The sequence below is a fragment of the Mucor mucedo genome (assembly GCF_025094135.1).
Source record: "Mucor mucedo strain NRRL 3635 chromosome Unknown EV154scaffold_76, whole genome shotgun sequence".
NCBI classification, from domain to species: domain Eukaryota; kingdom Fungi; phylum Mucoromycota; class Mucoromycetes; order Mucorales; family Mucoraceae; genus Mucor; species Mucor mucedo.
In genome coordinates this window covers 110,595-179,729 of record NW_026252360.1, presented here as the reverse complement: position 1 = coordinate 179,729, position 69,135 = coordinate 110,595, and the positions used below count along the sequence as shown (strand labels likewise).

The following is a 69,135-nucleotide window of genomic DNA, read 5'->3' as shown; positions in this document are numbered from 1 at the left end:
TTTCTCTTAACATATATAAATATGCAAACTGATATTGAGAATAGAACTCTCAGACTTTGAATCTACTTTTACTCTTAATAAAACTTAAAAGCAGTCTCAAAGTATTTTATTGTTTTTATTTATCTATCTCTATCCTCAACTATCACAGTTGGAAACGAATCCGTTTGTTGGATGTTGATGCTGTAATACGTCAATTGCTTGTTGTTGAAGAAGGTTGTGTATTTCGGTGTCTCTCACTTGCTAAGTGCTGTTGACTGTTGAAAGACGACATAAAGATGGTTGAGAGGGGCGAAGAGTTGGGTTGGAGATAAGTGGAAGACGGTAGCCATAGATAAGACATTTAATACCCACGGAGGAATGGTGAAACTTAGAATATTGAATCATTCTAATCGAAATAAAGCTAGTCTTCCACCTGACATAAAGCCGCTGCTGTTGGTGTGGAAATCGATGAAGATTTATAAAATAAAAACAAGAAAATTATCAAACTTGCAAAAATTAACTAAGGCTTTAGTAAACAAATAAAAGGGTGTATTTATATACACATTATTTTAGACGTTGATCACAGATGGGCTGATGACGGTCGTGGGTAGATTTGTCCAGATAATACTCGGATGTAATGATCCCATATATAAAGGCCATAATGAGATGTCAATAACAATAACAATAATATACATTCTACTGTGTATGTCTTGTAGCAAAATATTCAGGAGAAAATGTAGTTCTTAATTCAGATACCTGTGGCACCTCAATGTGGCGGATGTAACCTGCATATGTTTTCATATCAATGTTATTATTTAAATGTATGTCTTATACTTGTATGAAGGATGATATGAGATCAAGCCTGTACATAAATTAAATGATCAGTATTTAATATAACAGTATCAATAAGAATTATATTTACGATTATCAAATGGAAGATTTAAGAAGTGTAGGTGGAGTCATATATTAAGTATAAAGTCTCGATCACGACATGCATCAAATCTGGCAAGGAGTACTATTCAAACAAGCTTTATGGGTAAACCATCAACCAATTCCAGTCTATAAAAACACTTTCCTTTCATCGACGAAAGTGTGTAGGTGTACCCCCGCCATTATACTAACCATACGAGCCGAGTTTTCATTAGAATTTTACAACTCCAGAATTGAATTATATTGCTAGATTTCCAGGTTTCTAACGAATATTTTTATTATCGAAAAAGCCAAGAAAATTTGTTTGTAAGACAATTTAGGAAACAAATGTTTAAAACATTTGAACACTCTCTTCGACTACTATGATAGCCAAAATTTAAAGTTTTTTAAACAATTCAAACTATGTTTTTTTGGCAACGCGATCGTTGTTCTTTCGCTGTTATGCTCGTTCTATGTTACCCTTACACAGAAATACCGGAGTAAAAACCTAACAAGAATTTGAATATAAGCTATGTCACAAACATATATGTTTATCACATGTCAATTATGATGGATTCAAATCTCGATAAGAGCGATATGATATTTCGACCATTTGGTGTCAGTTGTGGGTTCATAATCCCATAATACGACTACGTGCACCCTGCATGACCCTCATAAAATTAGCTATGTCTAAGGCTGTTCTCAAGCAAAAAATTTCATACCCCCCTCCGTAAGGGAATTATAGCCTTATATTTTCATAATTCTGCCAAAAACTAAGACAGTACGCTATCCTATTTTGAGAATTATTCCACCTTCTGAGGGTGGTCTAATTTTTTAAATGGCTAGTAAGAATTTTCAACGTCTTTTGGCTGAGAAGTATGAAATTTTAAGTTTATAATTTCCGGATGGAGGGGGGTCTCAAATTTCTCCAAAAAGACGGGGGTATCAACTTTTTTTCTTGAGAACAGCCTACGTTACACATTTAATTAAGCATATCATTCAGTGTAATACTTTCTGCGTGTTAGGGCTGATTAATGTTACGGTCGTATGTCAATGCGAATCGCTGAATTTGTGATTAGATGAGATGCCAAAAATAACCAAGATTACATATTTTACCCCATGTGGCTTAGCATGCGATTCCAGTTCTTATTTTATTTAAAGGGATAATAACATAGCGTGACTTCTTTTTTGTATTCTAAAAAAAATTTTGTTTTCAACTTTGAGTTTTTTCTTCTCTTCACAAGCTCCCGTTAAATTTTTTCCCAAATGGAGCAAAACAAGCGATCAAACGGCGACATTAAAGTCCAAGAAAGTCGAAATGATTTGAAACGAAAACATAAAGGATCACCTTCAAGCATGTCTTCCTCAATTAGTAATCTCGCAGCTGTAACCTCCATAGCTTACACACCATCCAAAATTACGAATGAGCGAAATTCCGAGGACCGTCCGAAAATAACCAAGTATGAATTACTGGAAAAGCTGGGCCAAGGAAGTTACGGGTAAGTTTGTATATATTCATGTCATTACTGAGTATACCATCTGACGTAAATAATATCACATTACAGGGAAGTCTTCAAAGCGAGAAATAAAGAAAGCAATGACTTAGTTGCCTTAAAAAGAATGCCAATTGGGGACGAAGGGGAAGGGGTAAGTATTAGATACTTTGACTGAAAACTATAAATGAGTTGATCTTAATTACATTAGATACACCTCTCAACTATACGGGAAATCAATATTCTTAAACAACTGAACCATAAGAATATCATCCCCTTACGTGATGTTGTTGTTGATTCAGGTACGTTTAATCTTATTGGAAGCCATGAATATGCAACTTAAACTCACTTTTTTTCTTAGAAAACCGAAATATTTATATTGTACTCCCGTATATGGAACATGACTTGGCAGGCTTACTGCATAACCCAAACGTACAATTAACTGCGCAAGATATCAAGACATACCTAAAACAATTATTAGAAGCAACAGCGCATATGCATCAAGTAGGTTATAGTGATTAAAATAGAACATTATTTACTGACACCTTTTTATTTCTATAAAAGAGCCGCATCCTTCATCGCGATATAAAAGGTAACTTCTATAAATAAAGACCAAAGAATTCCCACATGGTGCCAAAGTTGGTAGACTAGACTAACTTTTTTGTAGCTTCTAATATCTTAATCAACAATGACGGTATTTTACAGATTGCCGATTTTGGTCTTGCACGGGATATGGATAACGGTGATGAAGAGTATACCAAATCTGTTGTTACTAGATGGTATAGACCACCAGAGTTGATTCTTGGTGAAGGGCGATACACCAGTGCAATTGACATGTGGGGCGTTGGATGTGTTTTCGGCGAGCTGATAAAATCGAGGGCTATATTACAAGGACAAGACGACCTTGATCAATTAAAAAAAATATTTAATTTGTGTGGCTCGCCCAATCAAAAAAACATGCCTAACTGGCACAAATTACCAGATGCTAGGAAGACCCGGTTTAAAAAAACTGTGAGACGTGTTCGACGTGAATATTCCAGTTTTGATCCTCTTGCTGCAGACCTCTTAGACAAGCTACTAGTTCTTGACCCCAAAAAACGATCAACAGCTTTAGAAGCTCTTGACCACAATTATTTCTCTTCCTCGCCTTTGCCCACAAACCCTGCCAAGTAAGTCATTTATATATCGCCTGTCAGAAAGACCGCTTTTATTGATACCTTATACTATTTAGTCTTCCCAAATATGAATCATCACATAATTATGATCGTCATAGAAACAAGAAACCTCGACATGATTAGGTCTTTCTTTTTCACAATTTTTATTAAATTTTTTAGGATTTCAAAACTGCTAATATGTTTCCGGGCTTTTCTATTAACGATATCGGCGTGTTTTTCGTGTTGTTTTTATATAAACAGTAGTGACCTAGCAAGGCTGTAGTCGTATTACAGCTAGAAAAGGTCTATCCGTGCTTACACCATTTGTGATATAAGCTTAACAATTAATTTCATAGTAACTGTCACGGATGGAACAGGAACAAGACACAGAAACTACTTGGCAACACGAGGGGGGCGATTGGTTAAAATAAAATAGTTTGATTAATTAAGAGGGGGAGGGGTTAGGACTAAGATAAAGAATAACGTTTTTCTAATAAATAACTAACATCTATTGATACTATTTCTTGTACATGGGAAAAACTACGATGGGTTTAAATTATAGATTAACAAGGGTATTTACGGAACAGATATCATTAGTAGATTATTGACAAGGATGAGTAATTGAGATTTGACGAGTAGTACTGTGCATCTATTTTATAATGAACAATTTTCGTTAAAACGGACATTCGCAGAACTTAAAAGTCCGATTTTTACACTGGTGATTATCATATTTTCTGACAGAGGAATCTAATTTATCGCGGAAAAATGTTTGCCCGGGATATATCTGATAGATTTCTATGGATTTTTGCACTGTAAAACACCTCCCGCACATCTTTGGGTCTTCCTACTGTAAATGGCAAATTTTGTTTTGCCATCTGTAAAAAATTTTGTGTAAAAAAAAAAAAATCGGGCTCTATTAGTTTATGAAGAACTCTTTAATAAAGAACATAATAGAGCCAGATTTTTGATACATGTTAAATTCATCGAGGAGATAGCGTTTTTCTTTTTTTTTTTGGAAATCGGAGTCAAAAATTGTTCATTATAAAATAGATGCACTGTAAGACCTCTTGACTAGGTTCATCCACTTTAAAGCTGTTGTAGGCTGATTCAACATCAAGTCTACTAAACACATTTCCTTGTGATACCTGTTGAGGATGTCATAGATTATAATAAAAGAATCATCACATTTACATAATAATGGATGATCATGTATAAATATTCATGGCTCACACTTCGCCCCATTTGTTATCATCAGAACCGTTGGTGTCTGTGCACCAGGTGATTCGCCTTGTGACGAGTAAAATCTTATAATATACTACAATTCCTACCTTTTTGCAACACGGAATTTAGACCCCGCCGAAAAATTTATTTTCGAGGGGGGTCTGGGGGAAGGGGCTTGACCCACCCCCAGGAACAAAGACCGGTAGATTGGCATTGAGTGTTAAAATGTTGATTGGCATTGAGTGTAAAAATGTGGGTTGGCATTGAGTGTAAAATTTTTGATTTGCATTGCGTATAAATAATACTTATTAGATATGTATACTACAGCAACATCAGCAAACGGAATATCCGTATTGTTTTCAGATAAAAAAAACACTACTGAAAATGTTATTTATCCTGATTTACTCATCCACACCTAACTCCCATTAAATTTTACAGTATATCTTATCTTAAATCATCATTTTTTATCCCACCTTATATATTACAAATAAAGGCTATATTTATTAAGTTTAAGTGCGTTTCAGACACTGGCTCCGCTCACGAAGTGAGCGAGATGCCAGCTAGTATCATAATACGATAAAAGTATAGTACAATCCCATAGGCGGAATATTCGGTTACTGAATATTACACGCACTAAACGTTTTCTTTGGCATTTATGTAATGTCACCTGCGGAGATGAATTTAGATCCTCACGTACTTTTGTCTTTCTTTTTAAGGCAGGAATTACTTCATAACATATTTATTTAAACAGACATTACGTATAACATTATATCATATTCCTTTAACGCGTCACATATATTATCCGAAAGCCATCTAATCATTTAGTATAAACACCTGTAGTTTTTGCTAGTAGAATTCCCTAATCTAAATTTTCTCGAAATAAAAGATATAGGGTGTTCTCAAGCAAATTATTTAAAATTTTAAAATTTTGATTTTAATTAAAAATATTTGACCTCACCACTATGGAGGGGTCAAATTTTAAAAAATGTTTTCTGACATTAAAATATCATTTTAACTCGAAAAATACTAAAATCACATCACTCATTTTGTGTGGGAATTCTTTTCTTTCATAACAAATACTATAAATGTCTTACAACGATAAATTATATTACTACTACCAACTTATTTGCAACCATCGCAACTTAGTTCTCGCTGAATACCAGCAGCTCCTTAAGAGTCAAATAGCATTGAACGAACAGGTGTTTCTTTATTACAAGACCACGTTTTTAGATTCGCCCTCTCTCTTTGAGTTGACGCCTTTTCTCATTCAAGCTCATTTAACATACCCAACTGAGCCGGTCAACAATCGCCATTCATTCGCCAACTACCATTACTTCCGCATCTCTCACCCTTTTTTGACTGATGACGACAATCCACGAACCAACTATCGCGCCATGTACCGTATGAACCACCTTACGTTCGAAAGGGTTGTAAACGAACTACGCAGAGATCCCGCTTTTCAGTCTAGAGCTGTAAATTTTATCCCTCCATACGTCCAGATTTCATGTGTAATTTGGCGCTTAGCTAACTGTCCCGTTGGCTATCGCTGCGCCCACTTGACTATAGGAGTCTCTCACGGTAGTTACAGAAACTTTACGCAACGTTTTGAAAAAGCCGTTGTTAACAAATTCAAGCATCTTATCGAATGGCCCAAGGACGAGCAGCGTGTCGCTGCAATCAAACATGGTTACGAGTATGGTATAGGCCGCACTGTTTGGGGTCTAACAGCTGTTGGAGCTTTGGACGGCAAGAACGGAACATGCCGAGGATTGGAGGGATTGTAAGGGAGACTTTGCCATGAAACTTACGGCAGTATGTGATGTAAGAGTAAGTTTACTTACATTTCGGTTGGTGATTCAGGTAATAATTTATTTGTGCGATTGTATGCAATGATGTTGATCGTTTTGACATAGGTCGTTCACACGATGCTGCTGCTTTCGACCTCAGCGAGGTAGCAACAGTTGCCTTGGAAAACCACCAAGAATACTTTCCTTTGAATGGGTATATCCTTGCAGGTAAAATATATAAGCGTGAATAAAATCTTCGAAAAAAAACTAAATATGTTTTAGACTCGGCATACCCACTATCGCACCATATAATTGTGCCTTATCCTGCTTCGGAAGTCCTTGGAAGATCTGATGATGCTTTGGCCAAAACAAAGTTCGACAAGATTCATTCATCAACTCAAATGGCCATTAAAAGAGCTTTTGGTATATTGATTTCTCGCTGGAGATTCCTCAGCAAACATATATACATCAAGGATACCAGCGATATTGTGGGTATTATCACAGCTTGTTGTATTTTACACAATCTGTGTATTGAGATGAATGACCCTGTTCTGGAATTAGTAGAAGATGAGCCGAACGATGTGACGAGCGATGAGCCTGCTGCTAGGCCGGATAGTTCTAGTCAGTCAGTCAACAGCACCACCTATCGGAATGGTCAAACTAGAAGGGACAACATCAACCCCTATATGCCTCCTCAACAAAAAACAAGTAATGTTTGTAACAAAATTATATATTTTTATTGATCAGTATTATTATTATTATTTTGAGCCTGTTGGTTTCGATTGGCCATATCCTGAAGGATAGCATCAACAAGTCTTGCCGTTTCCCTGTTACTTTGAGCAAACAGTTCTGCCACTCGATCACTACATGCAAGTAATGCAGCATTGGCCTCCAGACTATACTGAAGAAAGGACTGAAAGTGGTTGTCTCTTTCCAAAGCTTGAGTTTGTTGCACCCGGTTCAAGACACGTAACATGCTGTTCTCGATGCGTTGTTCAGACGCCGATGGTAAAGGCAACATCGAAGCTACTCTTACCTGGGTAAATTGAAAGGGCTCCGATGCGCGTGCTGGTGTTGCTGGTGGTGCTGGTGGTGCTGTTGGTGCTGGTGGTGCTGTTGGTGCTGTTGGTGCTGTTGGTGCTGGTGGTGCTGGTGCTTTTGGTGCTTTTGGTGCTTTTGGCGCTGGTGCTGGTGGTGCTGTTAGTGCTGTTGGTGCTGGTGCTGGTGGTGCTGATGGTGGTGCTGGTGGTGCTGATGGTGGTGCTGGTGGTGCTGGTAGTGCTGATGGTGCTTATGGTGCTGATGGTGATGTTGTTGTTGCTGGTGAGGATGTGGCGGCTGTTGACACACGGGGTGTCTCTAATCTGCGTCTTGCAGTGGGAGGTTGATCTTGTTCACCGACAGCAAAGATTCCCTCGGAACGTACATTACCTGCTGTTCCAGATTGGGTATCCACAGTACGTAACACATCGTCGGCAGTGTTTGTATGGGCAGTATTCTGGCTAGGACCACCAACAACCTCAGGCTCCAAATTTTTATCATCCTCAGGAGCATCTTCAATTCTTGTTCTGAACTCCCCCTGAAATTGAGGAAAAAGTGACAGGTGGAAAATATGAAGGTAAGTCTTTCAGAATGCTATATAATTTGTCATAAATGATAGAACGAGCGGGTGTTGCTTGTCCAGTAGAATTACGGGTGGCGTAATTTCTTTTGAAATTCTGCAAAAGATTTGACCACTTGCTTTTCAACTGTTCGTGGGTCCGAGGAGCACATTCAACATTTGCTGCATGAAATTCACTCGCAAGAAGGTCAAAAATTTCATTTTTTCGCCAAGCTTCTAGCCGAATCCATAGCATGGAAGTGCTCATTATACCTTTCAATAAGCAACAAGGTCTCCGCTTGTCCCCATCCAGATCCTCTAAAGCGTTGTGAGCCTTCGAAATCATCTTCATTTTGGCTTCCACTTCCACGTCCACGCCCATTTCCACGTCCACATCTACGCCCACTTCCACTTCCACTTCCACGTCCACGTCCACGTCCACGTCCAACGATTCCATTCTGGCTGCTCTCAGGCTGACCATTAATAGGGTAAGAAGCATTATTTTGGTTGTTCATTTTTAAAATAGGTAGAGACAAAGGTAAAGTATGTTTATTTTGATAAGAATACAAGAAAGAAATAAAATAACATTGGCCTCTGTGCCATGTACAAATGACAGTTTAGCATTTTCCCAAATTGGAGTTGTGTTTTTTGTGACTTTTGATTTTAATTAAAGGATTTATTTTAAAATTTTAAATAATTTGCTTGAGAACACCCATATACAGTTCTAAAAGTATTTTCTTTTGTTACCTTAATTTACATTTTATCTCCATCCCAAACAATACCTTTTCTAAAATGTCTTGTATGTTAGGAAAGGCGTAAATTTCTACCAATGAGTCATCAATGTTCATGTTTTGTCTTCTCAAATCGAGACATACACGTGTCTTTGTCATCTTATTGTTCTCATCTTTCTTTCCTATTGCGAGCAGTGGCGTATTATATTTATTGTTTGGTTTACATCTGACTACAATACCAGCCTCTAACCATTCATTGATTTGTTTTCTAATTTCAGGCATTTTATGATATGGAATAGGATATTGCGGTATGTCACAATTTCGTGCATCCTTCTTGATTGGTATTCTTACGATATTTTCAGGTAAGTTACAAAATTGTCCAGCTTTTATAATAATATTTCTGGTTATAGAAGGTTGAATTTACTTCATTAATTTCTCTCTCTTTCTTCGATGGTACCAAAATCAGCATCTTCAGGATCATACTTATCAGATGGATCGTTATTCGCACTTTCAAATTGGAGATCTTCATTGATTTCATCATCATCGGGATATTTATGAGCTACGTTGGTTAATCCAATATTCAACTTTGAAAGAATATCTGTCCCAAGAAGTACATCAAAATCAGTTTCCAGTGTATCATTAATTTCTACTACTTCGAAACAAAATTCAAAATTGATGTTATTTAAATATTTAATGGTTATAGGTTCGGTTTGACCAATTATTTTAGCAGTGTTAGACAAGTACAGTGCTCACGGTACCAATTTGCGGTTTTATATATTTTTTTTTGCGGGTTTACAAACTTCCAATTTGGGGGTTTTTTATTGGCCAATTTGCGGGTTTTTTATTCTCACTTTACGGGTTTGCTAGATCCCAATTAGCGTTTTTATTTTTTCAATTTACGTTTTACTTTACAAAATAAACATCTATTATGTTTTCAATTTTAGGCAAGATCATCTTCGAAGATGGCCAAGGAAATCTCTATAATGAGGATGGAAAAGAGCCAATGGACTGGGAAGAAGATGTAGATCCCTACAATTTAGAAAACCTAACTAACTTGACTCAGTATAAAGAACATCAACCAGTTGAATTAGATTCAAATGATCCCGCTTTGGATAAACGAATGGAAGACATTCAAACCAAAGTTTCAACGGGAAATACCGCAGTTAAATACAAAACGTATTCCGTTGACCAAAAAAACTTTGTTTTTGTATTATATTAATATCAAACTTTTTAAAGCTGCAAAAGCTGCAAAATTGTCTGGAGTAAACGAACGCACTGGACAGCAATGGGCAAAAAGACTTAGGGAAGATCCTGAATGGGATATATATTAAAAAAACACGAACAAAGTTAACCGAAAATCCAGTCAGCTTCAAGAGGAGCATAAGCTGTATTTAATAAACTACTTTGATGAGTTTCCTCAGGCTCGCACAAAAGACGCAGTAGATAGTTTGACTGAAAACTTCGAAAACTTTAGTTTAAAAGAAACAGTCGTTGGAGAGTTTACCTCAAGGGAGTGCAATCTTTCTATCAAGAGCGTAACCCGTCACCCTAAAGCTCGTCGTGAGTGGGTAGAGTTATGGTCTGAAACCTCAATGGATTTTAATACCAATTGCATTCTCATCGATGAGAGTGCTTTTGATTTAAACATGAGGCCACCTACTGCAAGATCGGTTAGAGGAACACCGGCTGTTGTTGTCACGCCTTCTACTAAGGCTATTAGCCATACTATTCTTGGTGCTGTTTCTGCATTGGGAATAATAAACATTGAGATACGAGTTCCAGTACCACCAAAAAAAGTAAAAGTAGTAGGTAGCCGTAAAAGAAAATCAACTGCTGTAAAGAAGCCTTCTTTTGGAGGAACTAATTCCGGTCACTACCTTAATTTTATCAAGAAAACTCTCGATCAAATGGATAAATATCCTGAGATGAAAGGATTTTATCTCATTATGGATAACTCTCCTATTCATGATAAGAAAGACGGTGGTATTGACAATATTATTGAATCTAGAGGCTATAAATGTGTTTATCTTCCTCCTTATTCCCCAGAACTTAACCCCATTGACTAGTTCTGGGCAGTAGTTAAGAGTAAAGTTAGAAGAAGCCAGTTTGGGAACACTGAGGATCTTAAGACCAGGATCAGTGAAGCATGTAATGAAATTCCTTTCAAACATCTTCAAGGTTTTGTTAAACACTCATTCGGTACTTTTGTGATATTTGATAGAATGCACGTATAAAAACAATGAGATAAAACAAATATTTTTATTAGGGTAAAAATAGACTAAAAAACTCTGCTGCTATGAAATAATCAATCCTTTTTATATTGCCAACATCTCCTGGATTTATGATGAGTCAACCTTTCTGGTTTTGGAATAAATCTATATTTTAGTCTTCCATCTTGTGTTATCTAAACTCTACTCGTTAGAATTGATTAAAGGTAACGTTGTCCCAGATGTGTGAAACGGGAACACGAGTATTCTGACAAATACTTGGTGCAGTGGCACACTTCTTTGTAAGATCGTGTAACGGATACTGTTAAAAGATACATACTTGTTTGTCAAGTGTAATTGGCAATAGAACATAATAGTTGTAATTGATCATTTATGCTTTAATTTTCTAATGCATAAAATACGATCCCAAATATAGAATATCTTATCGAAATTTGTATATTTGGTTGTAGAAGATAGGTATCCATTAATTCATACACTATTTCTTTATACTCTTTATAGGCAGTATAATTATATCAACATATAAGTAAATGAACCATTTATACTAATAGCTGTTCTATTCTCTCTATGGGTAGCTAAGCCATTGAGAGAACTATTATTATATTAAAATTATTGGAATCGTAACTACGCAGTCACAAGGCGAGCTAATTTTCTGTAATATTCAGACGTTCGGTACTTAAATAGAAAGTTAAGATAATAAAAATAAGATCCTTTATTTAATAATGATTGTTTGGAGTATTTATAGTTTAGGGATAATTGCTGCGGATGGGATAAGTATATGTGTTAGTGTAATTCAGGATAAGTATGAAGTGCTGCGGTCTTGACGACGCAGTAGGTGGATAGTGATACGAGAGTGAGAGTGGCTTGACTGGATATTCGGAGTTTAGAGTATTACATCATTCCCCCCTTTGTTAGAAGATTTGTCGCAGAAGGCCGAGTTAATCATTGGATGCCAGACTCGCATATGCTTGATGTTGGCCGTGGAGACATGGCTGGTAGGGTCGCTCTTGAGGGCAATCTTGAATGAGGTTCCTTCTTGATTATTCTTTTCTAATATGATCCAAGGTCCAGACCAACGTTCTTTGGGAAAGCCTCCGATCTTGTCCAGATTTTTTCTTGCTATCAAGTCGCCGATCTTGTAGTTGTGTTTTATTCTTGATTTCTTGTCGTAGAATTTCTTTTGATATTCTTGAGCCTTCTTGATATTTTCCAATGCTTTGTGGTGAATTAAAGGTATCTTTTCATTCAGGAAGCTCATCCAAGTTTCAGTGTCATAGGTCTTTGGGTCTTGAATATCCAAGGATGGTAGTAGAGGCAATTCGGGTTTTCTTCCATATAAGAGTTCAAAAGGAGAGAATCCAGTGCTTGATTGATTCGCCGTGTTATACGCAAAAGTTACAAAAGGCAGGTATTCGCACCAAGTGTCAGGTTCCTTTCCTACTACTGTCGCTAAGCTTGTTTTTAGAGTTCGGTTTAACCTTTCGACCAGCCCGTCAGTTTGGGGGTGTTCAACCGAAGTAAGAGATCTTGAAACGCCTAACCTTTTGCAGACCATGTTCATTGCATCAGAAATATAATTGCTACCATTATCCGAGATAAGCCTTGTTGGTAAACCGATTTTCAATACCACTTCGTACAATAGAACCTGGACAATGTGATTCGTGTCAAATGAGGGAAGCGCTGCAGTAACTGCCCATTTCGATAAGTATTCCATGATTACTAGAACATATTTGTTGCCGTGCTTGCTTTCAGGTAGAATTGCGATATCGGTTGCCCAAATTTCACCTAAATATTTGGGAGTGATAGGTTTCATAGGTGGTGTTGCTATGTCATTTCGAACCTTGAATCGTTGACATTCTTGACAGTGTTTGACCCAGTTGATTACATCTTCAGCCCGACTTGACCACCATCCAATATTCCTCACCTTCCCCATGGTTTTTTCGACCCCGAAATGTCCACCAGTAGCGATGTTATGAGCATGAGTGAGCACTTTATCCACCATTCCGACAGGTACCACCGGTAAGATTTTACCCAAGTTATCTTCGTGACAAAGGATATTGTTTTTCCAAAGGAAGGGTGACTTGACGCCAGATTTCAGCATCATAGCAATTTTTGGGTCCGCTTTCTGGAGAGCACGAAAATTTTCGATGGTGATATCATTTGCAGAGTCCGAGGCCTGATTATTTTGGTCCAAACGGGAGAGTGCATCTGCGTCGACGTTTTCGAGACCTTTCTTGTGAATAATAGTGTATGGTTGATATTCTTGTAAAGCCATTATCCAGCGAGCTATCCGTCCACGAGGTAGTTTGGTTGCCATGATAGATTTCAATGCCATATGGTCCGTATAAATATTCAACGAAGCTCCGTAGATATAGGGATGAAAGTGTTGTAAAGCCCATACGATTGCGAGACATTCGATTTCCGTGGTATTGTAATTGACTTCGGCTGCTGTCAGTGTTTTACTAGCAAATGCCACCGGTTTGCCATTTTGGACTAAACACGCACCTAACCCAGTGTCAGACCCATCACAGTGAAGATCATATGGTAAATTCGGATTCGGGTATACCAATGAAGGGAGAGTGCTTAATTCTTGTTTTAGTTCCATGAACGCTTGGTTGGCTTCTTGAGTCCATTCATATGGTACATCCTTTTTTAGTAAGTGATATAGCGGTTTGGCCTTACCAGACAACGAGTCGATAAACTTATGATAAAAAACTGCAAACCCCAGGAACCTAAGCAATGACTTTTTACTTGTTGGCGCTTTCCAGTTCTTGACCACCTCGACCTTTTCAGGATTGGAGCGTATTCCTTCACCGTTCACCAAGAATCCAAGAAACTTCACCTCTTTGCAGAACCATTGGCATTTTTTTTTAGAAATTTTCAAGTTGTATGAGTCCAGTCGTTCGAGCATACGTTGAACATCCTCCTGATGCTGTTCAAAAGTCTTGCTGTAGATGATAATGTCATCAATGAAATTCAAACACCGAGGTAAACCTTTGAGAACGATGGACATGAGACGACCGAAAGAGCTAGGACCATTGACCACACCATATGGCATCGACACAAATTGGTAAAGGGACCCATTAGCCTGAAAAGCCGTTTTCTTTGCGGACGACTCGCTTAATTTCAATTGCCAAAACCCTGACTTAAGATCACATGTGGTAAAATACTTGTAACCACGTAAAGTTTCTAAAAGATCAGAAATTAAAGGTAATGGAAATTTGTCCTTAACTGTCACCTTGTTCAAGTTTCGGTAATCAACACAGAATCGAAAGCTGCCATCCGGTTTCTTGATCAACACGACTGGGGAACACCAATCACTCTGACTAGGTACAATCACGTTTTTCGCTAACATTGCTGCTACTTCGGTCTTGATCGCCTCATTTTCAGCTGGGGAACGTCGATAATCACGTGTAACTGTGGGATTTGCTTCGCCGGTATCAATTACATGTTCGTAAGGAGCCGTAGTAATATTCTGTTGGTCGCTTTCATCCGTAAGTTTAGGAAATCGAGAAAGTAGTTCTTCAACCAGTAAACTTGCACTGTTATTTTGCTCTTCGGTGCTCTTATACTTGTATACTTCCTTAGCCTTAGGTCGTAAAACGATATCCTCGTAGTCCATCCAATCCATACCGAGGATTACCTCTTCGTTCTGTTCAGCAACCACAAGTAAATACACCCGACTAGATTCCTGATCGTTGAAAGTAAAATCCATCACTGCTTTTCTATTAGTTGACTGAGTAGTTCGATTACCATATCGGATGATCTGTGTATCGACGATAAATTGTGGTAGGCTTAGTTTCTCAGAGACTTTCTTCGAAATGGTGCTAATTGTTGCTCCAGTATCGACTAAGACCTCTTGTTGTTGTTCATCGCATTGAATAGGAATCTTGAATCTTCTACGGCCACCTTGTTCACTCATGTTGTTGTTACTTTCGTACATAATCTCTTGGGTTTGCAACAAATGCCAAAAAATATCATCTTCCATTTCCACCGGTTCATTAGATGCATCATTAGCTTCCAACTCTTGATTATTTTGCTTGAAAGTTTTGGCTCGGCAATCCCGTTTAAGATGTCCAACCTTGTTACATTTGAAACAGGTTCTTGTTTCCCTTGTGTTACCAAACGATCTTCCACCCTGAGAGCCACCACCGCCTTGAGATCCACCACCACCTTGAGAGCCACCACCGCCTTGAGAGCCACCACCACCTTGAGATCCACCACGACCATAATAATTGCCACCGTTACCATACCTGCGCTGCTGTTGATCCTGGTAGTTTTGCTCACCACCATTGTTAACTGCTTGGGAAGTTGAAGGACCTTCGGATCCAGAAGAGTAATTTGTAATGGGACCCATATATGTATTGGACAATTTTGATTTTGCCAAGGACCGTTCGATTTCCTGTTGCAATGTGGATACCATCTGCCAGAGTTTGGGCCCGATTCATGATAACCGCTTTTTCCAGTTCGGGATGTAGTCGATCTTTCAAGTAATCCAGCTGAATGTTGGCTTGATAAATCCCAGCACGTTGTAGCAGTGTAGTGATACCTGGACCAAATTCCTTCATCGGTTTGTTGCCTTGCTTATAACTCTTTAACTCGTTGAAAGCAGCGAGAGTAGGGTCCATTCCTTGCGCGTGTTGGTGTAAGAATGCTTCCTTCAATTTGCTCCAATCACCGAGCACCATTGGGTCCAACCCAATCAACCAGTCCATACTATCGCCCGTAAGAACTGCTGTCATTTCCTCCGATTTTTCATCATCAGTAAATCCAAGATATTTAGCCAGAACCTCGTACCTTTGCATCCATTGTTGAGCCTCATGAGCCGATCCTTTTTCGAAAGTGGGGAACTTATGTCGTTTCCTTCGTTCCAAAAAGATACGCTGTTGATTGATAGCCTTGGATTCTTTAGTCTCTGGTTTGAGTAAGGTAGTCTGACGCAATTCTTGTTCATTAGTACCACCATGTCCGTGAGTGCTAACCTGAGCTCTTTGGAGTTGAGATTCCAAAAGTAGAATTCGTTGTTGCAATAGTTTCAACTCATCCTGATCCGTCTTCTCCTGAAGCTTGTGTTTACCTTTTTCATCCTTAACAATGTTGGGAGGATTATAAACGCCAGTGATCATTAACTGATAATCATATGGAAGTTCCAAGTCGCGACAAACAGAAAGTGTGGGCCATTGAAATTCATGGACCATTCGGTTCATTTCCATACCGGGAATAGAGTGCAAGAGATACGTGAGTACCTGGTTCAATCTTGACCTTTCATTGTTAACTTGGCCGTCCAGGTTTTCAACCATACGATGTATTTCTTGTGCTTGATCCTGCTGTTCCGAAATGAGTATTTGCAAATGAATACGATCCGCTGGAGCCAAATGTTCCAGTGATTTCAAAATAGCCATGGATCTTTGCTGTTTCACAATCGCCTCCTCCAGGAGTCCTTGTCGGTTCACCTGAACATACATTGCTAATTCATCAAATTTTCGCTTAGCATCCATAAAATGTACCCTGAGAGATTCTCCGTCCATTTGGGATCCGTCATCAACAATAGACATATCGCCGTTACGAACGTCCGAAAAGTCCAAATCAGGAGCGTGGTTATCTGATGTCTTCTTCTTCGTCTTGTCATGAAGACTTGCTGAAGAATAGTTAGCCGCAGACTTGAAAATGGAAGGATCCACCTCTTCCTTCTTCTTTCCTTTAGTATCCGAATCAGTGGGTTTCATTGTATCCGTAGAGAAAGTTGAGCTCTGGGTGTCTTGAGGACCAGGTTGTTCATCAGTAATTTTGGCCATTTTAGCTACTCCACCAATGTAATATTCAGACGTTCGGTACTTAAATAGAAAGTTAAGATAATAAAAATAAGATCCTTTATTTAATAATGATTGTTTGGAGTATTTATAGTTTAGGGATAATTGCTGCGGATGGGATAAGTATATGTGTTAGTGTAATTCAGGATAAGTATGAAGTGCTGCGGTCTTGACGACGCAGTAGGTGGATAGTGATACGAGAGTGAGAGTGGCTTGACTGGATATTCGGAGTTTAGAGTATTACATTTTCAGTCACAAAAGTTACAAAAGTTAGGATTTTTAATGGGGGTGCGGGGGTTTCCCCCGCAAGAGGGGTGGGGGGTTTGGGGGGAGGGGGAACCCCTCCATCCATAAATACGGCCCATAGTATTAGCATGAAAGAGCTTATATCTTATAAAACAGTATTTTTTTTTTTTTAACAGTGTAATTTTTAAGTAGTGATAAAAAAAAATTGGGGGTGCGGGGGTTTCCCCCGCAAGAGGGGAAGGGGGCTGGGGGGAGGGGGGACCCCTCCACCCTAGAATACGGCCCATAGTATTAGCATGAAATTGTTACCTTCTGAAAAACAATGTTCATTTTTTTTTCTACAGAATAATATCTTAAAGTATAATTTTTTTTAATACCGTGAATTTTTTTACAGCCCTATGTTTTTAAAGCGTTAATTTTTTTTACTTCGTAATCTTTTTTAGCAGAGGTACAAAATTAGAGGCTGGGAAAAACCCTTCTTCGAAGAATACGACCCATAACATTAAGCATTAAACTGAAAAAAAGAGCGTATATAAAAATTGACTATTTTGGAGAGAGTCATAATATAAAAGTGACTTTACTGAAAAAGTCGTTCAAAAAAAAAGTAACTATGGAGATTTTGTGGCAAAGGTTACCCTTCGCCCCAGTATAGCAGCCAATAGCATTAAACATTGCGCATAAAATAGTTAATCAGATATTTAAACAATTAATACTTTTTGCGTACATCAACTTTCTAGCCTGGGTTTAGGGATATCGTCTTTTATTTAAACATGTAATGAGAAACATCAAAGTTTTCTCCAGTGTCAAACTGATAATCAGCAGTGTAGCTTAAGCTATAATGGCGCGTGGGCGTCATGGTTAATTAATATATGCTAAGTTTTTGATTTCAAAAACAGGCCTGCGGCAGCACGAGGCTTTTTCGAAGCGCAGCGTACCGAACCATAGTGCAGGTCAAAAATTTACCGCATCGCAGCGAAGGTCAAAATTTTTACCGAAACGGAGGTTTGGTTTGAAAAAGCCTCGTTAATATTAAGTTTCTCTTTCTTATAATTCTTGATTTGATCTGAGAAGATTCTCTTCTCGATCGGTGATATCGTAACTCAGCGGTATAGCTTTCTGTATCCAACTGTCATTCGTATATCGTATTTAGGCCAATCATGCAATCTTTAATATAGAAGTATGTACTCGAAGTAGGAGAAGTTGTATAGCAATATACAAGCGTATGCTGATATGCAACATCAGAGGCTGTTTTAATTTCATAGTTAATTTATTTTAAACGATTTGCTTAATTATTCTTAAGTGAATCGTACCCAAATACGACACTCTTCTCGATCGGTGATATCGTAACTCAGTGGTATAGCATTCTGTAGCTAACTGTCATTCGTATATCGTATTTAGGCCAGTAGTGCAATCTTTAATATAGAAGTATGCACGTGTAGTAGGAGAAGTTTTATGGCAGTATACAAGCGTATGCTGATATGTAACAACAAAGGTGTTTTAATTTCATAGTTTATTTATTTAAACGATTTGCTTAATTATACTTAAGTAAATCGTACCCAAATACGACAGCATCTGTTTATACTATTTCTTATACATGGGAAAAACTACGATGGGTTTATATTATATATTAACAAAGGATTTTACGGAACAGATATCATGAGTAGATTATTGACAAAGATGGGTAATTGAGATTTGACAAATAGTAACAGTCTGGATTTAGTTGACATTGGATAATATGATGGTTCGGGGAATATTTATGGTTTGACACGGGCGGGAAACTAGATTAAGAATAAAAGTAATAGATGATCGGGAAATGTTTACTAAGGTTGAGTCAGACAGGAAGCGGGAGTAATATTGAGAGACAGATTAATGATATATTTTACAAGGAGTTCGGTGGCAGGCTTGATAAACTGATATGATTTTTCGTACAAGGTCTTGCAGGGAGTTTGGTAACGGGCAAGATATACTGATATTAATTTCTAGGACAAGGTTTCACAAGGGGTTAAAATTATGGTTTAAGTTATGCAAACAATATACAGGGTGAGTAAGTTCATAAGAGAAAGTAAAGCAAAAAAAGACGAGAAGATGATTGTGAAATAAATCTGATAAAAAAAAACAAAGAGAAGTGAAACATCAGCTCTATTTATAAAAAAATAAAACAAGAAATCAATTAAAAGAATAAGCAATGACAAGTTTAGTCATAGCTTATGTCGTATTTCCTCCAATAAATATCGTATAGAATGACCTTCAATGTGGTTAAATTATAATATTCGAGTGGTACTCTCATATTACCAGTATAATCTTGTTACAGATTATATATTGGGAATTATATTATTATTGGCTGTTTTTGATTCTCATTAATCTGTTACTGAAGTGTCAGTTAATGAGAATTTTTCACTTAATAATTTGGGCCAATCAATATAAGAAAGTATTGATTGACTTAAGACCATGTAATTCTAATTGCCATGTTTCAGAAGATAGAAACAAGCCACTGCCTATTCCTTACCAGATTCAATCTCCCAGATGTTTGATATAAAAAGCGTCCTCCCTTTTGCGATGACTTTCTCTCCATAACTTTAATAAAGGATTAATAGAGACTCATTTCTTATTACTTCTTTTTTTATTCTGTTTTATCTATTTTTAATATCTCAAACATCACAGCTTATGTGAATCATGACAAACAAATTTAAAGAGCAGACAGATCAAGAATAAAGATTGAGTTAAAAAGCTGTTTACTCTTAAAGCATAAATTTGGGATAAGGTGTAACTTGATTATGACAATTCCTTTCCAATGACGTTCTAGTAAATGAAACATAGTTTACGAAAACTGCAAACCCAAGACTTGTATAAAGATCATTAACAAATTATCATAAAATCTGTCACATACTACCACGTAAATAAACCTATTGTAATATCGTAGATATCAAAATGGTCTTTAAAAATAATCAAAGTAAAGATAAACTTTTATTAAGAGTTCAATGAGCTCGTATTTATACTTTTACGAAGCTGTGTGTAAATTAATAGTAAATCCAATTGGGCTTTACTATTCAATCGTTTATCCATGTATTCTTATTCGTTCATAGCAATCTTTCCATTTTCACAATCTCCAATTTGTCTACTGAGCTCTATTATTGGATTTCTATTGTCTCTGTGATTCAATTGATCTGCGATACAACAACTACTTCATAAGCCAGATTGAGCGTTTGTTAAGGTAGCATTTAAGATGATGTACGTTGTAAAACATGCCAGCTTAACAATTATAAAAGTTTAAGTATAGAAAAAAGGTAATGTTGGGTTCTAAATTTAGTTTTCAACGAGATGATATTACCCATCCATTCTACTGGCAAATATTTAAGATGAAAATCTATTGCAATCTAATGTGATTAAAATTTGGGAATCGACTCACGTGAGCAAGAACGCTATGTCGGGTCAGGTACAAAAAAAACTCGATTCAAATTATCTAAGATCTCTTCCTGCATCTGTTTCAATGAATATAAGCAAAAATGTCTTGTTATTAATGATTTCTTCAGGAACAGCATACTTTTACCAAAAATTATCATATATGAAGAACATAATACTTGTAATAAATCGGTAGTATGATTTAATAAAATAAAAAATAAAAAATAAAATAAAAAATAAAACAAAGTACATAAGTACGTTTAGAATTCCTTTATAAATTTATTGACCAAGATGTTAAGATAATAATTTGGGGTCTATTTATACTAAATGACAGCTGGAAACTAATTTCATATTTGACAGTAATTAGTCATCAATAAATTTCTTCTTTGACTGTCGAATACACAAGTCAAGTTTGTGTTCTTATGTCGGAATGGGTATATTCAGATCCTTTCAATATCACTGGATCTTGTTACTTTATTTACCGATAGATCTGTGATACAGACTATTTCCATTTATGTCAATTACATCTACTTTTATTACGTATACGCTATGTGGTTTGGCACAATACTATCAAGAAGTAAATCTTTTACGCACTTTAATGCATATGATTAGCGTCCCTCTTTAAATTAAAAGAATGTAGACCTTCCTTCTTTTTACAGAGGCGAATATTACCAAACTTAGGAGAATTACACAAAAGCTATATTATTTTGTGGCTTAGATATTTTAATTTTTGTTTCCATGAGGACTTACGTCACCGTCATCCCCAGAGCAAAAAAACATCTATTATTATTTTTTAAAACGCGTATTTTTTTTTTCTTTTTTTCTTTGCGAAACTATTATTGGAAAATGATTCAGCTGCTTTTCGTTGACGTGTAAGTACGAAAGAGTATTTTCAAGTAAAGATGTTTGCACATTTCTAATGTACCAATTAAACAAATAGATTCCTCTGTGCTCTGTTTTGCTTTGTTGTTAAAGTGGTTGTGTTTTTACTGTTGGAAAAGCTTGATAACTTCTTCTCGTTTTTCTGGCTTAGGGGTACAGGCCAATGTTTGCCCATTGACAATGACATTGTGGGAGAAATCCCCAATGCCGTCGTGCCTCCCCTCATTTCCACCACCACCACCATTAACTACTTTCCTGTTGTTTCTTTGGAGCCTATTGCTCCCACACAACCACAAACAACTTTCGGTTCTCTCCGTGAGGTTGGACCAAGTCGAGATTATCTCGCTTCTCCACCACGCGTAGAAAAGGAGTTCCGTTGCCTTGCTCTCTGGTGTGCTTGCCTTGTCGGTGGTCCTTGTGCTGGCCGTGACTATGTGCCTTCACCTCCCAGTGAGTATGGTTTTGTTTCACGTAGTTCTGTTCCTTCTTGGGCATATGCCTGTGAGTACATTACTCGTGCCTGGATGCAGGAAAACAATGTTTTCGGTGCCCCAGTGTCTTCGGTCGTCAACCGACCAAGAGAGCAAACCTACTTGGCTTCCCACGCGGTTTCTTTCCTCTTTAGGGATAACGCGTGTTGTGCGGTTTCTTCCTCGTATGAGGATAACGCACTTTCTACGGTTTCTTCCCCTGCTGGGGATAACGTAGCTCAAGCGGTTTCTTCCTCTTCTGAGGATAACGCTTCTTGTGTGGTTTCTTCCTCTTATGAGGATAACACACCTTCTGCGGTTTCTTTCCCTTATGGGGATAACGCAGCTCAAGCGGTTTCTTTCTCTTATGAGGATTACGCTTCTTGTGTGGTTTCTTCCTCTTATGAGGATAACACACCTTCTGCGGTTTCTTTCCCTTATGGGGATAACGCAGCTCAAGCGGTTTCTTTCTCTTATGAGGATAACGCTTCTTATGCGGTTTCTTTCCCTTATGGGGATAACGCATATTACGATGATGTAGGAGTTGCTTCGGTTTCTTCCTGGTATCCAGAAAGTACAACCTCTCTCGAGAGGGCTGGTCGTCATACCTCGGTATGTCGTCCTCGTACAGCTGGCATGCGCCATCATCGTCTTCGTGCTGGACGTGGTTTGTATAGACCTAGTCCTTCACGACGCCATTATTATGGCAAACTTCGTCTTCGTGCTGCTTTGTTTGCTTGTTTTCAAGCTACAGAGACTATCGACGTTGACGTCGTTTTTTTGAATCCAACAGCTGCTGAAATCGATGATGTCTTCCCTGAACCTATGGAGATTGACTCGTTTGGGGAGTCTTTCGAAGTAGTGGATGGTTTGGCTGAATCTGTAGAGGCCGAAGAGGCTGTTGGTAATGGGTTTTGTGTTGCTCCTGTCTCTGTTCCTGAGGCAGTTTACGATGATCATGTTCCCGATCAGTTCGTTGAGCAAGATGCAGTGGACATCAACGATCTTAGCACAGAAGCTCCCTCTGATGCTAGCGATGATGGCTCATCTGTTACTGAATACGCTGTGAATTCAGATGTGGAGTCAGTCCCTGAAGAAGTATCTCATGATGCTTCTGACGGCTTCATCCCTTACAGCTTTTTCTCCGATTCTTCTTCTGCTTCTGGTTCGGTCTCTGGTGATAGAGACGAAGAAGAGGGTTTTTCTGTAGTGGCAGGCGTCCCTTGAAGAGAAGTTTTGGCTTCTTTTTGTTTTCCTTTGGTGGTAAGATTTTGTCTGGTTTGATCAAACCACTGAAGCCAATAATGAGGTAGAGAAGAAGGAATCACGCGAAGAAAAGTAAGTGGAATTGATTCATCGGGTGGAAATCAATTGGGAAGATTTGGTGGAGTCTTCTGCTGCTGGTAGTAGTTGTCTTTGACGTATTTGCTTTTTCCTAAACATTTGGAAAAGAAAATATGAATGACTCTATTCATCATCATTCAAATAACGTCTTGGCGACATCCAGCAATTATCAAGAATAACAAGATAAATTCTTGGTATAGTATTTTACGTGAAAGCAATATTTTGCAGTGTATGACTATTGATCAAGATCCTATATGCTGCACTATAAGAAATTTACAAACAACGCTTATACGGAAGGTGTTACAACATAGTCGCAATAGCTAACAACTTTAAAAGAAACATCCAATCGTAGAACCTATCGTGAAAGAAATGACTGAAAACAACAAAAAAATTAACTAAGGTCAAACGACCAAAGATCTAATAATCGAGTTTAAAACAACAACCAATTATATAACAACAAATGATATAACAACAACATCAAAACAAAAACCAATATTGAAAAGACGGAAATCTTCAAAATACCCATCCATGTTTGCTAAACTACAAATTTGCAATATGGCCCAAGTCTGAGCGATACAACCTTACGCAAGCACAGCTGAAATTGGGAGATTTAACAAAATTACGGGCCAATAGATATTAGCGGTGCAAAAGCAAGTAATAACATCAAGCATGTAAAAATTTACTATCAACATAAGCAACTATTCAATAGAATTGCATGTTATTCACGGCTGCTTGCTACGAACACCCACCTAACAAACATGGTATAATCCAAATCAAGGTATCTCAATGGACACTTGAAATTTCGTTGAATTTGAGGCAAAAAAGATCAACGATGAAGAGACACGCTTCAGTTTATACTGATACAAATGTAAGTATAATTATGGCATCTTCATAAAACGTTTGAAAGTTAAACTTTTTGTAATTTAGACAGTTGATGACTACATATTGAAAACCGTAGTAAATCAAACTAATGGGAGTTTAAAAACAGTCATCGTACAATATTTAACAAATACGATGCCGTTTATTACCAGCATGCCTTTTGCTTCTACTAGCTTCTACTAGCAGAAATTTATAAATCAACATTGTACCAATTTTACAAATACATCGTGGTTTAGTAAAAGCATCAAAATTAGCTTTTACTAGGGAACGCCAAGAAATTAACAAAATGTATGAAAACCAGACGAGAAAGTAACTTTATTTATTACGAGGCACGTATCAATGTAATCCAGGGATCATTCTTATGCTGACTAATTCTTTAGGCCATCTTTAATTTGTCAGCGGATGTCTAAAAATAACTGATGGGTTAAAGATCTTCTTGTTATATTTCAAAACATCGAACTCAATTGTAGCGAAGATCACAGTAAAAGTCTCCAATGAGTCTTGTACTAGTAACACCAACGAAGAAGAAATTATCTGTTGCTATAAAGAGACTTGAACTGGATCAAGCAGCATTAGTTCTAGAGAAATTAAAAAACAATCTTTACTTTATTAAAGACAGTGCTAATATCAAGCTCCAAATGAAAGGTAAAGCGAAGCATAATGTCTTGTGACGTTTTTATACTTATCTTCTTAGACCTCTTTAGCTTTACCGATGATCCAGAAACAAAACACCTTTAAAAAAAACAAACTCCTTACGTTTTGTCAGCGGCTAATCTTCTGTGAAATAGTCGATTAACACAAGTATAAATACGAGACAGAAAAAAGATGAACTTTATTAAAAATAGGATAAAACCTGATATTTAAACCAGGCTCGGAACTTCAAATAAAGAAGTCCCAAGTATATGTATATTATACTTCAACTACAACATTCTGGAACAAAGCAGTTTTGACTTGCTGCATAATTCCAATCATGATACGCTTTCATGCAATACATTCTTTACACCACCCAGATGTAAAGTAAAAGTAGCATAAGTGATAACAAATACATAATAGTAATTAACACGTTTTACAGTTTGAATAGAAACTGGGTTCTTTATTCGACCCATGTACAAACATGGTCCAGAAATAGCAAAAACATCTTACTTTGCAGCGGTGATATTGAAGATGACGAATATAATTTATCGTCTAGTTTGAATCATGGTCTGTCTTCATATCTGCATGTTTAATGCCACAAGTTGCAAACCAACGGTAAACTACCAATTAAATACAAGAACGACAAAATTTACTCAATTGAGCAGTAACTGGAAATCCCGCTAAACCAAACATCCAATACGGTTCAAAAAAAATTTGTTATCAGTGGTACCGAAAAAAGCAAATTCGTCAAGCCTCTAATTATTATGAGGATACGTTTTCCGGTAACGGTGTTTTCATACAATCAGCTACCAACCACAAATGAAAGATAACCTGTGTGATTTGAAACCGATTTTTATAAACTCCGTCAGACACTGTGTCATTTCGCTGAACTAAGCAATAAAACGGTTCCAAAAAAAATTCAACAACTTGTTTAAGTGGGTTTGAAGTCAAAAACAAATTTTATCGCGTTGTCATCAATTGTATTAGTGCATCGTTTCACACAACCAATCCATAGGATACGTCTCATAACAAAAGGTAAAGCGAACCAAATTTTTAAGATAATACGTTATACTAATTATGCTTATTAGGACTACTTATCAGCGCCGATACGGATGAACGCAAATACTGTTGTCTCTTGTCAAATACCCCGGCGGGTGGTTTGCCACATAATATTGGACGTTTGGGTAAGCATACTATTTTTTTTTAAAAACAGGCGAAGCTTGGAATCATGGTTCTAATTCACATTGTCATGTAGATTCAGGAATTAAAAAAAACAAAGTTTACACATCTTTTCCTAATTCCTAAGCATAGTATATTTTTGTAAATAGGAGTAGTCTTACTATAAATAAAATTTACTAGCCTTAAATTGTACATAAAAAATCCTTTTTTAATAGCATATGGTTGATTTTCACACACTGCCACTTTTAAGGGTTAATGTCTTCATTATAATTTTACAACTGCAGTTGTTTCAGGCAAAAAAAAAAAAAAAAAAAAAAAGAAGGCGTGAGCATTTCGGATGCATTACACTGTTAAGCTGACTATTTTTCTTGCCAAAGTGTATTATAAAAGGGGAGTAATTAACCAATGCTTACGATTAATAATTGTTGAAATGTTAAGAACATCACATTAGTACGACAAACGATTTTAAGTAAAGTTGTTCTTCAAAGGATAAAGAATAGAGCGGATGGTAAATAAGAACAGAAGTAAAGAAAACACCCTATTTGAATGAGAATTTTTTTTTTGTAATCTCCAAAGAATATAGTCGAAATAAACGACTAGACATCTATAAGCAGGCAGCCACTTTTTTGAATTGGAACCAATGGCTAAGTTAGTTATCATTTAGTGTTAACAGAATTATTCGCTCAAACTGATAGGATCAAGCGTTCACAGACGACCTTTTACCCAGACATCAACGGATAGTTATTTACAAGCCGTCTGCTGTTCTTCCGCTCGAATTTGCTACATTACTGATTTCGATGCCATGTTTTATGTAGACGTCAGACAGAAATAAAAAAAAAATTGATGTTGAGCAAATAAGGGGATTATCTTTCCTTTTAAGCTTTTCGTGTACTTGGTTGTTTCCCAGGCCTAGATACCAAAAGCGTAACAGATGTTGATTTTGGCTTTTGCTTGGATATGAGAATCATAAAACCTGCGGAGATAACTGTTTAAATGTTTTTGGCATTGACGATGTATGCTAGATGTCGAAACTTTCAATTAATCCCAGCATATAAATAATTTAAAGGCAACCGTTAGGTGGTCAATAAATTTAGGAGAAATAAATAAATAAAAAAATATTCGTTAGTAATCAAATCTGTAATTTATAATGTGGGTTACAAAAAAAGAATCATTGTCGACACTAAGATGGCCTACTATTCCCACTGGTAAAAGGAAATGAAGAGAGAAGATGCAGTTAGGCGTACGTCGAAAACGTCAGCTTCACGCCTGGTACAAACTTCAGCCGCAACATAACCAACTATGTGTAATATATTTTTTTCAACCAACCTGTTTGATACTATCAATTCAATTTCTTTTTTAACGAGGGGGGACACAATTTCAACATAGAGCCGACTTACTGTATCTGCAGGGGAAGAAATAATGCATACAATGGAACGCTTGTTCAAAACAAAATAGGCAACACACTACCTTTTCTTTAAATATCATTACAAACCATTGTGGATGCTTCGACCAACGAATAACCTGCGTCAGTGCAGCACGTTATATCGGTCAATCTATATGCCACAAGTGATCCAAGAGATTATATCCTTTTAAATCTGCAAATGTTATCCAAAAAGCGCCTTCCATGGGGCACATCCGATATTGCTTGAATAATATCGCTGGCTGTAACAGTACATACTATTCGACCCTTGACTATTCGATTGCAACAACTACCACAGTGGCGGACTATGTGGTAAAAACCCGCAACATGTGGTAAAAACCCGCAACATTAGGTGGTAAAAACGTCCATTTTATACCACCTAATGCTTCGGAATTGTAGTACACTTACCACCTCAGGTGGTAAAACTCCAAAATTTATACCACCTAATGTTGCGGGTTTTTACCACATGTTGCGGGTTTTTACCACCTAATGTTGCGAGTTTTTTCCGCATGTTGCGTACTTATACCACTTTTGGCCAATTTGAAAGGCGTGAACAGACTTTTTCTACAAAAAGTCCACATATATTACATTTATGAAGATAGAAAGAGTTAAATTGCTTGTTTTCATAAACTACCTCAACATATGTGGACATATTTTGAAATTGTAGACTTGGTTTTTACGGGAAATCTTTTCGAAAGCACAAGTTGCTACCTTTGATAGACTGGCGAAATTTTTTCTTATCGTATCCCTATCAGATGAGTCGGAGATCTCATCAACACTTATCATTCAGAAGAGTTTGATAGCGACAATTGATAAAAAATCATGAAGAAATTTGTTTTAAAGGATACCCAGCAATCATAAAATATCCAGGAGTATCAAGGAAAAAAAAACTACAGTTGAGTAAGTGAGGAATGAATGGGTACGGCTTGTTATTTTTCGCTTCGTCATTTGTTGTCGTCATGGCATAGATGTCATATATGTGGGACGTTTCAAAAAATCCAAAAGCCTCTCGTGTTTCTATGACAGTCGAGCGTTTATACCAGAGAATTACGCGGATCCGATCCGCCTCTTACATGATCCAATCAATTATTTAGAAGTGCAAGACAAACAAAACAATAATGAGAGGTGAAAAATTATGTTAGTATATTAAAAAAAGTAGTTTACTCCATACCTTTCATCATACATAGAGTATCTGCATAAGTCGATGCTGTAACAAGGCAAGTATCAAGTTTTTGAACTAGGTTTCGAGTGGTCTGAATAAACGAACTGTTGAATGCAGTACATTTTATTTCTTTCTTAAACTGATCTAGGAAAGGCCAATACAGCATTAGTTATAAACAAGTGCCCTCGTAGTGAGAAAGATTAAACTAAACCTTAATCCTCATTGGGTTTTAATTTTTTTTTTATATATAAACAAGTTTTTTTTTTTTTCTTCTTTCCCCCAAACAAAATTTTTCTTTTAAAAAATATAGTAAGTACATGGGAACATCCCATCCTTATAATGAACTAAAAAGGTACTAGACATATTGTTATATCCCGCTGGTTGTTATGGCTTAACTTACTACTTTATTTTTTGCGTATAAGGTTGCTGTCCACTTCAAATACATGATTGTCAACTACGGTGTAAGTCTATTTAAAAACTTGAAACTGTGTTTATATTTTCTAGATAACAGTATCTTTATTAGTTTGATTCAGCTTTATTAAAGGTAAGTCATATACATAGTTAGGTACCACTTCTGCATCTGTCAGTCTCCATATACCACCAGGACAGCCGAAACTTTACTGTGTATGGTGTCCGGTTTATGTGATGTTGTTTGTCATCCTTATAGTACACATCCCTACAAATAGGTGTTCCATAGTTTCTGTACATGTATAAATTATTCACCGATTATTTCGTTATTAAATAAAAACCATTATAAACATTATTTTTGCCCGTTATATTTTATTATATCCAATGTTATTTTTTGTAAAAACCATCTAGTATTGCAAGGGTTAAAGCCCTAGTTTAATAAACATTTAAAAAATATCCTCCAATACCAACTCATTAAATAATAAGGTTATGATGTTTTCATTCGCCGGAAACAGGAAGTAGCGGTCGGTTTTCATGCAAGAATGGACCGCGACCTCTGGTCCAGGTACAAAATAATTACCGCGACCGCTGGTTCAGGTACAAAATTATGTACCTCGACCTCTGGTCTAATTTTTTCGCGGTCCAAATCATACTTCTACCGGAAAAATTTTTTGCGGTGGACCTTTTAATTTTGCTCATTTTTCAAATCAGTGTAAACTTAAGTATAATACTTAATTTTTTTCGTTTACGTTCTTTCTTCAGTGGTCCATTACGTGCATTGTATTCCAAACTAGCTACTGATATTACTTTATTAGGAAGGTAGATAGTTTATTCTTGAAAGCGGTAATTCTCTCTTGTTTGTTTTCCTTTCGATTCGGTGCCAAATGGACATGACGGAGCAAAAGCAATGAAATATTCAGCATCCCATTACAAAGGTACCGTAGTGTCACACTTGTTCTTAAAAACATTGGTCGAATATATTACCAAACTCATCTTTATCACATATCTAAAAGCTGAAGAAAAATTCAATGTAGTTACTCATATCTACGAATCAAAATTTTCAAAATTACCCTAAGCCCACAGTGAACACCTCTCATGGTTGGTTGAACATAAAGAGAGCACCATTTAAAGATGAAAGTGGAAAAGCTGTAAAATGCTTCCACTCCAGACAAAGCTAACAAAAAAAGTCCTGCCAAAACATTCATACTTTGAACGTACGTCAGACTCTCTATCCAATAAACATTTAGTTGATTGCAAACCATAGTAGCATGAGAATTGTTTTCTACAGCAGAAATTAAAGTTGGTTAAACGCTAAATACAATTTGTATCATGAAAAATTACCATTATTCACCCTGACAAACGTATTTAACATTCTAATCAACAAATCTTCTCTGACATTTCCAGTAAACTTTGTATCTGTCGAGAACGTTCTAAACGTATCATTTTTTATATTACCAGCAAGCGCAGTTGGGCCATCTTTGAGCAAACCAGCATAATCCTCCCAGGATGTTTGATAAACACCTAGAAGTGATTTTCATACGAGACTCTTAACTGTATTTTTTTGTGTTATAGTCTTTTTCCATTGGTTAAGAGCCCTTTTTTTGGATTCGGTTGCTTTGATTATCTCTGCTGTACATGGATTTGTCATTTAATACTGCCTCAAGTCAGCTATACTATCCTGGACAGAAATAGAATTCTGATGTTGTCGAATTAATATACGCGCACAGTTTTATCATACCAAATAGAAATATAATTCAGATTATCTACAGACATGTTAAAATAATAAAAGAAGAGGGGAAACGAACAGTAAAATAATGGGGAACGTCTTTTATATACGAGCACAATAAAATGCAACACCTTTACTTTTTTCTCTTGTCGAAACCAAAACGATGATGTAGCTGCCCGTTGACTGAATTTGCGGATATTATACATTGGTATCGTAAAAACTGAACTATTCTACGTTTACTTACTATAATTCAAGAGCTCGATACATACAATTATAGTGCCCGTTATCATACCCAATTACACCAATAATTTGCCTCAATATACATGAGGATGTCGTGGGACTTTTGTTATGTAACAGCCAAATATATAAAAGTATTATTTAGAGGGTCAAAGATAATTTTATTATGATTGAGGTAAAAGCTTGTCTTAAATATCAACAAACTTTGAGTGACCTATGTCACGACAAGGATGCCAAATTCTTAGTTCACTAAAAGAAAAATCTTTTAGATCCATCCTTTACAGGGCGAAGACCTGATTTGGCGGCGTAAAGGACCCTACCCCTCCTATACATAGAGTTGAACTACCCAGGGGATAGCATGTTGTGAACCATGTTTTACCTCACAGAAAAAGGCGCGCGCCAAAGCACTCTAGCGATTTTATACCCTATGCCCAAATCAAACGTGATCAAACAAAGAACCAGCATATACAACATACACGTATTATTAACAGGATAAGGCGGGTTCAATGTCTACATCCCAACACTCAGCCCAATTGGACTATAATGAATGCAATCACCGCCACTTTCATCTCTTGTCCTGAGACTTTTACATCCCTGATCTGAGGACCTGCAGCAAGAAAGTGACAAAGAACGGCTGGATCCAACTAAACAGTGACTCCCAACGAACGTTGGCCTGATAAGGAATTGTCGAAGGGGTATGAAGTAGCCAGTAATAGACCCCGCAACTAGTGAGTTTGCACGAACGTTGGCCTGATAAGGAATTGTCGAACAGTAACAAGAATTGTCAGAACAAAACAAAACCTTGTCCCTCACTAAGAACGGGATGGGGGCCCCGCATGCTCGAACGTTGGCCTGATAAGGAATTGCCGAGCAAAAACAAGAATTGGTCTGTCCCTCATTAAGAACGGGAAGAAGATCCCGTAATCATTGCGCTTACCACGATAGTTAGCCTGATATGGACTTATCGCCCAGCAACAATGGGTGAGCTTGCACGAACGTTAGCCTGATAAGGCATTGTCGAACAGAAACAATCAATGAGCTTGCACGAACGTTAGCCTGATAAGGAATTGTCGAACAGCAACAAGAATTGTAAGAACAAAACAAAACCTGCTCTCAATAAGAACGGGAAGGAAGACATTGAGATCATCAACAGCTTCCCGAGTTAGGGTTAGGGTTATGTTAGGGTAATGCACAGTCAAATGAGTGAAAAAATAATAGTATGAGAACCAAGGAGAAAAAAAAAACCTGGACAGTAACGTGAGAGTGTATTTTTGAAAAAAGAAGTCACGGATTGTGTGCCTGCGTGCTCCCCCCCCCCCGCACATTAAAAGTGAATTTCGTGCATTTTTTATTTTTTTTATTTTTTTGTTCAGTCAAATCATAAAACTCCTAGTCGTCTTTTCTTAGCTTTTTTCTTAAAGGACTAACTCTATTCAAATACTTTTGTATCATCAACTCTTTATTTGTTCTATACGTGCCACTAAAACTAAGGAATCGTACAAATCAACGTGAATTACTATCGTATAGCAAAAGAACACAGCTTTTTAAAAATTTGGGAAGTTGTTAAGTGGAACTCATCGGATGATTAGACTGCATTTGGACGATCGGGAAACAAACTCTCTCTGACTTTATTTACAACGTAAGAAGCGTAACCTCTCAATACAACGAGATATCAAGGAGGAATATGTTATCTTGGGATCAAAATTAAGTCATGTTAAGGAGAAGCTTTACTGCTTTTACCCATCTGTATACAACTCTCTTAATCAACGATAAAAGTCAAATAACTGTTTAGACACGGACAACGCTATACACCTTTCATTACCTAAGAAGGCTTGGATTGTACGAACAAAATATGACCAATTCTTCAGATAAGGAAATTGCCAGCAAAAAGAGAGATCCACAGATAGACGCTGAAATTCAAATACACAAAAGGTTTCACAACTTTGGACATTTGAAGACATGTATGATTTAAAAGATGTAGTGACGATAATTGGGATGAAGGGTGTGGATTCGAACGCGTAATTAGAATCTGTTCAAGATCAATATGATGAGGATTGAGTTGGAAAAAAACAGGACATATGCTCATCCAAAATGTATTCAAGAGGATTATACGGACCACTGGATGACATGAAATCGGGAATAATCGATTAACAATCATGTAAACTTAAAGTCGATTGCCACTTGAGAAGAAAATACTACCCACGCACCTTTTTAAAAGTGGGATGATGATATGCGCTGCGGGAGGTGACAATATTGGATATACAACCTAAACTGAGCTTTTCACTATGAGTATGAATGTGTTTAAACTGGATATGGCGGCAGTAATAACATCTCATCTTGATGAATCCTTTACTCTCTGCAGGGGCAAACATGTCATAAACCTCAATTAGCATGGTTGTCATTATTATACATCTGTAAAAAAAACACCTATCTTAAGAATCCAATGGCAACGATGTTGCTGTCTCATCCTTGATACAACAAGGACGCTTTAAAAAGCGGTATAAATGAAATGGAGTTGAACTCAGACGATTAAATGGGATACATACTACGGCTGGCCCTGGTGTGACATTCAATATTGAGCTTTATCAAAGTTTACCTTTTCAAGTTGTCTTTTACTATTATAATAGGTTTTTTTCAATTATACCTGTCAACCTCTTCCGATTCATTTTCCATACTATCTTTCCATCTTCAAATTTCCTTCGGTATGTGTACCTTGAAGGACACCGTAGTATGTTTACTGTTTTTCAAAATAAGTGAATTTAGATAATTGCATGGTTGTTAAAACTAAAGGATAATGAATAATGAATTCTACTTTGTATTATACTTAGCATCTTTTCAGGTCATCAACAGAATGACTTAAAAGCCCTCTGGGTGGTATAAGAAAAAAAATTGACATGAACAAAGACGCCTTATTAATATCTTTTCCTTTCAGTTCTTAATAACGGTAGCTAGCAAAATGCTTGTATTTATCCCAGTGAATTCTCTAGAAGCAACACGTTTCTATGACCCCAATTCCACAGTAAACTCATCGACAGCGTTGTCTTTGCATTAAATCACTGTTTTTTAAAAAATTTATAAAAACGTAAACAAGCACTTAATTATATTATTACTCACCTTTCTCCCTTCTCTATACAGACTGGAATCGCAGTTGTCAAAGAGGTATTGATATAATAATAACAAAGGACACAATAAAAATAAGGTATAGTGATATGCAGGATGTCTATACCATTGAGCAGTGGATTCTTCTGTATTGGGGTCCTTCATTTTAAACATTCTCAAGACAAAAAATTGGCCAATCTACCATAAGCAAAAGAATATTACCTGATGATGAATCTCGGATTCGTATATCTGACTACCTTGATATCTAGCGACATCAGGTTCATCACGGATTTTAGAAAGAAGTGTATTCTCGATTCTGATGTGTCTGACATCCGCAACAAGGCAACACGCTACGATCCAGATTTTCCCGGGTCAATAAGCATTTACTTTAGTTAAATGGTACATCATGAGCTGAGCGTTTAGCTGGGAAGTGTTATAATAAAAAACCAAACCGCAAGACTTTAATTGCAGAAAGTAATTAAGTGCCATATCCCTTTCGAGTATGTTTAAAAATGAGAACACAATTTTTGCCTCATTGGATATATTGTGAAAGCCAAATCAAGAAGTCAACAGCGTTTTTTTTTTTATTGAACCAACGACCTTTTATTCTCACAACCATATACAGTTTTGACACTATAAATTCAGACAAACATAAGTTAAAATTCAGATAAATACAAAAATCTGAGCTTTTTTTTTCAGACGAATCAAAATTTAGTGTTCAGAAATTTTAGAACGGGTAATACCTGCATTAAATAACTAAAGCGATAACTTTAGTGGAAAATTATTTTCTTTCTGCTTTTTCTCGACTAAACAAAGCGGGTCGTTTTCCAGTTTCCCTCAAATGGTTCAGTATTTTTTTAAAGTTTAAAGCCGCAGCCAAATCACGATTCCACATTCTTCTTGCAACAATACCAGATGTATTCTCCATTTTTCTGTAACAAGCAATGTTCTTACACCTTATAAATGATTAGATAATTTCTTGTCAATGCAGATTTTTAAATTAATATCACATACCGAAGTAATCCATGACATGTAATGGTCGGCATTTTTCGTCTTTGATATGGTCTTGGATTCACTATGGTTTTGAACTTTTCCAAAGGACTTTCGCATGTAGGACAAAAAGAAGACGTCTTGTATTCGTCAATTAAATATAGTTTAAATACGTTCTTCTTTAACATATCAATTAACCCTTTATTCCTAGTTGGCTCTTGAAACTTGACGTTTGGTGCTGACCAATTTCCAAGTATCAGCGTTGTATTGGATCCAAACTTGTTTTTCAGCTTTCTAACTAATTGAGCATCATTTTTGTCAAAGTACAGTTTGCTAGAAAACTTTAGTTTACGGAATGGCAAAATCTGTAGCTTTTCTAAACGTTGGCTTGCACGATTCCTCAATAGATCCACTTGACCTGTTTCTGACATAATTTTAAGTATTTCTGCTTTTTCCGTGTTATTCAAACGTCTTTTCACATGATTTTGTTGCATCATAATATCCAAATAAGTAGCATACATTTGGATATTAGTAAAATCATCAGGAGGAGCTTGGGGTTGGGGGTAGTAGCCTCGAATTCTTGTCACATACAAATTCCCAAAATACAATTCACCTTTGTTGGTCACTTTGAATTCAAAGCACAAATCAGGAAAATATACTTGTGTTGTATTGTAAGTTTCGTTTCCATAATACTCTCTTAATAGAATATCGACAGATGCTCTTTCTTTGATATAGTTGGAATAGTTTGTTATCTTTACTGAAAAGGATTCGATTTTTGACAAAACCACCTCAGCAGCCTTAATAATTACAGGTTTTGTTTTTTCTCTCAAAAGTCTGAGATGTCTTTGCATTTTTGTTCTATTCATCTTTGTATATATCAAAGTTTGCTTATCTTCTGTTTTACTAGTTTCCTTGAGGCAATACATAAGATCACGTCTTCCAGGATCTATAAGAACACAGTTTCCTTCAGTCCTTCTCAAGTCTGACTGGCTAACCTTCTCTATATACTCTGTTTGATCAACAGTAACCTTTGTTGTACTCTTTGCTTTGGATGTCTTTCTGTTGGTATTCATATTTTGTTTTATGACTGATATACCAACTCCATCTGTTTCGATAGTCCCTTGAAATCGTATAGATTTATCAAATTCCTTGGTTCTTGAAAACCTTGTTCTGAAGGTTAACTACATCACCCCATGTGTCAAACTTGTTCTCTGCTTTTAGTTGCGACGTTTTTTTGAGAATATGATGATGGATTATTTTGCTATCCAATGTCATATAACAAGGAATAAAAGTAGTGCGTAAAGGAAAACAGGTAAACATTTTCATTTTTTTCGCTTCAAACATTACAGCTAGTTTAAAAAAAGCCTTGAAATGGTTCTCTGGTCTTGCCTTTACGTCATAATAAATCGAATTTCTTTGGAACGAGTAGTTCTCTGTGTAACGTGCGTAAAACATAGCCAATTCTTCTAAAGATTGAGCATCTAAACGACCTCTCTCTGGAATCTCTTTTTTGCAATGGCTTGCTTCACCTGGTTGCATGGCTGATAAACCTCTTTCCGGATAGCTGTTTTGATGGCTTGCTCAGTATAACCATTTGCTTTCAGTTTCTCACGAAGATTGCTTGCTTTTTCATCCTTCTTAAACAACTTGTTCACAAAACTGCGTAATCTATTTCCAAAATGCGCCTTCAGGTTATTTATATACGCTGTCTGGATTTTAGTACACTCATATAAAGCAATTTGTTGAGCGTTTGCAAGTGGGATAGGTGTATATCGAGCATTTGTACAATATTCCTTCTTGTATTTGAGAATTATCTGTCTATATTTTTTGGTTATATCCTTAAGTCTTGAGGAGTTTACGACTTTAGTCTGAATAAGGCTTAGAAACACTTCAACAAAAAATCTTTCTTGATAAATTCTTTGAAATCAAAGTCGTCATCCGATTGCAGTTCTTGAATAAGTATGTATTTAATAAAAGCAAATGTGTGCGTTACTAAAATGTTTGTTGTATTGACTAAATCATATAATGGCTGTATGTATTCTTGTTTCCAAATACTTCTTACAGTGGTTTTAACGGCCATTATACGGTTGGGTGTAGCATTAGAAGATTCATGTGGTTCATTACTCTTTTTAACAGATTTTAGAACAATTTCAGGATCAACAGAAGTTGTAGATGAGTAAGAAGCCTTAGGTACAGAAGGAGAAGAAGTATCCCTTGACTGGACAGTCCACGAAACAGGATTATCTGTATTATCTGCTTGTTTGCTTGCTTCACCAGCGTCATATTTTGTGGTGATATATATTGATGAACTATCTATATCCATATCTGCTTCAGCATCATTTAAATTTTCATTAATGTTTTGAAAACTAGAAGTGGAAGCAACTTCAGTGTCTACAGCTTTGCCTTTTCCTTTGAACTTTTTTCCAGGTTTAATATTTCCTGTACTATCTCGAACTATTAAGGAGAGTTGTTTAAATTTAATAAGACTTTCACATGCATTTAAACTAACAATAACGCATACTTGTTCTTTTTCTAGTTGGTATGATGGGCTGGAAATCATCATCACTTAAATTATTTAAAAAGGATCTTTGACATTCAAGCAAATCTGTAGGCACCTGTGAAGTTGATCCTATCAATCCATACATTATGCTGTCAGTACGATTAAACTGTCTTATAGTATTATGATATACCTTCACTATCGTTTATTTCAATATTTTTCCCTTTCCCTTTCATTTGTTTGAAGAAAAAAAAAAAAAAAAAAAAGAAAAAAGTGATCAAATATTCAAAATCAAAAAAATCCAGACTGATAACCGCCACACTGGTTTTTTATATTTGTTGTTGTTTATATTACGTACTCATATTACGTACTCTGTTCCCAATTTGCTCTTCTTGGTTGTTTTTCGTTGGGATAGTTCCCCAATATCCTGCTTATTTTTCTTATAAAATGATGATGGTAATATCTTCCTTAGAAGAACTTTTCTTTACTTTATTTCTCAATTCAAGTCAAGGCATTTATTCTTTTTTTTTTATCTGAAAGCCCAACCAGTAGTGGTAATGAGTGTGTAATTCATGTTTTATTCCTCGTTCTACTGCTAATGAGATACTTAAACAATCGAATAAAAGTAATGTGACTCTGGCTCCTATTACGTGTGTAAACCCACCCCAAATTTGTTGGGCTAAGTGAGCAAATAACTGTAAGATCACAGCGCAACAATCATAGTTTCTCGTAAATTTGGTTGACAAAAATCCGACTCTCATTAAAAGACTCGCATGGAAAGGTATGCCAAGAAAACAATGATCTTCAATTTAACGTAATCACCGCTTGGAAAGCAGCTGGCGTAGACTTCCGAACAAATTATGTATTTATGGATGAGGCCGGCTAAATGCTCATAAAATTATAAGTAAGCATACTCAGTTAAGGGAATACCTATAATTATTCCTGTGCCACCTCAAAAGGATGAAAACCTCAGCATTATTAGCTGTATATCACCTTCGGTACGATCAATTTTTCGAAGGTGAGCCCTTAAAATCGGCTGATGTACCCGAAATTGAGAAAGAGTTCCCTTTGCCAGCTAGAAAAAAAGAAGAAAAGCTAAAGCTGATGATAAGAAGAGTGTAAATCCTTGAAAACCTACCACTGCGCATTATGTCGTAACTTTCGTTCGAAACGTCATGGATATTCTATACAGCCACAACAGGCATGGATTCTATATCGTCATGGATAATTGTAGAATTCATCATTCCCATTATGTTGTTGATGCCATCGAAAGTAGAGGCTATAAGCCTTTATTTATGCCCCCCTATTCCCCATTTTTGAATCCTATTGAGGAGTGCTGGTTCAAGATCAAGAAGCACATCAAAAGAAATCCGCTTTCCACTTTGGACACTTTAACCCCAAGAATTAAGGCAGCCTGTGAGACTATCACTACGGAAGATTGTAATGGTTGAATACGACACTCTGAAACGTACTGGGATAAATGCCTCAACAAAGAATCAAAACTAGTTTAAACTTTTACTTGTCTGAATTTTTATTAACATATTTCTGGAAATAGTTTCCCTTTGTCTGAATAATTTTTTACGTTTGTCTGAAAATATTTTTTTTTAGTCTGAATTTTTTTTTGAGCCTGTCTGAAAATAATTTTCAGCTGTCTAAATTTAAAGTGATAATACTGTATATTTGTAAGTTTCTACCATTTATAAATAAATCGCTACACAGTCTGGGAGATATCCTGAATCAGCACCACCACGAACCTAAAAAAAAAAAAAGTTCCGTGTGACCTAGTTTCCAATGGCCGATCATGTCAGAAATTATTTGATGCGGCCATTAGGTGAAAAAACGATTACATAAATATCGTAAGAATCACATGCACTGTTGTACAATAGATCATTGTGTATATAAACCCAAAAATATTTTTTTTAAAAAAAAGATTGCATTAAAAAAACTTTTTTGGTGTAATCTTGGGGATTTGGGATCAGTGCGCGTTACCAAGTAAGGGTAAAAAAAGATTTATTCCATAAAAAAAAAAAGATGATTAAGTTAGGCCTTGTACAAAAGATCCAAGAAACCCGCAGCCACATCATCAATAATGGTTTTATCAGGCACACTAGCAGCGGTACCGTAAATAGCAGCTGTGGATCCATTACCGGTTGATGGATCCTCCACCAGTCCCTGTACACATTCCTTAAGATCGCTCACAAATAAATCGGCACTTTTCACCCAAGGTAAAGTGGTGGAGATATGGAGTGCTGCAGGGTTTTGAAGTGCACTCAAGTTCCATCCACGAGCTGATAATTTGTCTCCCACATCATAGATATTAAGAGGTTCGTTGGCTCCAAATGAAAGTACAGGTCCAATAGGTTCTCCCTTTACATGAAGTTGTGGAATGGATCGAACACTAACATATAAAAAACATATATTATAAATACAACTTGGATCTCCTCACAATAACAACAACAATAACGAAAATTTTCTTACCCAGCTTCCATAATACGGCGAGCACCAACAATTTGTTTACATGTTTCGAGATAACCATCATCACCCATATGCATCAATGCTGACCAACAACCTGCAATTAAAGCACCAGGACTAGAGATAATAATAGAGAGTTAGATTTAGGGATTATGTCAGATTTTTTTTTCTATTTTGTTTACCGAGAGCCGGCAATACTAGGAGATGCATAGATACCACCTGTCCATTGGGAATACAAAAAGTATTGATATTTTCGAATGGTAGGATTACGATACATGATGATGGAAGAACCCTTGGCAGCAAAACCATATTTGTGGGTATCACAAGAGATAGAGGTAACGCCTTCCACTCTAAAGTCAAAGGGAGTGGTAGGGAATCCAGCCCTTTCCAAGTAAGGCATGATGAAACTACCAAGACAACAATCAACATGCAATCCAATGTCGTACTTCTTTGCTAGTTTGCCTAATTCGACAATATCATCAGCGATACCATGAGGAAAGTTTACGGCTGAACCTGCAATCTTTTAAAGGTATTAGAGATTGTGGTATGATTTTAAGTATTCTTCTTTTACCATGACTGTATTCTTTGTAATAGCTCTTTGCACTTTCTTAATATCGACCTTGAGAGTGACGGGATCAATAGGGACGGTTACAAGTTTGATCTTGAAGTAATTAGCAGCCTTCATAAAAGCAGCATGAATCGTCTCAGGCACAACCCTAAGCATAACAAAAAAAGTTAATTACTGTCATGATATAATTTTAAGGTTGCTTACATTTCAGGGTTATTAATACCCTTCAAATCTTTGTACATGTCACGGTATGTCTTACAAGCCATAAGGATACTTTCGGTACCACCACTTGTCATGGTACCACAGCCCGTGGCAGGAGCGTTATACATGGACAAGACCATTGAAACAGATTCTGCTTCCATACGTCTTACACCGGGAAAGATTTCTGGATGAAGAGGATTGGCAATGGCAAATATGCTATAGGCCTCACCCAAAATTCTCGTTAATTGTTCTCCTCCATGATAAATTGAGCCTGATACTTTTCCACTCTGCCAATCGGCTGCTTTCAGCGTTTGGAACCTTTTTATTTTAAAAAAAGAATCATTTTAGTACGATAACTACTATCACAGTCTTTTTTTTTTTTTGGGGAGGCGGGCGAACTGAACTTACTTGTGTAAACTTTCCATTACTTGTTCTTCGGATAATCCCTTTGCTGGTAAAGTTAAATTGATATCGCAACCAACTTCTTTTGACATCATGGAGTGCTCCATATCTGCTAAAGTACTTCCTAACGCTTCGTTAATTTTCGCTTGCACAGAAGGAAGACGGCGTAATTGCTTGAAAACGAGCTATTTTAGGCACAAATGGTTAGCTATTTCATCGTGTATATCCTATACTTGAGAAATTTGTTTACTTTACCTTGAAGATATATGTCTTGAAATCGTTGAAGGCTCTGGCAGGACCACCCACCAGCACCTTGTTGTAGGCCTTGGACCAATAATTTAATAAGACAAAGACAAACACGATATTCTTCAAGTGTTGTAAGTAGCGACTATCCAAAACATCGTTGGATAATCGAGTAAAACGGATTAATGCAGAAGGTTTTGAAGCTATATTAGCCATATTTGTAAGTAATAAAAAATAAAAATTGAAATAAAAAAAGAAAAAAAAGGAAGATAAAAAAAACAAAAGGTTTGTTTTATAAACCCAAAATTTCGGTCTTTAAAAGTCCGTTCAAGTGTGTGTGTATGTGTGAAACCCGCCTACCCCCAGCAAACACTGGTCAAACTTCTTACTCACCACTGCATCCCTTATAAATTCAGGTACATACTTTTTTTTTAAATAAAATAGAGATGGAGAAAGAAAAACACTGTAGTAGATTACCAACATTTTTTTTTCTCCGATACTTGGGATGCTAGTAATATATGTCACAAAAAAGAGAAGTACAATAAGGCGTGCGCATTAAGGCTAATTCGCATGATACATCGGGTGATCTTTTTCAAAAGTTTTTCAACATGACAACTGTTCGACCTATTCTGTAATACTGTCATTCAACTCCAAGAAGGTCACCTTGTCGTGCTACTAACAAGAATATGCCTCAATAAATGCCACAACTCCCACTTTAACATCCCAGGGATGAACCAAAGCACCTATACATGTATACAGATTGATCAAACCGATAAACTAAACTGAAAAAAAAAAGTAAAAGAAAGAAAGAAAAGAAATCATCTATTGAATGCGTGTTTATTGTAAAAAAAAGGAAAGAGATCTAAAGCACGTCGACATTGGAGATCCTTAATACAGTGTGAGTTTGCTTGTGTTCGATGGTACGCTTATAATTCTTTCTTCTCTTCTTCTTGACGATTTGAATCAATTTGCTCTTGGTATGTTCAATGACGGTGGCACTGATATCGAATACGTTTTCCGCAACATAAGGTGAGCCCTTTAAAGTATAATCCTTGGATCCTAATTCACGCACTTTATCCAACTTGAGCACATCGCCCACCTTGACATCCTTTAAACGATTGACAATAACCTTGTCATTCTTTGTGATTAAAAAGGGTCGTCCAGCAATCTCGGCGACTGCATAGTAACGTAACTGTTCACGAAGTTTTTCAATAGGTGCTGAGCTGCTTTCTTGTGCTGACGTTTGAACTTGACGTAAACTGTCTATAAAAATTTAAAATTAGTCTTTTTTTTTTTTTTTTTAATTATTTGACATTATTATTATTTACTTTGAATGGGTTGTTGCTTAACGAGAGAAGCAGAAGCTAGAAAAGATAAATAATTTGTTTAGACACTCCTCAAGTATTCATTGCATTTCGATTCAACCCCACTAGACTCCATGTTTTTTTCTGCCGCATTTATTTACCTCTGGTTAATGAAGAACCTAACCCTTTAAATAAAGTGGAAATCATGTCTATACTCTGGATACTTAAAAAAAAAAAAGAACAGGGCTGTCCATTAAAATTATTTGAGATGGGTTGAGGTGCGGGCAAGCGTGACTTGTAAATTCAATGTCACAAAAAAACCTAATTTTCTTGCATTGTTCTCATTCATTGATGTGCGTAGCATGCGTTGGGGGAGGGGTTACTTGAACACCCAGTATTTATGCGCAGAAAAGTATGTATTTTATCTAGGTCCCAGTCTTACTCGGATTCTCATTGCGCCTCAAGTCGAAATAATCAAATAAATTTATACCTTTTAAAATTCTTTACAGACTGAGGACCCTGAAAGAATAGACAATAGGATAGCTCTTTCTCAAGTTCACAATCACATGCAAGTCGCTATTATTTGCCCAAACTAATAGATGCCAAATGAGCTGTAATTATCTATTTATACCGGATTACGAGAGGCTACAGAGACATAGGACAATTCCACCTCTTGTCACACCAGGGTACAAAGTTCTTAATTTTCCATTGGATTCTGACATATGCATTACCCATATTTATATTAAATGGAACATATAGCTATACTTATCGGAAATAGTTCTGTCCAGTCAAATATGAAAAGAGGGAGAGAGAGAGGTTTATTTACATACATATTTAATATAAAAAAAAAATAAGGTGAGAGGAGCAAAGATAAAAGACATAGCTGAAAAGAAGTGATGGTAAGGAGAGAGAGAGAGAGCATAAAGTAAAGACATTTTCAATGCTTAAAAAGGAACGGGGTAAAGTTTACTTAATTTAAAGGCTTCATGCCTGCACAAGCAGTCCATACAGACTCAGAAGATTTGATAAGATGCTCCATATATTGCTCTTGGAATTCCAAGTATTGCTCATCGCTTGTCATTTCACAAATTTTGATGACGTAAGGCTTGCAAGAGTCTAAAGTGAGTCGAATGATGTAAAGGAACTCGTTTCGAAGTGGGTGAGTTTCTACAAAAAGAAGTTGGTAAGTGATTTTGTGCAAAGAAGTATTTAAAAAAACAAACTTTACTCAAGTTTACAATCTTCTCAACAAATTCAACAGGTGTATATCCATTATTTTCTAATAATGGAGTCAAATTCTCACAGATATTAGGGTCTTGATCATTTGCATTCAAGATGGATACAACTAAACAGAAATGGTTAGTTTCAAGTCATTTACCACATGGGAAATTACATGTTTTACCTTTGGTTGAGTAATCTCTAACAAACTCATCTCCAGTATCCTAAATCAAAGTTAATTCATGAAGAATATACATAAAAGTAAGCAACATACATCATAACGAGGTTCCAACAATTGAATATATCCTCCTGGCTTCAAGACACGGTAAACTTCAGCCAAAGCCTGAACCCAGTAAGCACGATCAAATGTCATGGAGAATAATCTCATTTGAACAAAATCAAACGAATTATCTTCGAACGAAAGTCCACACAAGACATCCTGTACAGAAAAATCAATATTGGAAGGTCGAATATCTTGAGGAATAGATGAAATTTGATCGATGCCTGTAAATTGTACGTTGGGGTATTCAGTGGCCATATCCTACAATCACACGAAATTAAGATTAATTTTACACACACACACACACAAAGTTTAATAAATACGAACCAAAAGCCAAGTTCCAGAGCCACAGCCCACATCCAAAACACGCAACTCGCTGGATGTAAAATCAAGTTTATCGCTTATTGATTTCAATACATTTCTAGAAAACGTGTGAGTAACAATCCTGATGTTCTTTAATATATATATATATATATATATATATATATATACATACCCTTCAAATAAAACTTTGAGACCAAAGTGTTTCTAAATCAAACAAATCAGTGACCAATGACAAAGATTAAAAAAAAAAAAAAAAAAGACACTCACGACATGGTTTCTATCTGTTTCACCCTTTTGTGTGTTATCAATGTAATTGAAAGAATTGGTTGCTGAAACCAATGAGGCATCGGATTGTACAGAGTTTGTTCCTGGAGGTGACATTGGAGGTGTAGGTGAGTGTCGCTTTATCGATTTAATATTTGTTGAAAGTCGAAGATTTTGTGAAACCGTTCGAAATTTTTTATTATTTTGTGAATGACTGTTTTGATTAATCGAATATTTGGCTCCCATTTTATATCAGAAGAAAGAAGAAAAAAAAGGGGACGAGCGGAGGAAAGAAAAGCGAAAAAGAGAAGCAAAAATAAAAAAAAACCTTACGATGGGGAAAAGGAAATTATGGCTCATGACAAATGAGGCCATATGATTGGTATACACTGCACTATTGGGATGCACGGACGTTCTTTAATGTGCACAACTGTAAAAAAAAAAAGAAAAAAAAACTCTATTCTATAATTAAGTACCAGGTGGGACTAAGTAATCGCCCTCAATGGAACCAACAATGAAATCCGCAAAAACTCATGTTTCAGCTAAAACTCCATCACGTTTCTCATTATGGAAGATTTTTTTTTTTTTTTTTTTTTTTTTTTTTTTTTTGATATCCATCTCATATCAAATATTACATTGAACACAACAAAATATATGCCACGTAAAAAAAAAAAGAGAAATATATTCCCAAGGGAAAGAGAGTTTTGTGCCCTTGTTTTACAATAATTCTGTGACCTTATGTATTTGGATGAATACAAAAAAAAAAAAAGGTCCATGTCTAATATCCCGACTTCGATTAAGAAAGCCATCCATGATCGTCGGTTGATTAATCGGTTCCTCAAAATCGATGTGCGAAATTAATCGATTGTTAATTATTATTACGCCCTGTTTTTTTTCGTGTGTATTATAAATGTGTGTGTGTGTGTGTGTGTCTGTGTGTGTGTGCATGGTCGAGACTTTTTTATAGTTGCTTTTGGGAACAGGAGAGACCTGAGCGTCCCCCTCCCATAACATTTAAATGTACAACTCTAGAATTTTAGTGCCGTCACTTAATTTTGTTTGTGCTTCTTTCAATTCATCCATGAGCGTACTTCAACTCTATACATGCCCTTGACCTTTGTTTTATTCGGAGTGCTTTTTATTGAGATACACAGAAAATTATTGTGTTTCCTCACTTCTTTTACTCCGACCTTGTGTCCACTGCCCAGTACAAAGATTCAATCCAAAAATCCTCATATTGGCTGCCAATGACAAATATGTTGGATACGCGTACTACAATCACTGTCAGAAATGTCTTGGTTTAAAGGTATTTGTCTTAATATATCCCTTGTATAAATCACATACGTCTTATCTCGCATAGAAAGGCCACACTTTATGCCATAATGAATTTTTCCCTCACATGACAACCGTAACAATGGCGATTTAAAACGTCAAAGAGAATGACTTTGGTATATATTTACATACTAATCAGATATTTTTTCTGATACAACCGGCATATCACATGTGGGCGCAAGCAACACCAATGTTGTTGACAGGGTATAGTGCGTGGAAGCTGAGCATCTCACTAACCTATAGACATGTTGATCCGCCAAACATGATTTTTACGCCTAAGTTGTCTGATGTGAGAAAGTCCTTCTATTTAACTAATGTGCCTACTGTCTTTCTGATGAAAGATAGTACTTGCCGTTATTTGAGTTGAGAAAGGTGCATATATCGTATTTTTAAAAGTGAGGCTGTGCATGCATACATCCAATATCAACAATAGTTTCTATAGCGACCAGCTTCCTTACTTTACCACCGGATCCAATAAACAACACAGTCATAATGGAGTAGTATGAGCGAAAAAAAGCTCTCGCTTGTTGCAGTATGTACATGTTGCTTGTTTTCGTTCATGAATCCACGAGAAACTAACTAAAGCCATCATAATCCAATCAAAGGTTCTCTACTCATTCAATGCTCAGCCCATCATTGCTTCATTTAGTATCACCCAACAGATCCATTTTTTCTACCAGCACGACTTGTAGTACCGCACGAACTTTGGTCCTGGGATAACTTTGTGGTTCCATCAACGATCTTGTCACCCATTAAAGCCGCGCCCAGACCACAAGAAATACAAAAGAAAGTCGAGTAATGAAGCAATTTTATTAGGACATGGTGATTCAGTACACTCATGTTAAGCGACTTGTTTATATATTTGACTGCAATTTGACCAAAGTAGATTTAATAATCAAAATATCGGGGCTGCGTAAAATGTCCAAATTACTTTATTTTAAATAACGGGAACACATTCAAACGGTATAAAAGTATTGAGAAGACTTTTTTGTAAATACAGAGGTGAACGTGATTAAAAAGATATGGTCTACGGGAAATGTCTAAGGTCTTATGTATTTTTTTTTTTTTTTTGGTTTTTTTTGCGTGGTCATGCAAAAAGAGTAAAGTTACACCAATCGCAGCCCAAACCTGACAACCAAATTTTGGAGGTCTTTTAAACAGGTCCCTTACGTTAAGAGCGCGAAGTATGTCTCTCAAAATTATCATAAAACCATCGCTTCTTTTTATATAAGATATTAGTTTAAGGTGACATATGAACGAGCTTATAAACAGTTTCGACCATTATTTTTGATGTATTGACGGTAGTGACCATCATATCTTTCAGAAACTGCAGAACACTCTGATTCACCCATCTTCATCCGACTCTCTCTTTAGGAACTACCCTAGGCCCATATAGGTTAATACCCTCATGAACAAGATTGTCCTGATCTAAATTAGCCTGTAGCATTTTACATGCTTAAAAAAATTGTAGACATTACAAACTATATCTATTGGTTGGGGCAAACGGCCAAGACAAAAAAAAATAGCTTTGGTATTTACTCACATATCAGTCAGATTCTTCTTCTTCTAAAAGTCGTATATCATTGGTTCTGATACATTTGGTTGTAAAGGCAGCATTGATGTTGATAGATAATTATTTAAATCATGGAGGATGTCCTACTTAAAAGGAATTGATAAAAAATTAATCTGGATGATTCATGCGAAAACAGTTTCAAAAATCTAGGAAGTAATAGGCAAATGTAATGTAACATCTAGTAATTACTAGTCAGTGGGATCAACGTAGTATTCATGCATTAAGTGACAGGAGTAAAGTTCACACTCGGGAATCTATTCATAGTCTACTGTTCCGGCCCTATCAGATTTTAGCACTTTGTATGGCATAAAATATTTTACTCGCCACAAGGTTTCACCCTGTGAGAAAACTCCAGGCAATATGATGATCCACGGCTATATTTTATGAGAGTATACATGCTTGATGCGACAATTTTTATAATACTTACGATACTCTCGACGCTTTCAAGTGCTGTTTTAGAATTCTTGTAAGTGGCATTAAGCTTTATTATGTATATGATACACTATGCATGCTCAAAATTTATAATATAGGAGCGACATGAAAATTGCTTTTAATGATTGAAGAGACATCTCTCATCCCGAATGCAAAACATGAAGCTTTGTGCAACCACAAGCGGAAATGTCAGCAAAAATATCGTTTGTGGCATTGCTTAATATAGTTCTGTGAACAGTTTTTCAGAGACTTTTTGATACGATACAAAACAATTAGAATGATACTTGCATAGGTCACAACCTTATCTTGAAACGAACTCTTCCAAACATATACCCATAAAATGGCGGTGATTTAAAGAAATAAAAAAACTAAAGCAAAAAAGTTGTGAGCCACGTTCAACAAGCAGTAAGGTTTCTTTTATTGTTCATCGCATCAGGCGTGCGAAATATTTCCCAAAAAAACAAATTATGTCATATCATCATTTAAACTGTCACTTGTAACAGCTTAGATAAGGTGACATTAAAAATGAGGGTAGGGGGTACACATATTACCCGACGGGATATACTTTATTTTCTTAATTTACACAATTAAATAAAATGCCAATGTTACAATTTCATCTTTTTTAAAGGTCCACAAGAAAAATAAAAAGAGAGAGATTTTGTACATGGTTGTCATGATTTCTCTGTTTACACAGCTTAAGAATTCTATTCTTTGTTTCAGAGTGATACTAGCTTTATTTTTTCTATTGTGACAAATGAGGCAATCAGAAAAAAAAAAAAAAACGTGTACACAATAAAAAAAGCTTAGCCCTTTTTTTGTATTCCTACACAAAAAACTCTGTGCTTTTCACTAGTCTCAAGAAAGTTTGGTCTCGGACCTCCAAGTCCGTTTTAAAGCGAAAGGTTAGCCTCGTATGATTTTATGTATCGCGATTCACCAAAGAAGTTCAAACTTTTTTTTTAAAAAAAAGGAAGAGTTACACAAATGTATCACCCCACACAAAAAAAAAAAAAAAAAAAAAAAAAAAAAAAACGTTTTATTAATGCTAAATTGGGATGTTTTTTTTTTTGGTTGTTGCTTCTATTTCAATAAGGTTGATTCTCATCAAACATGATACTACTTGGATCTGGTCCATTCGGTTGGAAATGATGATCACTGGGATAAAATCCTTGACTTAAAAACGAGAGTAATTCTTCGGTGGATTTATCATTGAATTCAGACCCTAACAACACTTTTAGCCCCAACCGAATTTAAGAGAAAATAAACACACATCCATAAAAAATAAAAATACTTACCGTGATGATGCTGCTGCTGCTGCATTTGTTGCTGTTGTTGTTGTTGCTGTAGCATATAATCTAACGTGGGATCTGTCCATTCCATATCATTTGGTGAATCCTGGTAATCATCAAACGGATTATGATCGTCATCCCGATCTGGCGTAGCTAATGCAGAAGAAGCAAAAGGTGCATATGATTTCTTAAAGTTGAATCCTCTCATCACACGTGGTGTTGTAGCCGCCGCCGCCGCTGCTGCTGCTGCTGCTGCTGCCTCTTCTTGACCATTACGGTTCATCATCATCATACTAGAATCCAAACTCCCCGTAGGCACAGACGACGAATACATGACGGGTGCTTGCCCCGGTGATGAACTTGTTGCTGCTCGAGGCGCATACGGCGCAAAACGTCGTGACTGTTGCGTTGTCATGGGTGGTGATCCAATATGCATATCAGCAATAGACCGATTTAAGGATCCGATCCCCGTATTACTATTATTCGGCGAGCTGGATAAAAACATCATTGTATCCGGTAATGAAGACGCCACCGCATGATTCTCCAGAACTGGTGAAGCCAAGACGGGGCTGGCATTCGTTTTTTCGGCCACAGTGGGTTGAATCGCATACCTGTTGGAAATAGGAATCCCATGGGCTCGAGCATGTAAAATCATGTCCTTTTCTTCCTGTAATCTCTGTAAAAGTATCGCTTTTTTACCCGTAGCCGGTTTACCTCGCTGTCTCAACATTTCCTTTAATTCAGACACCGTGATATCCTCAAAATCCACCTTCACAAGCTGATCATCTAATCTCTTTTGTCGCTGTTCTAAATCAAATGGCTGAGAAGCGTTGGCTCGTTGTACTCGTTGAATTTGAATAGGCATCGTACGAGACGGGAAAGAAGAAGCCGCTGCTACAGCAGCAGCCGCTGCAGCTGCTGCTGCAGTGGTGGTGGTGTGATGTGAACTACTAGTGTTATTGGTGTCAATCGATGGTGGTATGTTCATATTGGTGGTAGGTGATTTCGTACTATGGCCCGTACCCGTAGCCACTTTCATCTTATTGTTTAATCGCATGGTGGTGGGTTCTAAAGAGAGTTTGCGTCGACTAGTGGTTTCATTTGAGAGTTCATGGGTTGTGATGGGTACTGAAGTACCAGCCACCGACTCTTGTTTACTCGTAGATGGTTTCTTTGCATAATTTATTCTAAACCTTGCTTGTAATTCATTAAAACGACGTTGATGATCAATTGCATTTGAAGGTAAAGAAGAAGGAGAGGAAATGGGTATAGGTTTTGATTTTCCAGTATTCATACTATTATTATTATTATTGCTATTGTTGTTGTTGTTGTTGTTAGTGGTGGTGGTGGATTTTAACTTTTGTTGACTTGTGATCATCGGTTCTACTTGCGGCGGTGGTGGTGCTTCCTTATTGAACATCGCGGATAAGTTGGAACGCAAAGGTGGTGGTGTTGATGCTGGTTGTGCTGGTGGCTCAGAGAGATCTTTAGCTTTTTGTTGCTGATCTAATAAATATTGCTGCTGTCGGAGAAAGTTAGGATCGGATAGTAGGATGGCAGCTTGAGGATCTTGGAGATAAGATTTTCCTTCATCAAAAAAGTTGAAACTGCTTCCTCCTCCATTATGGTTGATATTATAGTCTTGCAGCTGCATCAAGAAATCTTGAGGTCCACTAGAAGAAGGTGAAGGAGACGTCTCGAAGGGTTGTGTGGGTAGGCTGTGACTGTAATCAAAGTTTAAAAAGGGATTGTTGTTATCGTTCATGTTGTTTAAATCTTCAAACGATTGTCCAAATAACTGATTGGAATCAAAATTGATGTTGTTGCCATCGTCCATTTCATTATTATGATTATAATAATACATTTTTCTTTGCCTGTGTCTATGTTCTATCTCTTTCTCTAAATATAAGCAGGGGGTTCAAAAAAAAAAGTTTTTCTAATTTTTACAGTAAAAAGAGTGTTTATAAAAAAAAAACAGAGCTATTTTAGTTTTGTTCATAAGCAATTGTTTTACAAGTCACTTTTAAAGTTTGAGATGATTTTTACGACCAATTAAATTCGATGTTAAGGGGAGCACGAATTGACATGTCTAAGCTGAGATCCATCTAATGATACAGTTTTCACTCTTTACATTTAGACAATGATAGTTTTTTTTAAGTCGAAATACAATGGAGATTCAAACATAAAATGAAATCAGTTTTCAGATATGTTTAGAAAAGGTTGTTTGATTTACCTGAAGTTATTCTTACGTTGTCACTAATGACGGTGTATCAACCACATTGGAGGTTGCAAGAGTGATCATATTTTTCGATGCTAAGATGCCTCAGTTCCAGAAGATAAATTGCTGTTGTTGCAGTTAAATATCTGAGGGATTTTGTGACCAACAAACTTCGGATTCTCCAATTTCTTTAAATGACAGCCACAAAAGAAAGTGCTTTGTTATAAATACTTGTGCAAAATGAATATCTATTTATTTCACCTTGAAAGTATTATATTCGTCGATATCAAGCAGTAACAATGCACTCAAATTTTGACGGAACTTTAGCTGTCTGTACAAATTATCGACTACTCCATGCCTTAGACTTTTATATCCGTCATGCGACTTATTTTTCAACCCATCTCTAAATATTACCATTGACATTTTGCTTTTATCCCCTTCCTATTAGGATTGACAGTACATACATTGACTAAATTACTGTTTGAAATCTTCGCTATTAAAGTTCTTCAAGGTCAGAGTGGCATTATCCAAAGATAAAACAAGGGTTTTTTTCCCGCAAAAAGAGACTTTGTACATATAGCCATCAGTATAAAAGATGTTCAAAATCATCACGCCTTTCTCATGCAATGACTGTAATTTAGCCGGACTGCTCGTGTTAGAAATAAAAAAGTTGCGTATTGTTCAAAAAAGATATTGCAAGCTTACCTTTTTACTGTCAATTTTCTAAAATCAAAGCATCTAAAAAAAGGCCTTTGTCTGAAAGCAAAAGATTTCTCCTCTTGTACTTAGCGAATTCCCATTCCAAAAATCCCATGTAGGTTTTGATTATCAATTTTGATAAATCGCCATTTTAATAAGCTTATGGATTAAACTAAACATCGTCGGTGGTTGGAATTGTTTCTCTTTATCTTTATGCGTATTTGAGCTTTTATTCTTTATTGACGATTTCTTCTTTTTAGGCCTCATCCGTGACTGATTTGAGCGCTCACTTTGTTGCAATAAATTGGACTGGTATGGTATAGTCAATGGTACTTATATCACTGCTGTTGATTGATAGTTCGCTTCAATTTCTGATTCGTATTTTGACAATATATGCCTAAAAACTGGAATTATATCGAAAGGGGTCTTATACAATGTCGCTTTCGTGGTAGCCGCTGGTGATAACCGATTTTTGATTTCTACAATCAGCGGGTTCAGAAATGTTCGAATTCTGTATTGCGTTTCTTAATCCACAGAGATCCCAATGTTTTCCGACAAAGTTGATGGTTGCATGTTAAACAATTTTTCTAATATATGACCGTAAACGATAGATTTGATACAAGGGATTTGCAAGTCCTATGTATAGTTCGTACCAACCTTTGTAGATACATATAAACAAAAATCTTTTACCTAAAATTCAGTACGGATCATGTATATTTTAAGTAGTTACTCACAATGTTCTCAAAATTTTCATATAAAAGTTGTTGCAGCACATTCCAACATTTTCATACGCGGAAGCTAATATATACTTGATATATTTTCATTTATAAGTCGACATAAAGAATACCAAAAGTTTTCTTGGGAAAACTCGTCCGACAATTCAGCTGGGTATTTGAGAATATGGTAGTTTACAAAGAGCTGTTGTTACAAATCAAGTAGTTACTTCTGATTCGATAAAAAAATAAAAAAAGTATATATATAAAACAATAAACGATAGGTACGATTATAATTCCCTAATACTTTATTCAACTAAAGTTTTAACTCTGGAATAATGGGTCTATTTATACTCTTTTGAAAGCCGACTGTGATTAGAATTGCTAGTCCATATAAATTTGTCTTGACTGTTGAATTCTACCGGAGAAATTTTGATGGCACGACTTGGGAAATGTCTACGTATTTTTTTTCAAACGTATTTTTTAGAATCACGTGAAGGGTCTACACGTCAATTGACATGCCATATATAGGAGGATCGATTTCTTTTTTCTATAAAATCTGTTTCACTGTCATTACAAGCTACTACAGGAACGCAGATATACAACTACCAAGTTTTGATTTGCTTGGGGGGTTTTTGCCAATGTTTCTATTCTAAGTAAAGGCCCAAACGTTATGGATGATGAAACAATCAATTAAATCATCCTGACATAAGCTTGTTTATCAGCCTACAAATAAAGCTGGTTAGAACACTTTATTCCTCTTCTTTTCTTTTCCCTTAACATATTTTTTTCTATCTTGTGAAAGTAACCAATATCGTAAAAAGGTTAGTTAGTAATTGACTCTTGTTTCTTTGAAAAAGACGCTAAATTGAAAAAAAAGATATATCGCGATATTGCAGCTGTGGCTAGTCTTTGCTATAGGAGGGCGACCTCCCAAGCAGGGATCTTGAGTTTTTTTTTTTTTTTTTTTTTTTTTTTTTTTTTTTTGGAACTCACAGGCTGTGAATAACAGTAGTTTTCACTGTGAATGGTGGTGCTCATACTGGCCTGCTGGTCTTAGCCATTTCTGTAAGTGGTATAAAAAAAATACGCTTGAAAAAAATACGGAGGTCTAAACAATTCCCACGACTTGATCACATATTTTTGAAGTGAAAAAAAAGCCTACATGTCTGATATATCAAAAGGTATTTTTTTTAAAAAAACTTAATCTTACTGCTATGATAACTAAAAAATATCCACCTCGTAGCAATAGACACTTATATATCTGATCATAAGACTCCTTCTCTGGCAGCCTTTGTCTTGGATCACGAAAGTCTTGTTTCCACATAGATTGGACAAAATTACTGACGCCAAGGCTAATCTTGAGAGAAAAATGAAGACTGCATACTTTGCCAAGCATCCCAAGAGAAAACGAGGTCCAGGCTTAAAGGTGAATCTTGAAAAACTGTGGTCAACTTCTAAGCTAGATGATTCAGTCATAATCGAAGGAAATAAAACTTTAGAAGCATCTATCAAGGCTAGTGGACGAAAGGCTAGAAAACGATTAGAGGTATTTATTGAATAAGACTCACTTACAGTCCGGTTTATGTTAATATTTTCTTCTAATAGAATAAAAATGCCACAAAAGAGATTGAAAGTGAACAATCCAGTGAAGCAGAAAGCTCTTGTAAGAGTGATGAAGAAGAAGAAACAGTGGACGACATTGCATATACACTCAATCATGAAGATGCCACTGAATTCGAGCAAGCCTTATTTTCTACTACTGACTCACCACATATACTGAAGAATGGTCACAACTTTAGCAAAAGTTTCAAGAGATTTCAGTTAAAATCATATCAGGAAACAAAGTCCTCTGGTTTATTTATCAACGCCAATATTCATGAAATATTGTAAGTAGGCTTTATGTATATCATTCATTAGTACAGATTCTGAATGGCACCAATTTAGATCTTTTTATCACGCCAAAAGACGAGTATGATCAAGCAATGCCGAATGTAATTGGACTCGGTAATATTCAAGAGTTTTACACGGAACTTTTAAATAAATATTGACCCAGATGTAATGGTGGAAAAGAATCTATTTAATGAGTTAACCAACATCTTCAGAGTGAGCATCTAATAACGACGTCTGACTTACTTTGACAGCTTACGTCCTTTTTTTAGAGCGTAAATGAAAACTCTGATCGCAAAGCACTTAAAGTAAATTTACATAATTGATACGAAACTACCGAGATGGAGCTCTCGGTGTTGGCGTACCTGTCTGTGGTGGTATCGGTGAAGCTCTGTGTGGTGGAATCGGTGAATTTTTCGGTGTCGGTGAAGCTCTCGGTTTTATGAAAGCTCTTGTGTATGTGCATGGCGCAACAAGATATTCAAAAAAGAAAGACTTTCTGATATCTGGTGTCCTTGACGCTGACTCTTGTGAAGGTTAAAGATTAGATTTCAAGATAATTGATATATCGATTAACCTGTAAGTACAACATACACGACCCAATAAAATATTTCTGTTTGGAATTCTAACTTGTAATACATAATATAAACAAGTTACCTGGCAATACTCTCATAAACGAAGTGGCTAAAGAATTCGAATTAATAACTAATTATCTTGATACGGTCCTCAGCCTTATATTTTATGATCCCCAAAAGAAACTGATGTACATATGGTAGGTGCAAACGAAAAGATCGTGTGATCATAATGCCTAAAAATATATATGCCAACAACTTTTCTGTAACCAGGCTAAATAAAGCAACTGAGTCTTCGGGCTATAGATATCCTGATGGCGGCAGTTGCATTGTCAGTCAAAGACAAATTTCTTGTTCTACTGGCCTCTATGAAGTGAAAGCAGATTATATGAAAAGCAATGCTGTTGGTACACATCAAGATTTACTCAGGTTATGCATATTCGACAAGGATACTATTGGCAATGAAGATGTGGAGAATGTTGTCTTATTGCAAGCAGTTGGTAAATTTAGTATTTGTTACTCGTTACTGCAAAATATATTTACATGTAGATTTTCAGGATATAGGACACCGTGTGATTGTATATCTGTACCAACAACATGATGGAGGTTTTTATTCTGCCTTTGAAGCTGATAGTATTGAAGTTCCCAGATCTATCCTTGAGCTACCTTGTTTCATAATGAAGCTGGATGATATTAAACGCTTGATCAACCTTTATGAGCTCTTCTGTGCTACGAAGAAGGACAGGTCAAATGTTTTCAAGCTCGAATTGCCCTCACCAAACATTTATGAAATGAACACAATCATCAATACCCGCAAATCTAAGAAGGTAAAGACTTCTTTAGAATTTTAATTATCTTTCTTCTTTCTTCCATCACTTTTTACCCTATGTACACAAACACATACATTTGTATAAACGGCCGAGCAGCCAGAATATTATGTGCATCTTAAAAAACGCTTTTTTTTTGCAAATTTAATTTGTAAAATAAAAAAGTTTACCGTATTACCAATGCTTTTGTTGACTGTCAGCGATCATTTTCTATTCTATTTATGCCCTATTAAGTCTTGACACTTAAAAAATGTGGTCTCATCGGTGTGGGATAACGAGGACTTATTTGCAGGTCCCTCATTTGAGAATCAGCCACAGGTCCCCAGCTATTTTGGGATGTCAGCCAAATAAGGCCTATGGGATAAATAAAAAATGCAATTTTAATTCTTTCATTTGACATTCATCTCGCTAGTTATAATATTTCGCTACCTCAATGATCCGAATGGTGTAAACTTGCCCAAGAAGAATCTTAATAAGGTACATCGATTTACCATTTATGATAATTACTTGTATAAAAAAGTGGGTGATCGTTTTGTGAAGATACCTTATCTTACAGAACGTCAAGATATATTGAAATAGTCACACGATGGTCATGATCACTTTGGATAACATAGCACTTGGTCAATCACATACCGTTTTTACTGGTGGCCGGGAGCTTATGAAAATATGCGTGCCTATTTGAAATATTGATTTGAATGTCAAGTCTGTGATACCATACCTATTCAATCCAGTTCTTTTAATGGTAAATCTGTGGAGGTACTCAAACTATTCGAACAGTTTAGTATTAATTTTGTTGGTCCCTTTCCCGAAAGTACATCTGGTATTCGGTATATCTTGGTCTGTGTTGAAATGTTCTCTCGTTGACCTATTGTTATTCTTACTAAAAAAGTAGATGCCGTAACTGCTGCTCGGTTCCTTTATGATAACATATTTTGCACCTTTGGACCAATAACCAAAACTTTAAAAGACAATGTATCACATTTCCGTGATGAGCTAGTCAACAACCTCATCAAGCTCGTCAAATCTAAACATTTACTAAAAGTCCTTATTATCCTCAGCGTTATGGAATGTGTGAAAAGATGAACGGATTTATCACGAAATCTCTAAGAAAATTAGCTTTGTGTTACCCAAGGAAATGGGATCGCCATATCTCTACAATATTGTATTCTTACCGTATCCGAGCTCATCAAGTTCTAGGAATCTCGCTTTTTAAATTGTTGTATGTTATTAATGCAGGTACTTATGATCAAGATCCAATTGTAAAGTTTGGTAGAACCTTAGGTTTGGAGCGATTGATGTATATTCAAGATGTGCGTGATGATCTAACTGATAAATTTTTGGACGACTATCCAGTCAATAACAATACGCCTCGCTTTTCTGTTCGAGATCTGGTACTTAAGCGTGATTTTGTAAAGAAGAACTCCCTTCAAGGCCACTATTTACAAGGCGGTCATTGCCTATCCTTATCAAATATTTTAGCTATGCGATCTCAGTACAAGAATAATACAGAAAAATAGAAAAAATGTAGTCCATCTGAAGCCCTATTCCTTCAAATAACTTTTTTGGTCTTTTCTAGTCTTTTATTTTCTTCTGTTTCCATTTCTCTCTCTAGTTTATTGATGATCTTGTCATATTTTTACTTTTCTATGTAAAATGGTTTACTTGCGGGAGAGTGAAGGGGTTGAAACAAGTCCACTTCCTAATCAAGCAATTTCCTTTTTATAATCACCTGCAACTTTTAACTATTATTTTTGACACTTTTCTTTATTATTGATTTTTCAATGCGCACATCTTACAAATCAAGTTTCCACTTGCATCACCTTGCCACATTCCTACCATAAGCATATTTAATAAAATACTCAAAAAAATTGTCTTTTTTTGTTTCTTTTTTATATGGTTTTACCTGGTACACGAGAGGATAAGGCTCTACTACACCGACAGCATTGGAAATGATGGATGTGATAATCATGACCCAAAGCACTAGCAGATGGACCATCAATGGAGCTATGACATTGATGGCATATTTTAGATGACCCAGTGGATCCAGCAGCCGTTACTTTTGACTCTATCTTGGAAGTATTACTGGCATAACTACTGATTTCTGGTCTTTTCACCGCCACCTTGGGAGATATTCTACTTGCAGTTGTGCTGGAAGTTGCACTGGGGTAGGTATTAATCTCTGGTCTTTTATGGCTGTTCCACTCGGGTGTTCGGGCTGTTTTAGAGCTAGTGTTTATTTCTTGTCTTTTTGGCTCTTCTTGTTTTGACGAAAAATCAGGTTTTCTGGCAATGGAGGGTTTTGGTTTGATAGGAGGTGGGTTTCTTTCCTGTTGCTGTTGTCGAGGCAGCTGTTGAGTCTTTGATTCGAATGGGGTTGAAGGTTGTTGTCGAGGATGATGATAGTGTTCTTCGCAATAAGGTTTATTATCTCTTACTAAAAATGTACCGTTCGTAAATGGTTTTTTGCAATCCTTTATAAAATTAAAGTTGTTAATATATGTAACCTTCTCTTTCTAGTTATTGGATCACTTACAAAGCAGTTAAAGCATGATTTATGCCACTCCTGTCCCAGAGCATTGATATATTCACCCGAAATATACTGAGAGCATCCACTACACTTTTTACCACACATTTTCATATAATCTTCTTGGCAATAGGGTTTACCTTCATGCACCATAAATGCACTATGATCTCCAAAAGGTTTTTGACAGGCCGTGCAACCAAAATGACCCTCATGATAATGTTTACCTAAAGCACTTATGGCGCTCTGCTAGAAACAACCGAATGAATACATTTTGTTAAAAAAAAAAAAAGGGTGAGAGTTAAATAAAAAGCTTACATTTTCTATGGGCTCATGGCAGAAATCACAATGCAAACTAAACAAAGTCTTATAATCCTTTCCACAATACGGTTGACCGTCCTTTTCAAAATACTGCTCGTTTTCTAGCGTCTTTCGACAGGTTGTACATTTGAAGCAGTGGCTATGCCATATTTTATCCATGGCAGAAACAACTGATCCATCAATCGCTTTTTTACAAGCAGGGCATTCTAATCCAGCATAAATAGGGTTTAGTGTTCTCACCAACGAATCTCGACTATTTGGTTTGGGAGGACGAGGGCTACTGGGGACAGCAGGTGGTGGTGTAGAAGGGGAACTGGTGAAAGGCGGAAGTGGAGGAGTGGGTGGCTTTTGCTGGGCAGGAGGCGCAGGAGGTACAGGAGGACTATATGTTTGCTTCTTTTGATGTTGCTGTTGCTGTTGCTGTTGCTGTTGCTGTTGTTGTTGCTGTTGTTGTTGCTGTTGTTGTTGCTGTTGTTGTTGTCGTTGCTGACGTCTTTGGGCATACAATCTCGGGTTTAATGAGGCTTCAAAAGCATCTGGCTCGGTCGATGAAAAAGATGGTTTGGTTGGCAGCATGGGTTTTGGTGTTTCAGGAAACGCGGGTGTCATGGTATTTGTAGCGTTCACAACAGTACCTGTGGCATCACGTAAGCGCTTCATTCTATCCTGAATGGTGCCATAAGATACTTCATTCTCTTCATCTTCCTGTTGTGGTTGAACAGACATGTTTTGCATTGGGTAGACGAGTTCGCTCTTGATTTGGCTGTACTCTGATTTTTTTTCTTTGTTACTCGAAGGCAAACCATTGAGGTAGTTCTCTGTAGACATTGGTCAATTAGTAAATCGCTTTAACAGAAGAGAAAAAAAAGATTATTTGTTTGTTTACCCAGTTGATCTTTGGTCATGTAAGACATACTGGCTATGTAACGCTCTCTTTTTTATTTATCCCGAGGCAATAAAAAAGAAGACTTGACTTCGGCAATGCGAGATTGGAATAAAAAGGTAAAGTTTGGGTCGGATATTCAAAAACCGAATAACAATATCGTGCCTTTTTTGGACAATCAAACACTTTCTTACAATTTACGATATTTTAGAACTGTTTGCAAATGGAATTCTGATTAATGAACGGTGGCAGTATTTGGGACTGTTTTATAATTTATGAAGATTGCTGGATCAATTAACTCGCGTATATGAGAATTAGAGCACTATTCCTAACAAGAAAATAACCTTTTATTTCAGAAAATCCATCTAATGATATATCCGCAATATCACTAAAAAATTGAAGGTGATGATCACCTGCGGTACCTGTAAAATGAGATTATTAGAACTTTCCTCCTTGCCATTTAAATATTTACTTAAGCCCAATTCAATAAAAATAACAGCCGAGAGATCATTAAAAGTAATGCATGAGACCCTTCTAGCTAAGGGTCCTGGATTGATGACTTGTATACACTAATAAAAGACATTACAATAATATCTGACAAAGGACTTTATATTAATTGGCCCAGTTTCTTTAAAATTAGAAAGATCATTACACACTTTTTTCATCTCAATCTCGTTTAAATCCGTGAAAACTATTGCTTCTTACGGGTGTTACAGTACAACTTGTCAGGACCTGTGTTAAACTCCGCATATGGTTGTACACAAACGAACACACTAATTGTCCTACTTCTGGGTAGCAAGTATGCATTTCAACGCATTAGTTGTGTATTATAACATTGTACACCAATGTATAAATGGCCAAATCCAGAGGGAGTTTTTATAATTGATGGTGAATAGTAAATATGTGTCTATGAGTCTTTTCAATTTAGCTGTAGGTGCTCATGTGGCTTTATTCCTGGGCCGAAGGATTGTTGCTGTAGGATATTCTTATTTTATTGCTCTTCACAGATATGAGCTGAATTTCTAAATCTCAACAAAAACCATGAATGTTTACAATAAAGAACGCACATGAAAAGAAGGGCGGCATGAGGATAGTGTTGTCATGTGTATCTCATCATTGATCAAGATAATCTGTATACATCAACATTGTTTTATGAATGCTGTATGCCAGTTCAATGTGCAAAGAATAAATAGGATCATCGAATTGATTGGTTTACAGCAAATACACCGGAGTTTGCGCAGCTTTTTGAATGAATAGGGGTTTCCAAAAATTTTCACGCCTTTTTTTTTATCAACAACGAAAAAAACAAATATGCATTCCAAACTTGTAGAAGACACAACTAAACAGAACATTATTGAAGAGGTGTGTGTGAGTGAGTGAATGTGGTGTGCGTGTGTGTGTGTGTGTGTGTATGTGTGTATGTGTGTATGTGTGTGTATGTGTGTGCGTGTGTGTCCATGTGTGGTTACTGACTTTTAGACCGATCCATAGGTAGTGCGATTCGATACGAGTCTGGAAGGGAAAGTTTGGCAATGTCCTTTCTGCCATGAGAAGAATGCACCATATCAACTCAATGTACCTCCAAGTACACAGGTAGATAATTGGAAGCAAACAAAACTTTTGATTAAGAGTCATATAGAATTACATAAAAAAGATGTGTTGAGTCAAATGGCTAGAAGAGGTCATGACGGGCAGTATGAAAAGGTTAGCGAAAAGAAGAGAGAGAGATAGAGAGGGAGAGAGTTTGAGAGAAACTGTAATAATTTATTTATGTGAAAAATTAATAGGCGAGGGCTGATAGTTGTAAAAGAGTCCGATTATGGATAACAGGTACCATTAATGACCGTAAGTTATACGAAGAAGATCCACTTTAAACAGGTACTAGATTATTTCTTAATATCTCCACTTCTGGCCAAACCTAAAACCATTTATTATTACCAATTTTATTTATTAGATAAAAAAAGAGATCGACAAAGACAAACCCCGTACTTAGATAAACACACACACACACACACACAATTTTCTTTTTTTTTCATACACACACACAAACACACACATACACACACACACACACACTCACACACAAAAAAATAATATTACCTTTGCAAATACTCTCCCTTTAATTAAACCCATCGCTACTGGTCCATACGATCTTGAATCAGTTGAATTGCTTAAATTATCTCCTCCTACCCAAACATGGCCCTTTGGTACACTGATATATTTTCGTTCTTCTAATGTTGGATCCTCACATATATTATCACCAGGCTTATCATATATAGCGAAAAAAAAAATGTAAATAAAATCAAGCTCTATTCCCCTCCCTCCCCCCAATATAGTAATTACCATGCCAATCACTCGTTTCAATACAGATCTCCCGGGTTTGGCAGGAGATATACAGACAACTACGTCTCCAATTTCTAATTCTCGGAAATGATGTGATACATGTTCAACAGCCACTACACCCGACATACTAAAGTTGGGTAACATGGAAGGTCCAACACACTTTGTAAAAAAAAAAAATCATTGTTTTAGTCCAATAATAAAAAAAGGAAAAATACCTGTTATTTATTTAACTTACCCATGTCACTTCTGCAACATATTGATTAAAAGCATGAGCAAAGCAAGTAAACTGAACTGCAAATTTCGTGACGCGAAGTAACTTGGGAAAAAAACCCATGTCATGTATAAAATAAAATAAAAAAGAGAGAGAGAAGGAGAGGGGCCGTTGTTGTATATATTTTATGCGTACAGCTTTTTTTTTGTGAGGTATACGTGACTGCAAAAAAAGGGGAGCTTTTACAAAAATATAAAAAAAGAGGTGCCCTGTCATTTTCTTCTTTTCTTTCTTGTTGTTGTCATAATACACATGTTTGGATTAAGACGTACACAGATACGTGGACTCTGTTCTACAGCGATACGATGTGCCAAAGCACCTAACCCTTACACCAACACCATTCTTTTACCAAAGACCAATTTTCCTTTAAGAGCAGACGCAGCGAAACGTGAACATTTATTCCGAGACCGTTGTACAAAAGATCTTTACCCTTGGCAGGTAGGTCTTATCAGTATATACCAAAGATGTCATCTTTCTAATCAAAACTATCCTTGCTAGCTGAAAAACAATCCAAAGGATTCATTTATTCTTCATGATGGCCCTCCTTATGCAAACGGAAACGTGCATTCTGGTAAGGGAATACAATAACAATATCTTTTGATTATTAAGCTCATCTTTTGTAAATAGGCCATGCCATGAACAAAATATTAAAAGATATCATCAACAGATATAAAGTCCTGCAAGGTCACAAAGTTTTGTTAGTATACCATTAATCAACATGTAACCTGTTCAATTCTTAAAATCTATGCTCTTTCTTTTAGCTATCGTCCTGGATGGGACTGTCATGGATTGCCGATCGAATTAAAAGCACTGGAACAAATCAGAGTGAGCCCTAACTTACTATACACACACACACGACGATAAAAGGTCTAATAGAGTCATTAGAGAAACGGCGATGACTTATCACCTGTGGATATCCGAAAGATCGCTAAAGCAAAAGCCTTATCCGAAGTTGAGAAACAAATGACAGCATTTAAAGGATGGGGTGTGATGGGCGATTGGGACAAGCCTTATTTGACCCTGAACAGCGGCTATGAAATTCGTCAGTTACGTGTCTTGACCGACATGATTAAGAATGGACATATCTATCGTCAATTGAAACCCGTATATTGGTCCCCTTCTTCCAAATCAGCTTTAGCCGAATCAGAATTAGAATACAACGAAGCACATGTATCTCAATCCATTCATGTTCGTTTCCCAGTCACCAAATTATCCAGCGATTTAAACACCAAATGGAGCAAATACAAGGATATTCATGCATTGATTTGGACTACCACACCTTGGACCATTCCTTCCAATAAAGCCATTTCCGTTCATCCCGATTTATCTTATTCTTTAATCAAGGTCGATTCACATAACTATATTGTTGCCACAGATCGTGTTCAGCCTTTAACACAAGAATTAAATAAGGACGTCGAAATCTTGGAGGAGGTGTCCGGCAAGGACCTTTTAGGTTGTGAATATCAACACCCTCTCAATCAGCAAATCAATCCCATCATTGGTGGTGATCATGTGACTGCAGAATCAGGTACAGGTCTTGTTCATACCGCTCCTGGACACGGTATGGAGGATTACGAAGTATGTTTGGCTCATCACATCGCTCCATTTAGTCCTGTGGATGATGCAGGAAGATTCACTTGGGAAGCAGGAGATCAATTAGAGGGAAAGGAAGCATTTACGGATGGAACAACCACCGTCATTGATATGTTGGGTTCTCATATCATTTTACAACAAGCCTACACACACAAGTATCCCTACGATTGGCGTACAAAGAAACCTGTCATGCTCCGGTAAAAATTGCTTTTTTTCTTTCTTACACACTCATTTTATCTCATATATATTTTTCTTATAAAGTGCAACTGCTCAATGGTTTGCCAATGTCGAACATTTGCAGCAAAAAGCCGTGAATGCATTAAAAAAAGTTCGCATGATTCCCGAAGTCTGTAAGTTTTTAAATCACCGATGAAAAAAAAAGGATATTGAAAGGATAAAAATAGCCATCCGTCGTCTTGAACAATTCACGCTGTCTCGTAAAGAATGGTGTATTTCACGTCAAAGATCTTGGGGAGTACCCATTCCTGCTTTATACGATCAAGATGGAAATGCGTTATTAACAGAAAGCTCGGTGGAATACATTATCCAAATCTTGCAGGAACGTGGTACGGATGTATGGTGGGAGGAAAAGGACGATTCTGTCTTTGTCGCTCCTGAGTATCGAGACAAGGGTAAGACCTATACGCGAGGCTATGACACCATGGATGTCTGGTTTGATAGTGGGTCCTCTTGGACCATGTTAAAGAACATGGCAGATCGAGATAGCAGTAAACCGTTGGCCGATGTGTACCTTGAAGGAAGTGATCAACATCGCGGTTGGTTCCAATCTTCCTTGTTAACATCTATTGCAGTGACAGGTAAAGCACCTTATGGAACTTTAGTGACGCATGGATTTGCATTGGATGAAAAGGGACAGAAAATGTCTAAGAGTATTGGAAATACCTTGGATCCCGAATTGATCACGCACGGTGGAAAAGTAAAGTGTCGTATATATATATTAGTTTATTTTATAACTCATTACTTTTTTTTGTGTATAGGATAAGAAGAAGCATCCCGCCTATGGTAGTGATGTGCTGCGTTATTGGGTTGCCAACTGTGAATACACAAGAGATGTCACAATCGGACCTTCTATCATTGGTAACTTTAACAAAACAAAAAAGAAAAAAATAGAGAAAGAGAGAACGTTAATAATGTAAAAAAAAAAAAGGTATTGTATCCGAGAGTTTACGAAAGATCCGTACCACTGCAAGATTCTTGTTGGGTAACTTGCACGACTTCAATAGAGAAAACTATGTAGACTATGATAATTTACAAGAAGTGGATCAATATATGCTTCATGAATTGTATCATTATAATGATCGTGTTTCGCATGCCTATAGTGATTTTGCCTTCAACCGAGGTAAATAGTGAAGGAAAGCAAGAGGAAAAAAAAAAGACTAAAATGTTTTCACTAGTTGTGCAAAATATCCAGAATTTCACAAACACCACTTTATCGTCGTTTTATTTTGACACGATCAAGGACCGATTGTACAACGAGCCTGCTGGATCCGAATCCAGACGCATGGCACAAACCGTCCTGTACGAAGTATTAAAATCTTACACAACTTCCATTGCACCCTTTGTATGTCACACAGCCGAAGAAATTTATGAAAATTACAAGGCCATCACACCCAAGCCCGAATCTTCGGTTTTTAAGGCTGGTTGGTTAGATTCAGTAAGCGACTTTATTTTACTCTGTGGTCTGTTTAAAAAGTCTTTTAATTTTTTTTTTTTTTTTTTTTTTTGGATGCATGTAGAATGAACAATGGAAGAATGATGCGTTAAATGAAAAATGGTCCGTGCTTTTAAATTTAAAGAGTGAGATTAATCAAGTGTTGGAATCGGCCCGTCAAGAAAAGTAAGTTTTTTTATGTACAACAACTCCTTTAGGTTGCTAAACCCCAATCGGTAGGCGTATTCGTTCCTCGCAAGAAGCATCCGTGTCTTTGTATCTGGAAAGTGGATCAAAGACAAGCCAACTCGTCCAATCCATGCAAGGTAGACAATGATGATAGGGACTCGAAATAATGTTATTCACTTTTTTTCACATAGACTCAGAACTGGCGTCATTGTTCATGATTAGTAAGGTGAACATCATGCATGATCATCAGCCTATCCAAGGCGAATCTCAAAAGGATTCTACAATTCAAGGTAAGCGCAGAGTAATGTATATGGAAGCGTCTTCTTTAACTTACCCACCAAAAAAAAAAAAAAAAAAAAAAAAAAAGGCGATGATGTTAAAATCGTAGTGACAAAATCAGACCAATGTAAATGTCCTCGTTGTTGGAACTATCATTCTATAAGTGAGGATAGTTTATGTACAAGATGTTCTACTGTATTGCAGTAAAATTTTGTTATGTAATACCATATAATGCACTTGTTAAAGTGTATAATAAATCATTCTCTATTCGATGTAAAATGACGAAGTCTATCCGTACCTCTTAACCCCATGCTTCAATAGATTCATTGAGGTTCAATCATAACGAAGGAAAAGTAACACTATCGAAGCATATTATGGCATCAAGCTACAAATTTTTGAATGCTATTGCAGCCTAGCAAAGATGCAAAATCAAAGCATTTGGGTTAAAATATTCCATAATAGAGAGGCGTCGCAATCGATCGTAGTTAGATAGAACGGCTTACTTAAATGAAAAGAGATGGAAAATAATTGTAAGTATCTGCAAGCCAAGTATGCATCATTAGAGAAGTGCTCACGCTAAGCAGAAACTAGTTTGACATATGCTAATCAATTGGAGTACAAGGCATTTGAGAAAGAGCAATGCCTTTGCCATATTGTTATGAGTGACATCAGAGTTGATGCCTTAAACGCAAGCCTCCGCATATTCTTCAAAGCTTGTATCTACACCAGTATTCAAGCAGGTATATACTGGATATTCTTCTGCTTGTATAAATATGCAACAATATCAGCCAGAGCGTTTATTTACTTTTGCCTCTTTCTTACACACCGCAGCCTTTCTTTTTCCAAGTGTTGAGAAGACTGGACAAAAACTCCGCAAAGTTAAAAAGAAAAAGCATCCTGCCAAGTTTGGCTTGTTCAATTTCTACTTTTTCTTTATTGTTTTTATTAATCAATACAATTATTCACCTGCCATTGTTAAAATGGTGTCAGCATAATTAGGATGTTTATTCGCAAGACTATTGTTAACCTTCGTGATGCCACACAACCAACGTAATAATTTATCAGCGTGTAAACAGGCACAGATTTACCTTATTTTTACGTGCAATTGGAGCTCAAAGTAAGCCTGGGTTATTGATAACTAGAGTAATGCCAGTTTCATTTTTTTATAGATAGTAAATTGTACTTACTTACCACGGTTTATTATATTTAGTCTTCGCTGCTAAAGGGGGTGCGGATTCTGATCAAGCCGAAAACGTCAATGACAAGAAACGTGGCGTTGACGGCTCGGTCCAAACAACCGAAGAAAGTGTAGGGGACGATGACGAAGATGGTCCAGAAGAAGGTATTTTCAAAAGTACTGCTAATTTCGTTTTTACTGACTTTTTATAATAGACTCTTCTGTCAACTTCAGCCATAATAAATATGTTTCAACCAGGCCTATTACCTTTTGACTTTTTATCCTACCCATTCTTGCTTTACAACAAGTTCTTGGCCGAGAAAGCCTTTAAAACATTGATGGCGTTCAACTTTGCTTGGAAAACCACTAAACACCTATGTCATCTTCTTATACATTCCGAAACATTAATACTTCAAGAGGGCCTCATAATATGAAGAGTTACATCAACTATGCGCCCTGTCATGCAATACTCATTTATTATTGCCGATGAAAAATTACCTCGCTTGAGAACATAGTCTTCAGTTAAAACTTGGATTGGACGTTTTGTAATCGCACGTCAAATAAATTCTGATATTTGGAGGAATCTAACAGCTGTTACTGTCATATCTGGATTGAAATAAACTCTATAACCTTCTCGAGGGCTTATCAGGTCTCTCTAAAAGTAATCCAAAGGTCATGTAACTCAATAACCATCGTCAAATATTTCCACTTTGCGTCTAGCCTCTTGGAACATCCCCTTCAAGGCTCTGCTAATCTCTCAAACGTGTATCAAGGCTATGTCATCTCAACTCAGTCTATAGTGCAAAGGCTTTAGGACAGCTGTCCTACTTCTGATATTTATTATTCACGTTACAGTATAAGCTAGTGGTCTAGCGTGGCTAGACACGTCGAGGGTTTGTAGCTGTATTCACGATAGATTTGTGTTCCTGGGCTAGGGAGGCTAACAATCCGTTAGTGTAGTCAAAGATCGTCTAGTGGTAGCCTCCACATAGTTACGACTTTAATATTCCTTGCGAATGGGGAATACCCTGTGAACTGGGGTTATGTTTTTGAGTAATTTTTAGAGCAGCTTGTCCTTTTATCCTTTGGTTCTTTGCTGGTGGTTTCTTTAATTAACCCTTTTCCATACCAAACCAAACTTTTACCATCTTTCACTTTTTATTTCAATAAATATTTTTACCTTATTTTTATTAGTTCATTTGGCTTCTTAAAATGATCCGCAAGAATAAACAATTTTTCAGATGATACCTTCAGGCGGTGTTCCGTCATGAAGAAGATTTTTTTATCAATAAAGTTTGAAAGCGTTTCTAGAACAAACATATTCCAGAGTAGCGAGCTACTTCTGGGTTTATTCAGCAAAAAAGTATTATGGTCACGTCACCAAATCTACTCTTGTAACTAATTTTTCCGTCAACCACTGCCTAAGGCTCGCCGGTCTCCTGAAATTGTCGGGTAGCGTCTACAGAAGCAGGTTCGCCAATAGATCGTACTGACATTCCCAAACTTCTGGTTCCAAATACGCGTACAATGTTGGAATTTCATCTCTTTTTGAAAGCTAATTTTTTTCGGCTATGTATGAATAAAA

At 36.5% G+C, this 69,135-nt stretch overlaps 16 protein-coding genes across 16 annotated transcripts; 7 read left to right on the top strand and 9 right to left on the bottom strand.

Annotated features, from left to right (window-relative positions):
* Window positions 1-2,244: 2,244 nt before the first annotated feature.
* On the top strand, window positions 2,245-3,679 carry EV154DRAFT_424620 (kinase-like domain-containing protein; the record flags this gene model as incomplete). The annotated part of the gene is made up of 7 exons (XM_051596201.1): window positions 2,245-2,387; window positions 2,454-2,535; window positions 2,593-2,683; window positions 2,794-2,885; window positions 2,946-2,973; window positions 3,049-3,550; window positions 3,613-3,679. The coding sequence occupies 7 exons, from the start codon at window positions 2,245-2,247 to the stop codon at window positions 3,677-3,679; spliced, it is 1,005 nt and encodes a 334-aa protein (XP_051455452.1).
* Window positions 3,680-12,255: 8,576 nt separating this feature from the next.
* Window positions 12,256-12,438, bottom strand: EV154DRAFT_388911 (uncharacterized protein; the record flags this gene model as incomplete). The annotated part of the gene is made up of 1 exon (XM_051595086.1): window positions 12,256-12,438. A coding segment is annotated over one exon (183 nt), but the record flags the coding sequence as incomplete, so codon positions are not given.
* An 8,962-nt stretch (window positions 12,439-21,400) lies between these two features.
* EV154DRAFT_483574 (uncharacterized protein) lies at window positions 21,401-24,312 on the top strand (the record flags this gene model as incomplete). Its single annotated transcript, XM_051598586.1, has 6 exons — window positions 21,401-21,426; window positions 21,495-23,104; window positions 23,175-23,244; window positions 23,451-23,547; window positions 23,960-24,118; window positions 24,178-24,312. The coding sequence occupies 6 exons, from the start codon at window positions 21,401-21,403 to the stop codon at window positions 24,310-24,312; spliced, it is 2,097 nt and encodes a 698-aa protein (XP_051455450.1).
* Window positions 24,313-24,623: 311 nt separating this feature from the next.
* EV154DRAFT_483573 (uncharacterized protein) lies at window positions 24,624-26,017 on the top strand (the record flags this gene model as incomplete). Its single annotated transcript, XM_051598585.1, has 5 exons — window positions 24,624-24,774; window positions 24,999-25,146; window positions 25,211-25,349; window positions 25,851-25,946; window positions 25,976-26,017. 5 exons carry the CDS (start codon window positions 24,624-24,626, stop codon window positions 26,015-26,017), a joined length of 576 nt encoding a protein of 191 aa, XP_051455449.1.
* Window positions 26,018-29,547: 3,530 nt separating this feature from the next.
* On the bottom strand, window positions 29,548-30,605 carry EV154DRAFT_515952 (uncharacterized protein). The gene is made up of 2 exons (XM_051602317.1): window positions 29,945-30,605; window positions 29,548-29,866 (listed from the first exon to the last, which is right to left on the bottom strand). The coding sequence occupies exon 1, from the start codon at window positions 30,191-30,193 to the stop codon at window positions 29,966-29,968; it is 228 nt and encodes a 75-aa protein (XP_051455448.1). The 5' UTR covers window positions 30,194-30,605; the 3' UTR covers window positions 29,548-29,866; window positions 29,945-29,965.
* An 8,851-nt stretch (window positions 30,606-39,456) lies between these two features.
* EV154DRAFT_544703 (sphingosine-1-phosphate lyase) lies at window positions 39,457-42,900 on the bottom strand. Its single transcript, XM_051604616.1, has 10 exons — window positions 42,832-42,900; window positions 42,695-42,730; window positions 42,291-42,629; window positions 41,379-41,569; window positions 41,130-41,308; window positions 40,725-41,039; window positions 40,524-40,668; window positions 40,135-40,472; window positions 39,959-40,069; window positions 39,457-39,878 (listed from the first exon to the last, which is right to left on the bottom strand). Exons 1-10 carry the CDS (start codon window positions 42,875-42,877, stop codon window positions 39,521-39,523), a joined length of 2,058 nt encoding a protein of 685 aa, XP_051455447.1. The 5' UTR covers window positions 42,878-42,900; the 3' UTR covers window positions 39,457-39,520.
* Window positions 42,901-43,464: 564 nt separating this feature from the next.
* Window positions 43,465-45,175, bottom strand: EV154DRAFT_467988 (S-adenosyl-L-methionine-dependent methyltransferase). Its single transcript, XM_051597784.1, has 7 exons — window positions 44,760-45,175; window positions 44,665-44,696; window positions 44,496-44,589; window positions 44,163-44,429; window positions 44,073-44,112; window positions 43,899-44,015; window positions 43,465-43,837 (listed from the first exon to the last, which is right to left on the bottom strand). The coding sequence occupies exons 1-7, from the start codon at window positions 45,000-45,002 to the stop codon at window positions 43,641-43,643; spliced, it is 990 nt and encodes a 329-aa protein (XP_051455446.1). The 5' UTR covers window positions 45,003-45,175; the 3' UTR covers window positions 43,465-43,640.
* A 761-nt stretch (window positions 45,176-45,936) lies between these two features.
* Window positions 45,937-47,199, bottom strand: EV154DRAFT_553409 (uncharacterized protein; the record flags this gene model as incomplete). The annotated part of the gene is made up of 3 exons (XM_051605131.1): window positions 46,766-47,199; window positions 46,547-46,611; window positions 45,937-46,050 (listed from the first exon to the last, which is right to left on the bottom strand). The coding sequence occupies exons 1-3, from the start codon at window positions 46,926-46,928 to the stop codon at window positions 45,937-45,939; spliced, it is 342 nt and encodes a 113-aa protein (XP_051455445.1). The 5' UTR covers window positions 46,929-47,199.
* Window positions 47,200-49,102: 1,903 nt separating this feature from the next.
* EV154DRAFT_515941 (uncharacterized protein) lies at window positions 49,103-51,330 on the bottom strand. Its single transcript, XM_051602316.1, has 2 exons — window positions 49,389-51,330; window positions 49,103-49,315 (listed from the first exon to the last, which is right to left on the bottom strand). Exons 1-2 carry the CDS (start codon window positions 51,244-51,246, stop codon window positions 49,179-49,181), a joined length of 1,995 nt encoding a protein of 664 aa, XP_051455444.1. The 5' UTR covers window positions 51,247-51,330; the 3' UTR covers window positions 49,103-49,178.
* A 1,302-nt stretch (window positions 51,331-52,632) lies between these two features.
* Window positions 52,633-52,812, bottom strand: EV154DRAFT_424636 (uncharacterized protein; the record flags this gene model as incomplete). Its single annotated transcript, XM_051596203.1, has 1 exon — window positions 52,633-52,812. A coding segment is annotated over one exon (180 nt), but the record flags the coding sequence as incomplete, so codon positions are not given.
* A 1,572-nt stretch (window positions 52,813-54,384) lies between these two features.
* On the top strand, window positions 54,385-55,443 carry EV154DRAFT_592739 (uncharacterized protein; the record flags this gene model as incomplete). Its single annotated transcript, XM_051606929.1, has 4 exons — window positions 54,385-54,561; window positions 54,621-54,867; window positions 54,933-55,019; window positions 55,244-55,443. 4 exons carry the CDS (start codon window positions 54,385-54,387, stop codon window positions 55,441-55,443), a joined length of 711 nt encoding a protein of 236 aa, XP_051455442.1.
* A 341-nt stretch (window positions 55,444-55,784) lies between these two features.
* On the top strand, window positions 55,785-56,012 carry EV154DRAFT_386849 (uncharacterized protein; the record flags this gene model as incomplete). Its single annotated transcript, XM_051595052.1, has 1 exon — window positions 55,785-56,012. A coding segment is annotated over one exon (228 nt), but the record flags the coding sequence as incomplete, so codon positions are not given.
* Window positions 56,013-57,368: 1,356 nt separating this feature from the next.
* On the top strand, window positions 57,369-57,818 carry EV154DRAFT_483563 (uncharacterized protein; the record flags this gene model as incomplete). The annotated part of the gene is made up of 1 exon (XM_051598584.1): window positions 57,369-57,818. One exon carries the CDS (start codon window positions 57,369-57,371, stop codon window positions 57,816-57,818), a length of 450 nt encoding a protein of 149 aa, XP_051455440.1.
* A 250-nt stretch (window positions 57,819-58,068) lies between these two features.
* Window positions 58,069-59,719, bottom strand: EV154DRAFT_424633 (uncharacterized protein; the record flags this gene model as incomplete). Its single annotated transcript, XM_051596202.1, has 5 exons — window positions 58,069-58,133; window positions 58,205-58,392; window positions 58,570-58,772; window positions 58,835-59,068; window positions 59,141-59,719. The coding sequence occupies 5 exons, from the start codon at window positions 59,717-59,719 to the stop codon at window positions 58,069-58,071; spliced, it is 1,269 nt and encodes a 422-aa protein (XP_051455439.1).
* A 2,044-nt stretch (window positions 59,720-61,763) lies between these two features.
* EV154DRAFT_515927 (peptidase S24/S26A/S26B/S26C) lies at window positions 61,764-62,740 on the bottom strand. Its single transcript, XM_051602315.1, has 4 exons — window positions 62,605-62,740; window positions 62,370-62,528; window positions 62,127-62,291; window positions 61,764-61,944 (listed from the first exon to the last, which is right to left on the bottom strand). The coding sequence occupies exons 1-4, from the start codon at window positions 62,701-62,703 to the stop codon at window positions 61,897-61,899; spliced, it is 471 nt and encodes a 156-aa protein (XP_051455438.1). The 5' UTR covers window positions 62,704-62,740; the 3' UTR covers window positions 61,764-61,896.
* Window positions 62,741-62,892: 152 nt separating this feature from the next.
* On the top strand, window positions 62,893-67,824 carry EV154DRAFT_565804 (tRNA synthetases class I-domain-containing protein; the record flags this gene model as incomplete). The annotated part of the gene is made up of 15 exons (XM_051605920.1): window positions 62,893-63,078; window positions 63,139-63,211; window positions 63,268-63,337; window positions 63,402-63,465; window positions 63,526-64,430; window positions 64,495-64,583; window positions 64,638-65,170; window positions 65,232-65,331; window positions 65,402-65,593; window positions 65,649-65,908; window positions 65,991-66,091; window positions 66,146-66,231; window positions 66,286-66,384; window positions 67,584-67,715; window positions 67,766-67,824. The coding sequence occupies 15 exons, from the start codon at window positions 62,893-62,895 to the stop codon at window positions 67,822-67,824; spliced, it is 2,949 nt and encodes a 982-aa protein (XP_051455437.1).
* Between the last annotated feature and the right edge of the window lie 1,311 nt (window positions 67,825-69,135).

Coding starts and splice junctions, on each gene's coding strand:
- EV154DRAFT_515941 (XM_051602316.1), bottom strand. CDS start 51,246: ATGTATTATTATAATCATAATAATGAAATGGACGATGGCAACAACATC. Junction 49,316..49,388: donor GCAGCAGCAGCATCATCACG/GTAAGTATTTTT, acceptor AAGTGTTGTTAG/GGTCTGAATTCAATGATAAA.
- EV154DRAFT_515927 (XM_051602315.1), bottom strand. CDS start 62,703: ATGGGTTTTTTTCCCAAGTTACTTCGCGTCACGAAATTTGCAGTTCAG. Junction 62,529..62,604: donor ATGTTGCAGAAGTGACATGG/GTAAGTTAAATA, acceptor TTTTTTACAAAG/TGTGTTGGACCTTCCATGTT. Junction 62,292..62,369: donor TGAAACGAGTGATTGGCATG/GTAATTACTATA, acceptor ATATATGATAAG/CCTGGTGATAATATATGTGA.
- EV154DRAFT_544703 (XM_051604616.1), bottom strand. CDS start 42,877: ATGATTTCCACTTTATTTAAAGGGTTAGGTTCTTCATTAACCAGAG. Junction 40,473..40,523: donor TTACAAAGAATACAGTCATG/GTAAAAGAAGAA, acceptor TACCTTTAAAAG/ATTGCAGGTTCAGCCGTAAA. Junction 40,070..40,134: donor CCTAGTATTGCCGGCTCTCG/GTAAACAAAATA, acceptor TATTATCTCTAG/TCCTGGTGCTTTAATTGCAG.
- EV154DRAFT_515952 (XM_051602317.1), bottom strand. CDS start 30,193: ATGGTTTGCAATCAACTAAATGTTTATTGGATAGAGAGTCTGACGTAC.
- EV154DRAFT_467988 (XM_051597784.1), bottom strand. CDS start 45,002: ATGGGAGCCAAATATTCGATTAATCAAAACAGTCATTCACAAAATAAT. Junction 44,697..44,759: donor AAACAGATAGAAACCATGTC/GTGAGTGTCTTT, acceptor TGTTTGATTTAG/AAACACTTTGGTCTCAAAGT. Junction 44,113..44,162: donor TGTTGGAACCTCGTTATGAT/GTATGTTGCTTA, acceptor ACTTTGATTTAG/GATACTGGAGATGAGTTTGT.